Source organism: Carcharhinus amblyrhynchos, chromosome 19 (assembly GCF_965287045.1).
Source record: "Carcharhinus amblyrhynchos chromosome 19, sCarAmb.v2.hapA, whole genome shotgun sequence".
Lineage (NCBI taxonomy): Eukaryota > Metazoa > Chordata > Chondrichthyes > Carcharhiniformes > Carcharhinidae > Carcharhinus > Carcharhinus amblyrhynchos.
In genome coordinates this window covers 36,742,431-36,814,519 of record NC_137342.1, presented here as the reverse complement: position 1 = coordinate 36,814,519, position 72,089 = coordinate 36,742,431, and the positions used below count along the sequence as shown (strand labels likewise).

Here is a 72,089-nt window from a genome sequence, read left to right as displayed (position 1 = left end):
CGTTGCTTGGTTCGGTGGGATGAGAGGCCCCAACCGGTAAAGACAAATGCCTCATCTTTCTTTAAAAGGCTGTACGCATAACTCCAATAAAAATAGCAAAACCTTGAACAACTTGTGTCTTTATAATCTCCTTCCACTGTATATTAATCAAAAGTATAAATTTTCAATAAACTTTTAGCTCCTTTCTCTCACCATCTTAACTTGGATATGTATTTGGCCAGTGATGTGCAGGTTAGGTTAAATGACCATGCTAATTTTCCCTTTACTATCAGTGATTAGCAGGGTAAATACATGGGGTCCAAAGGAGAAAATGCTGGAAAATTTCAACAGGTCTGGCAGCATCTATAAGGATACAAAAGAGCTGATGGTTTGAGTCCAGATGACCCTTTGTCAAAGCTAAAAGGCATGGAAAATGAGGTATTTATGCTGAAGGGTGAGGGAATGAAAGATGTCACAGCCACAGAAACCAAGAGAAAAGGCTGTTAATGACATTCCATAGAGAATAGAAGTCTGAATGGCCAAATGGCAGAGAAGCTAAAATGAAAAGGTAAGTGTGTCAGATGAAGATGAGGGGAATGGGTGGGAGAGAAGTAAAAATTGAGAAGGGGGTGGGGATTGAAGAAAGATGATAAAAATAAAAGGTAGAGAAGAGTAAAACATTAAACACAACTTTAAAGGGTTGAGGTGGGCTAGAGCTCATCTGAAGTTGTCAAATTTCTTCAGAATAGAAGGCTGTAGAGTGTCTGGCTGGAAGATGAGATGCTGTTCCCCAGTTTGCATGGAGCATCACAGCAGGTCAAGGACAGACAGGGGAGCAGGATCATGTGTTAAAATGACAAGCAATTGGGAGAAGTCTCAACACCAGGTTGCAGTCCAATTATTTGATAGCAAACCCGTTAGCTTTTGGGGTTTGCCCCCTTCATCAGGTGGGTGGAGAGTTCCGGTCACCAAGCATATAAATGTTCACACAGTTTACAGAATACTGATTGGAATGTAAATCTTTGTCTAATCAATTCTTAAAGGTGCAAACAATGAGTGGAGAGAGCATTAAGCATAAGTTAGAGATGTGTATTGTCTCCAGCTAGGACAGAGATCTTACAAGCCCAGGCAGGTCATGGGGGGGTTACAGACAGTGTGACATGAGGCCATCCTCATGCATGGGGAACTTGGCTATCAGATGTTGCTCAGTGACTCTGCGCTGTAGTGCATCGTGAAGGCTGCCTTGTAGAATGTTTACTCAAAGGACAAATGCCTGTGACTGCTGAAGTGTTTGCCAACAGGAAGGGAACAGTCTTGCCTGGTGATTGTCAAGTGGTGTTCATCCATTGTTGTAGTGTCTGCATGCAGATTGATTTTTTTTCTCTCGTTTATTTTCAATTCTTGGCCTTTCCCGGATATCAAGATTAAAACTATGGACTTCACAGTGATAGTCCATTGCCAAATCTTTAGATTTTGAAGTTATTTAATCAGTTTACATTCCTCCTCCCAGTTGCTGTGCCTCAGATTTGGCCAATTAGCTCCATCTATTGATTTTGCAGTTCCTGTTGGAGATTCACTCCCCCTCTCCTGGACTGTATGGTGATCTCCAATTTCACCACCACCATTTTTAATTCTACTCTCCAATCCGTTCTGGACACTTCACCCCAACTGAGATATCTCCCAAACGTGTGTTGTCCAATACCCTACGATTCAATCAGCTCCTGGATTTCCTCCCTCTGAACAACAGGTAAAGATGCTGTTACCACATATACCTGTACACCATACAAAAACAGCTTAAAGTCAGGTAAGATGGATATAATGTGGATATGCTGGGGTTGGACTGGGGTAAACACACTTAAAAAGTCTGACAACACCAGGTTTTAGTCCAACCGATTTATTTGACAGTAAACTCATAAGCTTCTGAGGGGATTCCCGCTTCATGTGAATGGAGAGTTCTGGCATCAGACAGAGCATATAAAGCACAGACAGTTTAGAGATGGCTGATTAGAATGCTAATCTTTACACCTTAGGTGTTGTCAGACTTTTTACTAAGATGGATATAGTCAGACACACAGCCACACCACATTATGGGAACGGTGGTTTTAATCACACAGTATAAAAACTGCTGATGCTAACAAAACTATGGGCAAGGACAATGAAGGAAACCACCTATTGTGTAGGGATAACACCAGATGGGCAGTGGGCAAGAAGGCATGTACACCACATCCTGGAGGAATGTATGGGGGCCCAGATTAGAAGACAAATGGTAAGCAGGATGTGTTATTTTTGCAACTGAGCATATCTCTTAACGAGAGGGGGAGGAAGGTCACAGATAATCGGGACATGGGTAATTAAGTTAGCAGAAGATTGATGACAGCCTGTCTGAACTAAACACGTAAAATAGTTTCAGATAAGACAGATGGGAGAACTAATCAAGTAAGAATAGTGAATAAACACTATAAGATGTACGCTTGGGATAACAAGAAACGTGGTCAGAGGGGGCGTAGAGGGGATGGGAATGGGGGGCACCATGAGCCAATAGGGGAACAACAACTCACTAAGAGGACAGGGACCACCAATTAGGGGAGAAGAACAGAGTGTGTAATTGATTAATATGCTTGTAAAATAGCATAAAATGCTTGCCGAAACTCAACATAGGGTGTGCCTATCTTTGGGACACCCAGTCTTGGAAAAACGTGAAATAAAATACCCAGCTCCTTCGGAACTTGACTCGACTAAATTAGTTTAACGATGAACGGCGTTTCTTCCTCCCTCTCCCTCCCCTCCTTCCTCCCTCTCCCTCCTCCCTCTCCCTCTCCTCCCTCTCCCTCCCCTCCCTCCTCCCTCTCCCTCCCCTCCCTCCTCCCTCTCCCTCCTCTCTTCCCCCGCCCCCCTCCTCCCCCCACTCCTCCCTCCTCTCTCCCCCCACTCCTCCCTCCTCTCTCCCCCCACTCCTCCCTCCTCTCTCTCTCTCTCTCTCCCCCCACTCCTCCCTCCTCTCTCTCTCTCCCTCCCCCCACTCCGCCCTCCTCTCTCTCTCTCCCTCCCCCCACTCCTCCCTCCTCTCTCTCTCTCTCCCTCCCCCCACTCCTCCCTCCTCTCTCTCTCTCCTCCCCCCACTCCTCCCTCCTCTCTCTCTCCTCCCCCCCCACTCCTCCCTCCTCTCTCTCTCCCCCCCCCCCCCCTCCGCCTCTCTCTCTCCTCCCTCCTCTCTCTCTCCCCCCCCACTCCTCCCTCCCCTCTCTCCCCCCCCCCCCCACTCCTCCCTCCTCTCTCTCCCCCCCCCCACTCCTCCCTCCTCTCTCTCTCCCCCCCCCCACTCCTCCCTCCTCTCTCTCTCCCCCCCCCCACTCCTCCCTCCTCTCTCTCTCCCCCCCCCCCACTCCTCCCTCCTCTCTCTCTCCCCCCCCCCACTCCTCCCTCCTCTCTCTCTCCCCCCACCCCACTCCTCCCTCCTCTCTCTCCCCCCCCCCGCCTCCTCCCTCCTCTCTCTCTCCCCCCCGCCTCCTCCCTCCTCTCTCTCTCCCCCCCGCCTCCCCCTCCTCCTCCCCCCATCTCTCCCCCCCTCTCTCTCCCCCGCCTCCTCCCTCCTCCTCTCTCCCCCCCCGCCTCCTCCCTCCTCCCTCTCTCCCCCCCGCCTCCCTCCCTCCTCCTCTCTCCCCCCCGCCTCCTCCCTCCTCCCTCTCTCCCCCCCGCCTCCTCCCTCCTCCCTCCTCCCCCCCCCCGCCTCCTCCCTCCTCCCTCTCTCCCCCCCGCCTCCTCCCTCCTTCTCCCCCCCGCCTCCTCCCTCCTTCTCCCCCCCGCCGCCGCCCTCCTTCTCCCCCCCGCCTCCTCCCTCCTTCTCCCCCCCGCCTCCTCCCTCCTTCTCCCCCCGCCTCCTCCCTCCTTCTCCCCCCTCTCTCCCCCCCTCTCCCCCCTCTCCCTCTCCCCCTCGCCCCTCTCTCTCCCCCCCCTCCCTCTCCCCCTCGCCCCTCTCTCTCCCCCCTCTCCCCCCTCTCTCCCCCCCCCCTCCCCTCCCCTCCTCTCCCCCTCGCCCCTCTCTCTCCCCCTCGCCCCTCTCTCTCCCCTCTCCCCTCCTCCCTCTCCCCTCTCTCCTCTCCCCTCTCTCCTCCCCCCTCTCTCCTCCCCCCTCTCTCCTCCCCCCCTCTCTCCCCCCCCCTCTCTCCCTCCCCCCCTCTCCTCCCCCCCCTCTCTCCTCCCCCCTCTCTCCCTCTCCCCCCTCTCCTCCCCCCTCTCTCCTCCCCCCTCTCTCCCTCTCCTCCCTCTCTCCCTCTCCTCCCTCTCCTCCCCCCTCTCTCCCCCTCCCTCTCTCCCCCTCCCCTCCTCCCTCTCTCCCCCTCCCCTCCTCCCTCTCCCCCTCCCCTCCTCCCTCTCTCCCCCTCCCCTCCTCCCTCTCTCCCCCTCCCCTCCTCCCTCTCTCCCCCTCCCCTCCTCCCTCTCTCCCCCTCCCCTCCCTCCCTCTCTCCCCCTCCCCTCCTCCCTCTCTCCCCCTCCCCTCCTCCCTCTCTCCCCCTCCCCTCCTCCCTCTCTCCCCCGCCCTCCTCCCTCTCTCCCCCTCCCCTCCTCCCTCTCTCCCCCTCCCCTCCTCCCTCTCTCCCCCTCCCCTCCTCCCTCTCTCCCCCTCCCCTCCTCCCTCTCTCCCCCTCCCCTCCTCCCTCTCTCCCCTCCCCTCCTCCCTCTCTCCCCCTCCCCCCTCCCCTTCCCTCCCTTCCTTCCTCCCCTCCCTTCCTTCCTCCCCTCCCTTCCTCCCTCCCCCCCTCCCCTCCCTTCCTCCCTCCCCTCCCCTCCCTTCCTCCCTCCCCTCCCTTCCTCCCTCCCTTCCCTCCCCTCCCTCCCCTCCCCTCCCTCCCTTCCTCCCTTCCTCCCTTCCTCCCTCCCCTCCCTTCCTCCCTCCCCTCCCTTCCTCCCTCCCCTCCCTTCCTCCCTCCCCTCCCTCCCCTCCCTCCCCTTCCTCCCTCCCCTCCCTCCCTTCCTCCCTCCCCTCCCCTCCCTTCCTCCCTCCCCTCCCTTCCTCCCTCCCCTCCCCTCCCCTCCCTCCCCTCCCCTCCCCTCCCTTCCTCCCTCCCCTCCCTTCCTCCCTCCCCTCCCTCCCTCTCCCTCCCTTCCTCCCTCTCCCTCCCTTCCTCCCTCTCCCTCCCTCCTCTCCCCTCCCTCCCTTCCTCCCTTCCTCCCTCCCTCCCTTCCTCCCTCCCCTCCCCCCTCCCTCCCCCTCCCCCCTCCCCCTCTCCTCCTCCCCTCCCTCTCCTCCTCCCCCTCCCCTCCCTCTCCCCCTCCCCCTCTCCCCTCCCTCTCCTCCTCCCCCTCCCCTCCCTCTCCCCCTCCCCCTCTCCTCCTCCCCTCCCTCTCCCCCTCCCCCTCTCCTCCTCCCCTCCCTCTCCCCCTCCCCCTCCCCCTCCCCCTCCCTCTCCTCCTCCCCTCCCTCTCCTCCTCCCCTCCCTCTCCTCCTCCCCTCCCTCCCCCCCTCCCCTCCCTCTCCCTTCCCCCTCCCTCTCCCTTCCCCCCTCCCCTCCCTTCCCCCCTCCCCCCCCTCTCCTTCCCCCCTCCTCCCCCTCTCCTTCCCCCCTCCTCCCCCCACTCTCCTTCCCTCCCCTCCCCCTCCTCCCCTCCCCCCCTCCCCTCCCTCCCTCCCTCCCTCCCTCCCCTCTCCCTTCCCCCTCCCCTCTCCCTTCCCCCTCCCCTCTCCCTTCCCCCTCCCCTCTCCCTTCCCCCTCCCCTCCCCCTCCCCTCTCCCTTCCCCCACTCTCCTTCCCTCCTCCCTCCCCCCTCCCCCTCCTCCCCTCCCCTCCCCTCCCCCTCCTCCCCTCCCTCCCTCCACCCCTCCCCTCCTCCTCCCCTCCCTCCCTCCACCCCTCCCCTCCTCCTCCCCTCCCCCCTCCACCCCTCCCCTCCTCCTCCCCTCCCCCCCTCCACCCCTCCCCTCCTCCTCCCCCCCTCCACCCCTCCCCTCCTCCTCCCCTCCCCCCCTCCACCCCTCCCCTCCTCCTCCCCTCCTCCTCCCTCCCTCCCTCCACCCCTCCCCTCCTCCTCCCCCTCCCTCCCTCCACCCCTCCCCTCCTCCTCCCCTCCCTCCCCTCCTCCTCCCCTCCCTCCCTCCACCCCTCCCCTCCCTCCCTCCTCCTCCCCTCCCTCCCTCCTCCTCCCCTCCCTCCCTCCTCCTCCCCTCCCTCCCTCCTCCTCCCCTCCCTCCCTCCTCCTCCCCTCCCTCCCTCCACCCCTCCCCTCCCTCCCTCCTCCTCCCCTCCCTCCCTCCTCCTCCCCTCCCTCCCTCCTCCTCCCCTCCTCCTCCCCTCCCTCCCTCCTCCTCCCCTCCCTCCCTCCTCCTCCCCTCCCTCCCTCCTCCTCCCCTCCCTCCCTCCTCCTCCCCTCCCTCCCTCCTCCTCCCCTCCCTCCCTCCTCCCCCCCTCCCTCCCTCCTCCCCCCCTCCCTCCCTCCCTCCCTCCCTCCTCCCCCCTCCCTCCCCCCTCCCTCCACTCCTCCCCCCCTCCCTCCACTCCTCCCCCCCTCCCTCCACTCCTCCCCCCCTCCCTCCACTCCTCCCCCCCTCCCTCCACTCCTCCCCCCCTCCCTCCACTCCTCCCCCCCTCCCTCCACTCCTCCCCCCCTCCCTCCACTCCTCCCCCCCTCCCTCCACTCCTCCCCCCCTCCCTCCACTCCTCCCCCCCTCCCTCCACTCCTCCCCCCCTCCCTCCACCCCTCCCCTCCTCCACCCCTCCTCCACCCCTCCCCTCCACCCCTCCCCTCCCCTCCTCCTCCTCCACCCCTCCTCCACCCCTCCCCTCCTCCACCCCTCCCCTCCTCCACCCCTCCCCTCCTCCACCCCTCCCCTCCTCCACCCCTCCCCTCCTCCACCCCTCCCCTCCTCCACCCCTCCCCTCCTCCACCCCTCCCCTCCTCCACCCCTCCCCTCCTCCACCCCTCCCCTCCTCCACCCCTCCCCTCCTCCCCTCCTCCACCCCTCAAGTTCAGATTCAATTCCTTTCAGCACTGATTCCAATCCTCTAGCAACTGCCAGAGGCTGAACCAGCCTGTTCACTATCCTTCTTATATATTTGACCCCAAGATGACTTCACGACCACATATCCACTAAAATCTTTTGTTTCCATCTCCAGAACATCGCCCAACTCTTCCTATTACTCAAGTCATTTCCTGTTGAAATCCTTACCTTTCCCTTTGTAACTTCTAGACTTGACTGTTCAATGTATTCTCGGCCAGCCTTCCACATTCTACCCTCAGTAAACCTGAATGTTCACAATTATGCTGTCCCAATTCACAACAAATCCCATTCTGTACTAGCTGACTTAGATTGGCTCCTGGTTAAGCAACACCTTGATTTTAAAATTCTCACCCTTGTTTTCAAATCTCGGTTTCTCCCCCTCCCGATCTCTAATCTCCTCCAGCCCCATAACTCTCTAAATTCCTCTAATTCTCCTGAACTTCCTAATTTTTATCACTTTGTCATTGGTGCTTGTACCTTCTGGTGCTTGGGATCTAAAGTTTTGGAATCTCCTGCCTTAATCTCCCCTTTTCTCCTTTAAGACACTGTTCAGAATCTATCTCTGACTAAGCTTTTAATCACCTGACCTAATATTGTCTTAGATGGGTCAGTGTCAAATGTTTGATACTACTCCTGTGACATGCCTTGGGATGTTTACACTATTTAGATACACAATTGTACAAATACAAGTACGTTATCCAACCTGGCTGTCAAAAAACTGAAATTGACCAAAAACCGAACATTATTGATATTCCATTCATTCGGTGATGACTTACTTGTTCTGCAGATTCCAACACAACAAGCAATGCACATGCATGCTGAGGCAGATATCTGCATCAAAGGAGACACACCCAGAGCCTGTGCCTCAATGACACATTTGCATCTCCTAATAAGAGGCCCAATGCTAATTTTATGCTTTGCCCTCCCTTTATGCAATTGGTTTGCCCTAAACACAACCATCATGGATGACACACAATTTAAACAAAGCCATTAAAGGAGCCACTACCAACCCCTATCATTAAAGGTAAAACAAAAACTGGCCACAATACAAAGCCAGAACATTGGAATAAATGGGTGCTTTTCTGGTTGGCAGTTGGTGATTGGTGGCATGCCGCAGGGATCAGAGCTGGGGCCTCAAATGTTTACCATATACATAGACGATCTGGAGGAGGGGGCTGAACATAAGAACATAAGAAATAGGAGCAGGAGTAGGCCATCTAGCCCTTCGAGCCTGCTCCGCCATTCAATAAGATCATGGCTGATCTGTCGTGGCTCAGTTCCACTTTCCCGCCCTCTCCCTATAACCCTTAATCCCCTCGCTTATCAAAAACCCATCAACCCGCGTCTTAAACATATTTAGCGAGGCAGCCTCCACCACTTCAACGGGCAGAGAGTTCCAGAGATTCACCACCCTTTGAGTGAAGAAGTTCCTCCTCAACTCCGTTCTAAACCGCCCCCCCTTTATCTTGAGGCTGTGCCCCCTAGTCCTACTGTCCTTTCTGAGCGGGAAGAGTCTCTCCACCTCTATCCTATCCATCCCATTCATCATCTTATATGTCTCAATGAGATCTCCCCTCATTCTTCTAAACTCTGACGAATACAAGCCTAGTTTATTCAGCCTCTCCTCATAGCTCAACCCCCTCAACTCCGGCATCAGCCTAGTAAACCTCCTCTGCACTCCCTCCAAGGCCAAAATGTCCTTGCATAAGTGCGGCGACCAAAACTGCACACAGTACTCCAGCTGCAGCCTCACCAGTGCCCTACACAGCTGCAGCAAGACCTCCCTACTTTTATATTCAATCCCCCTCGCTATGAAGGCCAGCATCCCATTCGCCTTCCTGACCACCTACTGCACCTGCAGGCTGGGTTTTTGCGACTCATGCGCAAGGACCCCGAGGTCCCTCTGCACCGTCGCCTGCTGCAGTTTTTCAGCCCGTAAGTAATAGTCCTTCCTACCATTATTCCTACCAAAGTGGACAACCTCACACTTGCCAACATTAAATTCCATTTGCCAGTTCCTGGCCCATTCGCCCAGCCTATCTAGATCCTTCTGCAGACTCTCCACACCCTCCGCGCAATTTGCCGTTCCACCAATCTTGGTGTCATCAGCAAATTTCGACACCGTACACTCGGTTCCCTCCTCCAGATCATCTATATAAATGGTGAATAGCTAAGGCCCCAGCACCGACCCCTGGGGCACTCCACTAGTCACCAACCGCCAATCCGAATAGCACCCATTGACCCCCACTCTCTGCCTCCTATTTGACAACCAATCCTCTATCCATGCTAACACCCTACCCCCAACTCCATGCCCCCTGACCTTCTGCAATAACCTCTTGTGAGGTACCTTGTCAAACGCCTTCTGAAAATCAAGAAAGACCACATCCACCGGCTCTCCTCTATCCACCACCCTAGACACATCCTCATAGAACTCCAATACATTTGTCAGACACGACTTCCCCTTAACGAAACCGTGCTGCGTCTGCTCTATCAAGCAATTCCCCTCAAGATGCCTCGCTATTTCCTCCTTGATGACGGATTCTAACATTTTACCTACAACAGACGTTAAACTAACAGGCCTATAATTCCCTGCCTTTTGCCTGCCACCCTTCTTAAACAACGGCGTAACATTAGCCGTTTTCCAATCTTCCGGCACTTCCCCGGAATCCAGCGACATTTGGAAAATAACCACTAAGGCATCCACTATCACCTCCGCCATTTCTTTCAGAACCCTTGGATGCATTCCATCCGGTCCTGGGGAATTGTCCACAATCAGTCCCTCCAGTCTGTCGAGCACCGCCTCTAGTAACAATAATGTCATTGAGACCCTCCAGTCCTACCATCTTTCCATCGCTAACACCCGGCAAATTATTCACGTCCTCCTCCGTGAAGACAGAAACAAAACAGTTATTCAAGGCCTCAGCCATTTCCCCATCCCCTACCACTAAGTCCCCCCTCTCATCCTCTAAAGGTCCAATGTTCACCCTAGCCAGCCTCTTCCTTTTTACATATTTATAAAAACTCTTGCTATCCTTTTTTATATTAAGCGCTAGCCCAGCTTCATAGTTTCTCCTACCCTTCTTTATCAACTTCTTTGTCAATCTTTGTTGACTTTTAAACCTCTCCCAATCCTCTTCTCGCCCACTACTCTTAGCTACTCTAAACGCCTCCGCTTTTAATTTAACACTTTCCTTCACCTCCTTCGTTATCTACGGCTTATTACCTCTCCTCCTACGGTCCTTTTTAACCATCGGAATAAATTTCTGCTGAGCACCAAGAAAGATCTCCTTAAAGATCCTCCATTGCTCCTCAGCAGACCTACCTTCCAACACGCTCCCCCAGTCCACATTCGCCAATTCTTCTCTCATCCTTCCGTACTCCCCTCTGTTCAAAGGACGCGTGTCCGGGAACCCACTTTCTCCTCCTCCATCTAGACCAGAAACTCCACCATACAATGATCACTCTCCCCAAGAGGATCCTTCACCACAAGGTGCCTAATTCTACCCGCCTCGTTACATAACACCAGATCCAAGATAGCTCGCTCCCTCGTCGGCTCCAACACACGTTGTTCGAGGAAACTATCCCGACAGCATTCCAAGAACTCCTCCTCGAGCCCACCGCGTCCAACATGGGTCGACCAATCAATATGCAGATTGAAATCCCCCATAACTACGGCCGTCCCATTCCTGCACGCCGCACTTATTTGCGCGTTAACAGCCCGCCCCACCTCCAGATCATTATTCGGGGGCCTATAGACGACACCCACCAGCGTCTTCCTCCCTTTGCCGTTCCTAATCTCCACCCACAACGATTCCATTTTCTGCTCTTTGGTTCCTATATCATCCCTTGCTACTACCCTGATGCTATCCTTAATCAGCAGAGCTACGCATCCCCCCCCCCCTCCTTTTTCCTCCCGCCTATCCTTCCTAAACACTTGATACCCCTGGACATTCAGCTCCCAGTCCCTGTCACCTTGCAGCCATGTCTCTGTAATGGCCACCAGATCATATCCATTTGTGCTGATCTGCGCCACCAGCTCATCCACTTTATTCCGAATGCTTCGTGCATTTAGATAAAGTGCCTTCATCCCAGCCTTCACCTGGACCCTATTTGCCGGAACGCCACCAACCATACTCACGCCCCCTACTCCCTTTATTATTGGGACATCCTCGGCCTCTACCCTTACCTGTACCCTCTCCTTAACTTTAGACCCCGTAATGTCACCTACCCTCGCACCCCCCCCACCCCCTAATTAGTTTAAAGCCCTACCTACAGTCCTATCTACACAATTCGCCAGGACTCTGGTCCCAGCACGGTTCAGACCAACCCCATCCCGCCCGAGCAGGTCCCACCTACCCCAATACTGATGCCAATGCCCCATAAATTCAAACCCATTCCTCCCACACCAATCCCTGAGCCACCCATTCACTTCCTTAATCTTATCAACCTTACGCCCGTCTGCACTCGGTTCAGGCAGTAGTCCAGAGATAACCACCTTGTCGGTTCTACTTTTTAATTCCATTCCCAGCTCTTCATACTCCCTCCCCAGATCCTCAGTTTGCATTTTGCCTACGTCATTGGCACCCACATGTACTACAACAACCGGATTCTCACCCTCCCACTCCAGGTTCCTCTGCAGCCCAGATGTGACATCCTGGACCCGAGCACCAGGCAGACAACACACCCTTCTGTGCACTTTGTCATTGTGACAAAGGACAGTGTCAATACCCTTAACCCCACTGTCCCCAATTACGACTACATTCCTTATCACCTTCTCTTTGCCTATATCCTGCGTCTGCATCACTGTACTGTGTGCAGTTTGCTCACCAACCTCACCTCCCTCGTTCTCGTCCACACTGGAAGCAAGAACCTCAAACCTGTAATGCAGATTGAGAGGCTGAGGCATCCGGTCCCCACCCTCCCTCCTCCGGTCCCCACTCTCCTTCCTCCTCTCAGCAGCCCCCTCTTGTTCCTGACCCTTAGAGTTAGCCAGTCTAGGGGGGGTGGATGTCTCTTGCACCCCATTGACAATGGCACCCTCTCTCCCCCTGATGAGCCTCAGTGTCTGAAGCTCAGAGGCCAGCTCATCTATCTTGAGCTGGAGCTCCTCCAGCAACCTGCACTTACTGCAGACATGGTCATTGGGAAGGACCCTGGGGTCCATCAGCTCCCACATCATACAGAAACAGCACATCACATGCCCCTCCATTATTCACTGTAGTAGTATTGAAAATTTCCACATGAACTTACCTGGCCTTTTTTCTCCCCAGCCCTTTGATCCTAAGCCCTAATAGCTCACTCTGCTTCCCTCTCACTCCGCTGCCCGCTGTCTACACCAGGCCTCCTTTTAAACCTGGCGCTGTTTTAAAGCCTGCTCACCCACAAATCCCTGCTATCCACTCCCTTAGAATTCTTAAAGCAGTAAATACAAAAAGCCCGCAAAAATGCTTTTAAATGATTTAAACAGTTCTACAAGGTAAGTTCTTACTACGAAAGTGCTTTAAACTTATTTAAACAGGTTTTTAACAGGTAATTTCTTATCTGACTCTCTGCTCCCTCACTCGTCTGCTCCATGAGTGTAGGGTAACAAAGTTTGCTGATGACACGAAGATGAGCGGGAAAGTAAATTGCATGGAGGATGCAGAAAGTCTGCAGAGAGATTTGGATAGGCTGAGTGAGTGGGCGAGGACCTGGCAGATGGAGTATAACGTTGGCAAATGTGAGGTTATCCACTTTAGAAGAAATAATAGTAGGATGGAATATTATTTAAATGGTGAAAAGTTGCAGCATGTTACTGTGCAGAGGGACCTAGGGGTCCTTGTGCACAAGTCGCAAAAACTCAGTCTGCAGGTGCAGCAGGTGACCAAGAAGGCGAATGGAATATTAGCCTTTATCACAAGGGGAATAGAATATAAAAGCAGGGAGATTGTGCTGCAACTGTACAAGCGCTGGTGAGGCCGCAACTGGAGTACTCTGCGCAATTTTGGTCCCCTTATTTGCAAAAGGATATATTGGTCTTGGAGGGAGTACAGAGAAGGTCATCAGGTTGATACTGGAGATGAGGGGGTTAGCTTATGAGGGGAGATTGAGTAAATTGGGCCTGAACTCGTTGGAGTTTAAAAGGCTGAAGGGAGAATTTTATAGAGACATAGAGGTAGAGAGATTCTTTCCACTTAGAAAGGAAACCAGAACTACAGGGCACAGCCTCAAAGTAAGGGGGGGGGAGAGAGTGGGGCAGGGGGCAGTTGAGAACAGAGTTGAGGAGGAACTTCTTCTCTCAGAGAGTAGTGAATCTCTGGAATTCTCTGCCCATTGAAGTGGTGGAGGTTACCTCATTGAATATATTTAAGTCATAGATAGATAGATTTCTGATTGATAAGGGAATTAAGGGTTATGGGGAGCAGACGGGTAAGTGGAACTGATCCACTTCAGATCAGCCATGATCTTATTGAATGTCGGGGCAAGCATGAGGGGCTAGATGGCCTACTCCTGCTCCTATTTCTTATGTTCTTACGTTCTTATCAAGTGCATTAAAATTTGGGATGCTGCTGGCCAACAGTCACCCCATTTCTGATCACTCAGGACTTTGTCATCATTGCCCTTTGAATTGATCAGTTCAGCGATATTACCATTCCATTTTCTTTAACATGTCATGTAGCCAGATTTTATGGAGTAATGGCAGGAGGGGGAGGGGAGCAGAAATTCACCTGACTTCAGTTTTAGAATTTATTTGGCTTTTAATTACTTTTACGTAAAACTATACAGCACATAAAGAGACTATTCAGTCCAAGGCATCCAAGCCAGTGTTTATGCTGCACACCCACCTCCTCCCATCCACTTACTTCATCTCATCCTGTCAGCATTTCCTTCTATTTGAAGGATTTTTCAAACTGACTTTTTTACAACTGTTACTATCACCAGACCAAATCTCCTGGAATCCTTGGATGGCTGCAGGATGTGATTCTTGCACTAGAGACCATTGCCCTTCTGCACCTGGCTGTGCTAGCTCACAAAAACCAAGAAGTGTTTTCTCTCCACTGACCAGATAGACAAACAGCAGAGTTTCAGTGACATTGCTGATTTGTAGGGCAGCCTGTAACCTGATCTCAAAAATGACAACCTGAAACACATTAACCTTGCATTCAAGCAAAATTGTTAATTAACTATCACAGAAATTAACTCCATCTCAACTGAGAAGTAAATGGATAGTTTACAGCGTAACCATTTAAACCCAATACTTATAACACCTTTCTGGGACTTTGAGAGACTCAGAGACTACTCCTGGTAAACTCAAATGTACCATTTTTCAAGCTAGAGGGGCAAAGAACAACTTCTTCCTTTAATGTGTAAATGTGTGTGGATAAATGTGTAGTGGTACATTTTGACAGGTCAAATGGGATGAAGGAATATTAAGGGTAAAACTCTTAGCAGTGTGGAAGAGTCTGGGTTCATAGGACTCTCAAATCGGCTTTGCAGGTAGAGGATGCGGTTAAGAAGGCATATGGTGTACTGGCCTTCACCAATCGAGGAATTGAGTTTAAGAGTCAGGAGATAATGCTGCAGCTGTATAAGACCCTGGTCAGACCCCACTTGGAGTACTGTGCTCAGTTCTGGTTGCCTCATTACAGGAAGGATGTGGAAGCGATTGAAAGGATGCAGAGGAGATTTACAAGGATGTTACCTGGATTGGGTGGCATGCCTTATGAGGATGGGTTGAGAGAGCTCGATCTTTTCTCCTTAGACACATGAAGGATGAGAGGGGACCTGATAGAGGTGTATAAGAGGATGAGAGGTATTGATCAGGTGGACTCTCATAGGGCTGAAATGGCTGCCACATGAGGTCACAGGTTTAAAGTGCTGGGGAGTAGGTACAGAGATGTCAAGGTTAAGTTTTTCACTAAAGAGGGTGGTGGGTGAGTGGAATCGGCTACCGTCGGTGGTGGTGGAGGCAAAATCATTAGGTTCCTTTAAGAGACTTCTGGATGAGTACATGGGACTTAATAGGATTGACGGTTATAGGTAAGCCTAGTAGGTAGAGATAAGATCGGTGCAACTTGTGGGCCAAAGGGCCTGTTTGTGCTGTAATTTTTCTATGATTCTGTGTGTTGATCATTTGGAACAGGAAAATTCTCTCAGTGAAACAGGAACTTACTTTCTTTTGAGACAATTGGCTTTTGAATTTTTCCACACTTCAACTTTTGAGCTTGATAGAGCAGACAGTGGCTTTCCTGAATAATCTTACCCTTGGCCTTGGTCCTGAGCTTTCTTGCACCCATTGCAACTTCTGCAATTTAAGCTCCTGAAGCAGGACTAACTAGTAGCCGACCTGAAATAATATCATGGAATCCCTACAGTACAGAAGGAGACCATTCGGCCCGTTGAGCCTACACCAACAACAATCCTACCTAGACCCTATCCCCGTAATGCCACATACTCACCCTGCTAGTCTCCCTGACACTAAGGGGCAATTTAGCATTTTTGGAGTGTGGGAGGGAACCAGAGCACCCAGAGGAAACCCACACAGACACAAGGAGAACAAACAAAATCCATACAGTCACGCAAGGCCAGAATTGAACCAGGGCCCCTGGTGCTACGAGGGAGCAGTGCTAACCACTGTGCCACCATCCAAAATAAAATTGTTAAGAAGCTGTAACTATCAGCCAGTGAGGCAGTATCTGTGGAGAGAGAAACAGAGTTAAAGTTTTAGGTCAATATTACTTTAACCTTGACTTGAAAGGCTAACTCAGTTTCTTGCTACAGATATTGCCTGACTTGCTAACAATTTCCAGCATATTTTAGTTTTATTACTGAAATGACAGAATATTTCTTGGACAAAGATATGAAGGGATTAGGAACCAAGGAGGGTAAAAGGATTCGCAATGATCTCAAGGGCCTCTCCTCATGCTTATGCTTCTATAGGGGCCTCTCCGTCAGTACTAATACCTGCAGACAAGATGTAAATACTGACATTCACTCCAAGGACGGTGACTGCAACCTTTGATACGAATACATAAATGGTGTCTTTATTCATTATAGTGTTCAATACATGAAGGGGTTTTGTTAAAGAAGAAACTGCACACCAGAGGGTTGGTAATCACCCAGAAGGGAGATAACAGCAGTGAGCTGGTTCCCAGGACAAGGGATGGTAGGAACAGATTCAATAGTACTCGAACTTCATTAACGTGCCTGTGGTGAGCTCAGTGTACCAAATGGGAACGCCTGCTCTAGTTCAGGGCGCGCCGATGCCTGGGAGATGAAGATGAGGGAGGTGAATCCAGAGAGGACCCTCACTTCACACGTCGTCGGAAAGGAGTTTGCTTTTCTCCCCCACGAAGTGAGCACTCTTGGTTCCAGGGAAAAAGAAAATGTATATAACACATCCTGAGCCTTTATCATTAAGGACCAGTCAGTCATGTTGCACAACACCCAGTACAAATGGGACCGTAGGAGTCCGCCACCCTGTTGGATAACAAAGCAATCCACCCCCCACACACCCCCTCCCCCCACAGGCAGGTGTTTCAGCCGCCCATCTCTGGACCCTACTGATACACAGCTCATGCTACCTGCAGAAAAGAGCAGAGGATGATCTGAAATCTGAAACATTTTGCTTTTATTTGCGTGTTTAATTCACCGCTATTTCTCTTCCAGAAATGTCTTTCTCAAAGAAGTTCCACTCTTTTTTCCAACGGGATTTCTATTTTGTCACTTTTACCATGTTCATCTTCATTGTTATCCATTTCCCTTTATGTGCTGGTTAGAAACCTCCGACCTCGCCGGATTCTTCAGTCCCGCTGCAGTGTTTGGCTGAGCACCAAATTCTCCATTCTCCCTGGCAGGGTGAATGAGATCAGAGAATCTCTAGCACCAACCTACCAGATCTGCCCCTTCCAACGGTTGCTGCTTCTTTCTGCAGAATATCTGATTGCTGTAAAGAGGGACAGAAACACGAGGAATTCTGGTTCTTGCACAAATTCCACAAAACTCGATCTGGTCACACTAATTATTGGAAGGCATTTCATGATTCCGATAGCAGGAATGTTACCGCAAAGGCAGGAGAGGCAGAGTTGTAGCTCAATGCTGCCACCCCATGGTGCCAGCTGTTATAGTCATGGTACAAACAGGAAATCTCCAGATTTCGATTCAGTAACACAGATCTTGGGAACCCCACACCTTCGGTGGCAGGAGTTCAACTGAGATTTTTCAAATATTTTTGTTCTTGGGATACGGACAAGGCATTTATTGCCAAACACGAGTTGCCCTCGAGGAAGGCAATAAACATGTTTCATAAAGAACTGCTATTCTTTACAGTCTCAGATTTTCAAATTATTGCAGTACTCAATGTCCTGGGGATTACTGGTGAACTGGAAATAACCACGCAAATGCTGTGGCTACAAGAGTAGGGCAGAAATTGGAAATTTTGCAGCAAAGGCTCACCTCCTGATTCTGCAAAGCCTGTCCACCATCTATAGGGCACAAATCAGCAGTGTAATAGGATACTCTCCACTGGCCTGAGCAAGTGCAAGTCCAACAACACTCAAGGAGTTCAACATTATTAAGACAAAGCAGCATGCTTGGTTAACATCCTATTCACTACTGCAATTTGCCTATCACCGCAACAGGTCCACAACAGCCATCTCCCTGGCTCTACAATCAACCCTAGAACACCTTGATGATTAAGACACCTACATGAGACAACAATTCATAGACCACAGCTCAACCTTCAACACCATTATTCCTATGAGAATCATCTCCAAACTTCATGACTTGGAGTTCGGCTCCTCCCATTGCAACTGAATCCTAGACTTCCTAGCCCAAAGACTGCAGTCAGTAAGGATAGGCCACAACACCACCTCCATGATCATCCTCAACACAGGTGCTCAGCAAGGCTATGTCCTCAGCCTCTTACTATATTCCTTAAACACCTGTGACTGTGGGGCCAAATTCCCCCGTAGTGGGTCAGATCTCAAACAATGATGAGACATAGTACAGGAAAGAGACAGAGGCGTGGTGCAACAACAATAATCTCTCTCTCAATGTCAACAAGACAAAGGAGATTGGCACTGACTTCAGGGAGCGCAGTGGAGAACATTCCCCCGTCTACATCAATGGAGATGAAGCAGAGACAATCAAGAGCTTCAGGCTTTTAGGTGTGCAGATCTCCAATAACCTAAACTGGTCCCTCCATACTGACAATATAGTTATGAAAGCCCACCAACTTTCTCAGGAGACTAAGAAAATTTGGCATATCTGCTACAACTCTCACCAACTTCAACAAATCAAAGAACAAAGAAAATTACAGCTACAGGAACAGGCCCTTTGACCTTCCAAGCCTGTATCGACCATGCGGCCTGACTTAACTAAAACCCCCTACTCTTCCAAGGACCATATCCCTTTACTCCCATCCTATTCTTGTACTTGTCAAGACACCCCTTAGAAGTCACTACCATATCTGCTTCCGCTACCTCTCCCGGCAACGAGTTCCAGGCACCCACTACTCTGTGTAAAAAAATCTGCCTCATACATCTCCTTTAAACCTTGCCCATCACACCTTAAACCTACGCCCCCTAGTAATTGACTCTTTCACCCTGGGAAAAAGCTTCTGACTATCCACTCTGTCCATGCCTCTCATAATCTTGCAGACTTCTATCAGGACTCCCCTCAACCTCCGTTGCTCCAGTGAGAACAAACCAAGTTTCTCCAATCTCTCCTCATAGCTAATGCCCTCCATATCAGGCAACATCCTGGTAAATCTTTTCTGTATCCTCTCCTAAGCCTCCACATCCTCTGGTAGTGTGGCAACCAGAATTGAACACTATATTCCAAGTTTGGTCTAACTAAGGTTCTATAAAGCTGCAACATGACTCGCCAATTTAAACTCAATACCCTAGCCGATGAAGGCAAACATGCCACATGCCTTCTTGACTACCTTCTCCACCTGCATTTTGCACTCTCTCCTTTCCTTCTCTATGAATGATATGCTTTGTCTGTTTTTGTGTGCAAGAAACAATATTTTTCACTGTATACTAAAACATGACAATAATAAATCAAATCAAATCATGTTAAACATTCACTCCCTCCACTTGACACAGTGGCAGCCATTTGCACCACCTTCAAGATGCACTGCAGCAACTCACCAATGTTCCTTCAACAACACTTTGCAAACCTGCAACCCCAATCACCTCGGACAAGGATAGAAGATACATGGGAATGCCACCACTTGGAAGTTTCCCTCCAAGTCACTCGCCACCCTGACCTGGAAACATATTGCTGTTCCTTCACTGTTAGTGGGTTAAAATCCTGGCACCTGGCTCCCAAACAGCACAGCGATTGTACTAGCAGCTCAGGTACAGTAGCAGTTCAGAGGGCAGCTAATCACTACTTTCTCTGGGACAATCAGAGATGGGCATTAAATGCTGGCTAATCAGTGATGCCCATGTTTTGTGAAAAGACACATTTTTAAAGACTCACACTGTTTAATTCAAAAACTGGAAATCTTGAATTTTTTAATAAAATCGTGAAAGAAATGTCAGGAATGGATTACAATTTATGTAAACTGCTCCACCAATTCCCTCTGCTTCTGGAATATCATTCCTTAGTGACTTAGGGAGTAGAATTATCATCCATACATCTGACTGGTGTCCAACATCTCACGGGTCTGCAGTTATTTGAACTGGTCGCAAGACCAGCTATAAGTCTACCCCAATTTTCCGTTTAAAATTCAGCTTCACCACAATTAGTCTCAGATGAAAGTGTCAGTTTCTGTGGAATGAAACTAGAGCCAGGTCCTTTGCACCACAGACAGTTCCGCTGTACAGGGACAGGGAAGCAGGTAATACAAAGACTGGAAGAGGAATAGTGATAGGTGAATCAATAGTTAGGGGAATAGAAAGGAGTCTCTCCAGCTGGAGGTGTGGATCCAGGAAGGTGTGTTGCATCCAAGGTACCAGAGTCAAATATGAATGGCTGCAGAACATTAAGGGGTGGAGAGCAGAGGGTGAGGGGTGAACGGCCTGTATTGATGATCCACATTGACACAAATAACAGCGGCAGGAAAGAAGGATCTGATCCTGCAATCAGAATACAGGGAGCTAGATAGGAAATTGGCAAACTGGCCCTCCAAAGTAGTATTCTCCAGATTACTCCCAGTACCGTGCGCAACTGAGTATAGAAACAGGAGGGTAAAACAGATGAACGTGTGGCAGGAAATAGTGCAGGAGTGAGGGCTTTAGATTATTGGGACATAATGGAACCGGCTCTGCAGAAGATGGGATCTCTAAAGTTGGACGTCATAGAAGTTTACAGCATGGAAAAAGGGCCTTCGGCCCAACTTGTCCACGTCACCCTTCTTTTTAAACCCCAAAGCTAATCCCAATTGCCAGCATTTGGTCCATATCCCTCTATACCCATCAGCAATGTGGGTGGGTTCCACCCACAATAGAACTGGAACAGTGTGTATGCATATGTCATTGAAGGTGGCAAATCAGGTTGAGAGCAGTTAATAAAGAACAAAGAACAATACAGCACAGGAAACAGGCCCTTTGGCCCAACAAGCCCACGCCGCCATTTTAACATTCAGTGAGTGCCTCATTCCAATCCTCCTCCTACCTATGACTTTTGCCTACGCCTCTCGGATTCCACAATAAAGGTGTGCAAATTTAGAGATTATCCTATAGGATAAAGATAATAAAGTATCCCAGGTTTTACTAATAGGTATATTGAATACAACAGCAAGGATGTTACGGAATCTGGGGTTAACTGCGCCCTACAACTGCTATTATCCTTCCTCCCAGAGGCGGAATCTCCATTCCAAGCAGGGAATGCGGCCAGGAGATTGGTGTTGAACTTGTATAAGACACTAGTTTGGCCTCAGCTGGAGCTTTGTGCCTAGTTATGGGTGCGACACTTTAGGAAGGGTGTGAAGACATTGGAGAAAGTTCAAAAAAGATTTGAGAATAGTTCCAGGGTTGAGGAACTTCGATTATGAACTGGAGAAGTTAGGACTATTCTCCTCGAAGGAGGCAGAGAGGAGATTTGATATAGGTATTCAAAACCAAGAGGAGCTGGACAGAGTAGACAAGAAGCAACAATTCCCAATCATTAAACAATCGAGAACAAGAGGGCACAGATTTAAAGTCATTGGCAAAAGAAACAAAAGCGAGTTGAAAAAAAAACTTTTGTCATGCAGCGAGTGGTTAGTGTCCGGAACGCTTTGCCTGAGAGTGATGGAGGCAAGTCAGGTTAGGACTCGGGTATTCAGAGATGAGGGGCAGGAAAATAAAGAGATCAGAGAGCGTATCAAACCCTGGTCAATGGGAGAAATGCAGCCCTTCAAGTTATCTCATCATAAAAGCTGCTGCTAAATCTTAAAAGCGTTAACCCTAGATTCCATTCCGAAACTTTTATATATATTCAGTATATTCACAAACAAAATTCACGATTGTGACATGGAATAGCTACCGTTTAATTCAAAATACTCCTTCATCTAATATATACCAAAAGTATTTCAAATAAAAAACGTGAAGTTTTTTGCATTGTCTCCAGTTCCTATAAGCGTGTGCGCACACACACAGACAGGGCCAAACCACCTGTACACTTTTGTCGTATAACCCACCACCAGTCACAGTCTTGGCTACTGCATTTAAGTGACATATTGGGCATCTGCTAGTGCCAGTGGGACTGGGTCAACTGCAAACAACAGCACCTTCAGGAAAAATGGCGGCATTTCCAATGAAAAGAAATAGATCAGAATGTCAGCTTCCGAGGAGAAAACCCCTGCTCACTTCCCATCTTCTCTCTTGGAGTTCTGCTCACCGAGTTCCAGTATATTATTGCCAGCCTGAGATGCCATCCCAGAGTCTGCACCAAGATTCTCATCTGCGAAGCTCTCCAGCTCTCGGCTTAGGTCTGCACTCTCCCGGTCACTGGCCTCACCATCTGAGCCCGAGCTGGCATTAGACAGATCCTTGTCCTGCGCTGCCAATGGATTGAGGGCCTCCTTGGTGGTCACTCCACTGCCATTATCCTTTAAGCTGCTGCGATTCGGAAGGAAGCTGCAAATCAGACCAGCTCTCCGTGTGAAATCATTTTCCTTGATCTTCAAATACTCCACCCCTCCTGGATAGAAAACACCAATTCACATTCGTTATTACGGATCCGAATCCAAACCAACCTGCACCTCATTACTTGCTATTCATAGAAGCTAATGAAGCAGTTCACATGACTCATTCCAGAACAAAAACACACAGTCCTGTCATTGCCAGCTGAAGCTCAGTGGGCGGTGTTCTTGCCTCCAAATCAGAAGGTTGTGTCTTCAAGCCCCATTCCAGAAACAGCAGCACATAATCCAAGCTGACGCTCCAGGCAGCACTGAGGGAGCACTACAGTTGGAGGTACAAGCTTTCAGGTGAGGCATTAAACTAAGGCCCCCACAGTGGTCTGTCCTCAATACTGTACTGCCCAATTTTACTGTGACTTCCTCAGATGGTTTATGACTGCAATTCCACATCAACTTTCCTGGATTGTGTGTGCTAAAAGGTAGCCCAGTACATGAGCTATTAACCTCTGCCACAACTGCCGTCTCAGCTGAATTTAAGTTATACCATGCTACTATTTTGAAGAGCAGGATAGTTCTCCCCGGTGCCCTGGCCAATATTAGTTCCAAACATTTATTAACTAATATCACCGGAACAGATATTCGGGCATGGTCTAGATAGATCAAGGAGCTTCCTTCTGTGCTGTATGGACTCTATGGTCACTGTTTGCTCTGCTCTCCTCATAGCTCAAACCCCTCAACTCCGGCATCAGCCTAGTAAACCTCCTCTGCACTCCCTCCAAGGCCAAAATATCCTTGGAGGGAGTGCAGAGGAGGTTTACTAGGCTGATGCCGGAGTTGAGGGGGTTGCGCTATGAGGAGAGGCTGAATAAACTAGGCTTGTACTCGTTAGAGTTTAGAAGAATGAGGGGAGATCTCATTGAGACGTATAAGATACTGAATGGGATGGATAGGATAGAGGTGGACAGACTCTTCCTGCTCAGAAAGGACAGTAGGACTAGGGGGCACAGCCTCAAGATAAAGGGGGCGCGGTTTAGAACGGAGTTGAGGAAGAACTTCTTCACTCAAAGGGTGGTGAATCTCTGGAATTCTCTGCCCGTTGAAGTGGTGGAGGCTACCTTGCTAAATATTTTTAAGACGCGGGTTGATGGGTTTTTGATAAGAGAGGGGATTAAGGGTTATGGGGAGAGGGCGGGAATGTGGAACTGAGCCACGACAGATCAGCCATGATCTTACTGAATGGCGGGGCAGGTTCGAAGGGCCAGATGGCCTACTCCTGCTCCTATTTCTTATGTTCTTAATCTAACTGCCACCTTTCATACATGACTAAAGTGACAACATAGCACAGTGTTTAATTGGTTGTAAAGTCTTTTGGGACAGCCTTGAATCACAAAAGGTGCTAGAGAAACACAAATAGTTCTTTCATCCATTGGAGTCCAGTGGTTTCTAAACAAATTCCAAACTTTTAGCTTTCACTACCCTACTTGAAGTCTATTCCATGCAATGGATCAGATGCTGTGTGGAGAACCTCTTGACAGTCAAACTAAATCTTGTTCACCTCCTGTCAGGTCAATATACGTTCAGTAGAGACTTACTATTCAATACGATGCAGAGACCAGGACCAACAGTCCAAAATGGATGTTCAAGTCATATCCTGCCAATTTGAGAAATTTAATTTGTTTCACAGAATGTGGAATTAAAATGTTCCTTCCACACAAGTGACCATGAAGCTGTTAGACTGTCATAAAAACCCACTCATGTCGCTTAAGGAAGGAAGTCTGCTGTCTTTACCCAAGCCCTACGCCAATGTGGTTTACTCTTAACTACCCTCTAAGCTTAGCTTAGTTGTATCAAACTGCTCCTCAAGATGACTAGGGATGGTTCATTAGTCCTGGTTTAAAGAAAGATGCTCACATCGAAAGAATCAGCAAATAAAAAATACCTGAAATACCCTCTCAGGCTAAACACAAAACAGGATCTGGGTTAAATATAGTCTTTAAACCGTTCCAGCAAATGAACAAAACTGGCTGGGAGCATCCTCAGGACTGCACAGCCTGCAGAATAGGAATGTCTCCTTTTCGCTTGCTTATCAGAACCACACAGTGCTCAAGGCTCACAATGCTCTGACCCAGCACTGAACTGCACAAATTTACCAAGGCTTCCTCAGACTTAATAACTCCAGTCACTAACTTTACTGCATTCATGTCAAATGGTTACCCAACCGTGAATGAGAACGATTAACTGCTGCCTTGTCTGCAGTGCACCCAGCACCTCCATGTTTACATTAGTTTGAGTGACAACAGGAAATGTTAGGGATGTAGAAACAAACAAACATAAATTAAGAGAGGCAGGAAATATTTGGGAGACAGAGGAAAACAGTCTGTGGTCGTTGTATACACTTAGAAAAGGATTGTCACCGTACCTTCAGAATTAGGAGAGGATTTGCCTCGGCTCCCCATCCATTAAGGTCCATGGGAGAGATCAGTAAGAAGTCTGACAACACCAGGTTAAAGTCCACCAGGTTTACTTGGAATCATGACCTTTCAGTGAATCACCTGATGAAGGAGCAGTGCTCTGAAAGCTCGTGATTCTAAATAAAGCTGTTGGACTTTAACCTGGTGTTGTGAGGCTTCTTCCTGTGCTCACTCCAGTCCAATGCCAGCATCTCCACATCATGGGAAAGATGGAAGGGGAAATGAGACAGAAGTGCTGACCCTGCTTCAACAACTCCTGCATGGAGCTGTTGAAGGAGGATAGGACTGAGCTTATTGTCAAACAAAATGCTGACAGATTTTAAAACAGAACATGGGATATGGGTGAGGGTTTATCAGTTGCTGCATTCATGCAACTATGAGCAGTTAGTTTTGGGAGGAGAAGAAAGAAACAGGAACAGAATCAATCAAACCTGTGCTCTCTTCTCCTTCCTTCTTCTCACTCAGGAATGTTCGCTTCATCAGCAACTTCTTTGTTGTGTGGCATTTGTATTTGAGTGATGGCTTATCTTCCAATTCAGGATCTGAAACAAAATCCAGGTCTTGAGATATTCTGGTCTTGACTACATATCCTAGTGTCAGTCAGAGCCCACAGAGAATGGGCCAGGAGAAATGCCGCAGTTAACACAATATAATCACCTGATAACAGCAAACATCACTTGTACTGCTGAGGACAAAAATCCTAAAGTTTCTTAATTGTCTTCAGACTTCGTTTGGTAATTGAGAGTTATCTTAAATTTTATTTATTACTGTCACAAGTAAGCTTACATTAACACTGCAATGAAGTTCCTGTGAAAATCCCCTAGCAGCCACACAACGGCACCAGTTCAGGTACACAGAGAATTTAGCATGGCCAAAACACTTAACCAGCATGTCTTTCGGACTGTGGGAGGAAACCCATACAGATTCAACACAGTGACTCGGGAATCAAACCCGGGTGACACCGTGAAGCCAGGAATCGAACCTGAGTCCCTGACGCTCTGAGGCAGTAGTGATAACCACTGCGCCACCCTACTATTCTTCTCACCATTACTCCCTTTTGGGTCTTTCTATATTTATTCAGTTTGATTTATTGTATAATTATGTCCCATGCTTCCTCAATAACAATTGCAATGACAACGTTTAGCTTCCTGAAGCTCATTCTTCTAATATATTTATGGTAATTTGAGTGAGGGCATGATTATTTTGCTCCACTTACCCTGCCTGGTAAATTACTCCAAACATCATTCATGCAACAGTAAGCAGTTACATTCACGGAAGGTGCAGAAGAATGAGGGAAACAGGAAGAAAGAGAATCAAAGTACTTCTTTCACACTCAGGGTCTGCCTAGACTCAATCTGTAGCACCCTTGCCTCTGAATCAGGAGGTCATGAGGTCAAGCGTCACCCCATAGTCCAGTGCACATAATCTAGGCAAACACCACAGCTCTGCTTTGTCAAAGGTACTGTATTTCAAACAAGACATTAATCCAATCCTTTCTGTCCTCCCAGGTGGCTACAAAATATCCCATGGCATTATCTGAAGAAAAATAGGGGAGCCCACCCAGTGAGCCCTGATGAATATTCATCCCTCAACCCACAACCAAATTAATCTTTTTTTTGCAGAATCTTTGTGCTCAAATTTCCTACATGACAACAGAAAAATTTCAAGCATAAGGAATATTTGGAATAGATTTACCAGGCGGAATAAACATGGAAAACATTGGGCCCACTCAAACTACCATAAATAAACTTCAGACATGAGCTTCAATGAGCTAAATGGCTTTCATCATCCAAATTGCTTTGTGGATCCTATGTCTTCTATAAAACTTCCTCTATGCTGTCCCATCAAATGCTCAAAGGCCTTTCTCAGGGGTAATTAGGAATGGTTAATAAACGGTTACCAGCAAAACCCACTTCCCACAAATGAATAAATTTCAAAAAAGCTTACAACATGGACTAGACATAGAGTGGATGAGATACAGAGTAAAGCTCCAACTACTCTATCCCACCAAACACTCCCAGGACAGGAACAGCACAGAGCTAGACACAAAGTAAAGCTCCAGCTACACTATCCTGTCAAACACTTCCAATGCAGGGACAGCAAGGGGTTACCACTACAAAGTAAAGCTCCATCTACACTGTCCCCATCAAACACTCTCAGAGCAGGTACAGTTGAGTACAGGGGAAAACACTGCTTGCTCACCAATGAGGAGAAAGAGGGAAGAACAAAACTTTGAAAAATGAGGGGGAGTAACTGTGTCAGTGCAGAGCAGTGTGTCACACTCCTGCTTGTTTGGAACAGCAAGGTAGGAAAATAGTTGTGTATTTTAAGAATATTAGTAGTAGAAGCTTGAGTAGATCAACGGTTCTTCAGCCTGTTCTGCCATTCAATAATCTTCTACCCTCTAATGCATTTTCCTATCTATCTATATTTATTTAACACCTTTCACACCTCAGGATAACTAAAAGCACTTCACTGCCAATGGAGTACTTTCTAAAGTAGTCACTGTTATAAGAAAGAGTAGTGGAAGCAAAAAGCCTCACCTTATTTAAAAATACTTGGATACGCACTTGAAATGTCATAAAGACTACAGACCAAAACTGGAAATATAGTGTTCAATTCTGGTCGTCATGCTACCAGAACAATGTGGAGGCTTTGGAGAGGGTATAGAAGAGATTTATCAGGATGTTGCCTGGTATGGAGGGCATTAGCTATGTGGAGAGGTTGGAGAAACTTGGTTTGTTCTCACTGGAGCAACGGAGGTTGAGGGGAGACCTGATAGAAATCTACAAGATTTTGAGAGGCATGGACAGAGTGGATAGTCAGAAGCTTTTTCCCAGGGTGGAAGAGTCACCTACTAGGGGGCATAGGTTTAAAGTGCGAGGAGCAAGGTTTAAAGGAGATGTATGAGGCAGATTTTTTACACAGAGAGTAGTGGTGTCTGGAACTCGTTGTCAGGGGAGGCAGTGGAAGCACATACGGTAGTGACTTTCAAGGGGAATAAGATGGGAGTAGAGGGATATTGTCCCCAGAAGGATAGGTGGTTTTAGTTAAGTCGGGCAGCATGGTCAGTGCAGGCTTGGAGGGCCAAAGGGCCTGTTCCTGTGCTGTAATTTTATTTGTTTTTTGTTGTCTTTGAAAGTTGAGTTAGGGTGGATGGCGCATTTTCAGCCAGTAAAGACTCGATTGGCTGAATGCACCTCCTGTACTTTCAATTTGTATGAAATATAGCAACCAACTTGCACGCAGAAAGTTCCTGGAATTAACCAGATCTGTTTTAGTGGTGACAACTGAGGAATAAATATTGGCCAGCACATCTGCTCTTCTTCAAAATACTGCCATGAGATTACTCATGCCGTCTGAGAGAGCAGGTGGAGGCTTTGGTTTAACAATGATACCTTTGACAGTAAAGCACTCCCTAAATACTGTAATGCAGCATTAAGTTTGATTTGTATCAGGAATGGGATTTGAGCATTAGTCACTCACAGTATATTCATTACAGACAACACTTACCTGGTTCAAAAGTCTCTTCAAATATCACACACGTTCCAAGCACATCTAATAATGGAATAAACAGTTCAAGTTAGCAGACACTCAATTTGCTTGATACGTTTTCACTCTCATCCACATTCAGTCTCACTCGGTTCTCTTCTGGTGCATAACTTCACAGGCAGTGCTGTGACAAATGGGAACTTGTCTCAATAGCCATGGATCTATACAAAATGTAAATTAAGTTCAAACACAGAATCAGTGCAATGTTTACAGGGGGCTTAAAAAGTTTAAGAACATAAGAAATAGGAGTAGGCCATCCAGCCCTTCGAGCCTGCCCCGCCATTCAATAAGATCATGGCTGATCTGTCATGGCTCAGTTCCACGTTCCCGCCCTCTCCCCATAACCCTTAATCCCCTCGCTTATCAAAAACCCATCAATTCGCGTCTTAAAAATATTTAGCGAGGCAGCTTCCACCACTCAACGGGCAGAGAATTCCAGAGATTCACCACCCTTTGAGTGAAGAAGTTCCTCCTCAACTCCGTTCTAAACCGCCCCCCCTTTATCTTGAGGCTGTGCCCCCTAGTCCTACTGTCCTTTCTGAGCGGGAAGAGTCTCTCCACCTCTATCCTATCCATCCCATTCATTATCTTATACATCTCAATGAGATCTCCCCTCATTCTTCTAAACTCTAACGATGACAAGCCAAGTTTATTCAGCCTCTTCTCATAGCTCAACCCCCTCAACTCCGGTATCAGCCTAGTAAACCTCCTCTGCACTCCCTCCAAGGCCAAAATATCCTTGTGTAAGTACGGCGACCAAAACTGCACACAGTACTCCAGCTGCTGCCTCACCAGTGCCCTATACAGCTGCAGCAAGACTTCCCTACTTTTATATTCAATCCCCCTCGCTATGAAGGCCAGCATCCCATTCGCCTTCCTGACCACCTGCTGCACCTGCAGGCTGGGTTTTTGCAACTCATGCGCAAGGACCCCGAGGTCCCTCTGCACTGTCGCCTGCTGCAGATTTTGGCCACGTAAGTAATAGTCCTTCCTACCATTATTCCTACCAAAGTGGACCACCTCGCACTTGCCAACATTAAATTCCATTTGCCAGTTCCTGGCCCATTCGCCCAGCCTATCTAGATTCTTCTGCAGACTCTCCACACCCTCCGCGCAATTTGCCGTTCCACCAATCTTGGTGTCACCAGCAAATTTCGACACCATACACTTGGTTCCCTCCTCCAGATCATCTATATAAATGGTAAATAAACAGAACGGACCTGAAACACAACTGGCAGACACAAAATTTTTGCCCCAAGTTATACGAGTTGTGCAATAAATTAAGTGAATTCAATTCCTTTAGTTCCCTCCAGTTCCCATTATTTGTACATGGCAGTCCTCACTACTGATCACCTCCTCACCTGAGCCTCTCCATGGGTTGCATGGCAGTAAGGAAAGCCCTTGTTCCTCTTGGGCGCATGACTCACAGAAACATTAACATCCCATCTGTTGCCCCAGCAACGCCAATGATCACATCCAGCATCTTCCTGGTATTGAGACCCTAGTACTGGCCCACCCAGACTGTTCATTCATATCTGTCCCCAGCAATAACCATTGCATAAAACACTTGATGGAAGTGAAACACTGGCCTTCATACTCTCCAGCAAACACGCATCTGTCCACCTGCATAATTGGCTGCTCAGTGTCTATTCCCTGGGGAGAGAAAGGGGAGAGAACCTCAAATGTTTCAGACGAATCAGAAATGGTTCAAGCAAACCCAAAATGTACAGACTGCATTAAACTTGGAGCCTGCTCCCTAATCCTAGAAACATAGGAGTGCTAGTATCTATTGAGTTTTCCTTCTGTCATACTGGTTGCTGCATTATATAACATCCGTGGAATTGTTGACTAATCACAGCAATCAATCTTTCACAATTAATCTACCCCGACACCAGTGAAAAATTCTGGGAACCTTATGGCCAATGTAACCCATTCCTCCCTAGCAAGATACAATAGCTACATCATATTTCAAGTGACTCACGTATTCCAGAAGCATGATTTTCCAATTTGAAATAGAATGAATCAATACGGACTGCTTCCACCATTATTCAGATCATGTTCTGACTTCATGGAATCTGAGAGTGAGTTTAGCAGGGCAATCCTGATTCCATACAGTGTCATATGAAGCAGCTCCCACAAATGGAGGAAAAGGTTCAATGTCTGCGTGCTTGCTCCAAACGAGGCAAGAGATCACACATATTCCCCTGCTTGCTCAAGGCCTATACAGATACCAGCTAGGAATAAAATTTCCCTGCCAGTCAAAAGAACTGCCAATATGCTTTTCACATTCAAAGAACAGGAATCCACTGAGGAGGTGAAAGGATAAATGACAATGTGCAACACACTGAGTGACTCAGCCCTTCAACAATGGATCAGTAAAACAGCAAGATAAGTTTGTACAGCAATGGACAGACACTGATCAGATGAGATGAGCAGATCATTCATGTACTCAGGACAGAATAAAGAAAAGATTTGTATTGATAAAGAACCAATCATGACCGTAGGATTTCCCAAAATATTTTGCTGCCCATTAAGTACTTTTGAAGTGCAGTCATTGCAATAACTAAAAAATGTAGCAAGCAATTTACACACAGCAAGCTCCCGCAAACACTAAGATAACTAACCAGGTCAATTTTGTTTTTCAGATGTTGGTAGAGGAATAAATATTGGCCAGGACACCGAGGAAAACTCCCTGATTTTTCTTCAAATAACCTCATGAGATTTCTTTATGTTACTGAGAGGGTTAATGTCTCAACTGAAAGATGGCATGGCATCTCTGAGAATGGCGTCTTTCAGTTGAGATATTAACTCTCCTGAATACTACACTGGAATGAAGGCCTAGATTTTGTGCTGAAGTCTCTGGATTGGAACTTGAACCCACAACTTTCTGACTCTGAGGCAAGATTTCTACCCACAAAGCCACAGAGTTTGATCAAGAATTTACTCTACTGGGAAACTCCTCCTAAACAGCAGACAACAAATGCTATCAGCCAGGGGGTGAGCCCATTCTCGCACAGTATACTGTAGAACTCAGGACATGATACCCATCACAGAGAACAGTTAGCATAGGAACAGGGGCCCTTCGGTTATATACATGACACTTAGCTACTAGTCACAGCACCTTGTGTGCACTTACCACAATCTTGCATTCATTCCTACACTTTAATAGGAAGTCTGGGTCAATGATCCCGGACAGTTCCACCACAACCAGCTGCTCCTGTGGATTTTAAAAACAGGCGACAATCAGCTCAGTAGAGAGAGCCATCAAGGTACCTCTTCCATTTGCATATAATACAAGTGAGTGCAGGAACGGAAGCTACATCAATACCAGGATAGTTTAGCCATTCTAGAAACTTATTGGCGGTAGGTCTTCCCCAATTGCCTGGGATGGGAGGGAGGGTTTGCTGGAAAGGAAGCAAAGAACCAACATCCTCAGGTTGAGCTTTGGGACAGGTTTCTTTGTGTAGTCATTCTTATAGTATAGGAAATGTAGCAATTAATTTGAGGTAGGAACAGATATATTTTTGGTCCCTCAGGGAATTAAGGGATATGGAGAGCAGCAGGTAAAAGGAATTGAGGTCCATGGTCAGTCATGATCATATTGAAGTGAAGGTTCACCAGACTGATTCCTGGGATGACAGGATTATCATAGAGAGGTTGGGTCGACTGGACTTGTATTCACTAGAATTCAGAAGAACGAGAGGGGCTGTCATTGAAATGTATGAAATTATGTCAGGGCTGGACAGACTGGATGCAGTGATGATGTTTGGGGCGGGGGCGGGGGGGGGGGGGGGGTGAACTATCTAGCTATTTGTGCCCTTCATTATTTTATAGACCTCTATAAGATCACCCCTCAGCCTTCCACATCCAGAGGAAAAGTCCCAGTCTATTCAGCCTCTTCTTATAACTCAATCCATCAAGTCCCATAGCATCCTAGTAAATCTTTTCTGCAGTCTTTCTAGTTTAATTATATCCTTTCTATAATAGGGTGACCAGAATTGCACACAGTAGTTCAAGTGTGGCCTTACCAATGTCTCGTACAACTTCAACAAGACATTCCAACTCCTGTATTCAATGTTCTGACCGATGAAACCAAGCATGCCGAATGCCTTCTTCACCACTCTGTCCACCCTGTGACTCCACTTTCGAGGAGCTATAAACATGTATCCCAAAATCTCTTTGTTCTGTAACTCTCCCCTACCATTAACTGAGTAAGTCCTGCCCTGGTTCAATCTACCAAAATACATCACCTCGCATTTGTCTAAATTAAACTCCATCTGCCATTAATCAGCCCACTGGCCCAATTGATCAAGATCCCGTTGCAATTGGAGATAACTTTCTTCACTGTCCATTATGCCACCAATCTTAGTATCATCTGCAAACTTACTAACCATGCCTCTGATATTCTCATCCAAATCATTAATATAAATGACAAATAACAGTGGACCCAGCACTGATCCCTGAAGCATACCGCTGGTCACAGGTCTCCAGTTTGAAAAATAATTTTCTACAACTACCCTCTGGTTTCTGTCAAGAAGCCAATTTTGTATCCATTTAGATACCTCACCCTGGATCCTATGAGATTTAACCTTATGCAACAACTTACCATGCAGTAGCTTGTCAAAGGCCTTGCTGAAGTCCATGTAGACAACACCAACTGCACTGCCCTCATCTACCTTCTTGGTTACCCCTTCAAAAAGCTCAATCAAATTTGTGAGACATGATTTTCTACTCATAAAGCCACACTGACTGTCCCTAATCAGTACTTGTATCTCTAAATGCCTGTAGATTCTGTCTCTCAAAATACCTTCCAACAATTTACTCACCACAGACGCGAGGCTCACTGGCCTGTAGTTCCCAGGCTTTTCCCTGCAGCCCTTTTTAAACAAAGGCACAACATTTGCCACTCTCCAATCTTCAGGCACCTCACCCGTGACTATCGATGATTCAATTATCTCAGCTGGGGGACTTGCAATTTCCTGCCTAGCCTCCCACAATGTCCTGGGATACATTTCATCAGTCCCAGGGATTTATCTACCTTGATGCACTTTAAGACTTCCAACACCACCTTCTCTGTAACATGTACACTCCTCAAGACATCACTATTTATTTCCCCAAGTTCCCTAACATCCATGCTTTTCTCAGCAGTAAATACTGATAAGAAATATTCATTTAGAATCTTACCTGTCTCTTGTTGATCCGCACATAGATGACCTCGTTGATTCTTAAGAGGCCCCACTCTCTCCCTTGTTACCCTTTTGCCCTTTATGTATTTGTAGAAGCTCTTTAGATTCTCCTTTGCCTAATCTGCCAAAACAATCTCGTGTCCCCTTTTTGTCCTTCTGATTTCTCTCTTAACTCTACTTTTCCACCCCCTATACACTTCAAGGGATTCACTTGAGCCCAGCTGTCCATGCATGTCATGTGCCTCTTTCTTCTTCTTGACCTCAATATCCTGAGTCATCCAGGGTTCCCTACTTCTGCCAGCCTTGCTCTTCACTCCAAGAGTAATGTGTTTACCCTGAACCCTGGTTAACACACTTTAGAGAAGGAGGAAATAGGGACTTGTAACTCTAAAGGTGTATTTTAACAAATTTATTAGTGTCACAAGTGCACTTACACTAGCACTGCAATGAGGTTACTGTGAAACTCTCCTAGTCACCACACTCTGGCGTCTGTACGGGTACACCGAGGGAGAATTTAACATGGCCAATGCACTAACCAGCACGTCTTTAGGACTGTGGGAAACTGGAGCACTCAGAGGAAGACATGGGGAGAATGTGCAGACTCCGCACCAACAGTAACCCAAACCAGGAATCGAACCCAGTTCCCTGGCACTGTGAGGTAGCAGTGCTAACCATTGTGCCATGCCATGTCAAGGGATGTGCAGAAAGCATGGGAATATAGTGTGAGATAGAAGATCAGCCGAGATCATATTGAATGCCGGAACAGGCTGGAACGGCCGAATGGCCTATTTCTGCTCCAATTTCAACTTATTCACGGGAAGGCCCCACAAACAGGAATGAGATAGACGTATAGATTTTATTTTCTACTAGTAGAGAGGAGTACAGGCAGAATTCCGGCTCTTCATCAGACAGCGTCAGGGCATTTTAATAGCCAGCTGAACCATGAAAAGGGGAGGAAGAAGATCGGGTTATAGCCACCCTGTGACCGTGCTGTGCAGGGCTCAGGGCCTGGACTTGGACTTGGACTTGGAACTAGGGTCTATGGGCTCCTCCACTGAGCTCAGCCAAAGAAATAGTATCGGCCGACTCGGGGAAGGTACTTTTTCCCTTTAATCACAGCCCACCACGCCCCTTCCCCGCGTCCTGCGGTCTAGGTTCAGAGCCGCCAACAAAACAACAGCCGCCACGGGAATGAACCAGGCCCCGGGCTGGGCTACACCGAGCTGAGTTATAGCGTACCGCACCGGGCTGGGCTGTATCGGCTCCAGCGGCGTCTCACCTCCTCCTCCCAGTCCTCATCCTCCTGCTCCTGCACCTTCTCCGCCGCCATCTTTCCACCGCTCTGCCAGCGTCTGCAATCCTGTCCTCCAGGACCGTCAAACGATCGCCGAACCACACCTCCAGGCCCTCGAATCAAACTATGATCGACTCATCCAGCACCCCCAATCGATCGTTGACCAACTCCAGATTTTTCTATCAAACCCCGATCGTGCTCCTCAGAATTCAAGTCATCCCCATCCACTTCTTTAACTAGAGCTATCAAACTTGAGATATCCACCAGGCAGCATTAGAAAAAATAGCCTTAGTAACTGAACTGTTTGCTGTGAATTAGTTTGCACATGTAAAAGCCTTAAGACACCCAAACTTCCCCCACGTCCAGCTCTTCACTCTTTACAAATGACACATTAATAAGAAAAGGTCAGACACATATCTTTAAGCTGCTTTATTTTACAGTCAATAAACATACAGAAACAGTTCTTATCAGACCCACTTAATTCAATCAGTACAAGATATGTCCATATCATAATACAAAAGATTGAATAGGTGGGGGCTACTCTTCCCACATCAATGTTGCCTCGATCCATAAGGAGGCACACGTTCTCCTTTTGTGGCCGGTGAAAGCTTCTATTCATAATCGTTTGAAAACTTGACAATCCATTGGTATCAGTCTCTGTTCACACTTCACAGCCAGAAAGGCAATGGCAGCAGAAACAGCTACTGAAATAACTTGATCCAGGATCAAAGATTTCCCAGCAAAATGAGTGTTGAACCACTCATATGGTGTACATTCTTTAAGGATTAACTTCCTGCAGTTTGGGTTATTTTCATCAAAGAAACACAGACTGAAAGGAAATAGAAAATTTTTGAAACTAGTGAAAATCTTTTGTCGAGCTGCAGTGATTAAAGTTAGATTAATAGGTAGCATTCCCTATTTGCCCTGCACCCCCAAACTGAGTCATAGCACTCTGGAACAAATTATCACAGAATGGCTGGAGGGTCAATACACTGCAATCCTTTAAATATTTGTCCAGTTCCCATTTGAAGGGAACTCAGTTTGTGTGGTTTATGGGTGCTTGTAGGGTAGCTGGAATCAGAGGGTCTCATGAATTATCACAATCTCATGGAGTTTACTTACATATTTACATAAATTTATATATTGGTCTTTAACCCAATTTGATAGTATACATTCCTGCACCTACCAAACTCGATGGTCAACATAGTGATATGTGCCAACTGAATTTTCCTGCTTGACTTTTGGATGTTATTGTGTTTAGCTATACATTGGACTGAAAAGGACAAGAGAGTGTGCCTTTAGGTCCTCTGATAGGAATGGTCAATGATCTTGAACACAAGGGAAATGTCCAGCATAATCTTTAGAATATTGAACTTAGCTGTATTCAAACTCACCATAAGGTGCGCAATTGCACAAAAATAGATCTGGAATTTTTAAGAAGCCTAGTATGTCAACATTTGAACTCCTGCCAATTCTGTAGTTTCCAACATGGGACAGCTGTCCAGCAGATAATTAGTGATCCACAAGCAATGACAACAGGCCTACGGTATACCCACAAATTATCCGTACTTGGATACTCTGAAGCTTAGGTCAGAACATTTCCAGCATTCAAGGAAGGAATCGGTATGAATCCACCTCTACATTCCATTCCATTTTGCACTGCTTGAAACCTCCTCACTCACAAAGACATGAAGGATTGATAGTGTGGGAAATATAAACAAGGTTCTCCCACCCTTTTGTTTTAAACAGTCACTCTGGTATTTCTGAACATACAGATCGGAATAGGATTAACATCCCATTTGCTCTGATTATCAGGGGTAACAGTTTTGTTGGTACAGTTACTGCTAGACTAAAGGGTTAAATCACCCAGGATTCTCGCTCCTGATTATTAGCTCCTAGAAAATTTATATATGTGGAATTTGTTTAGGGCTTTACTTGGCTCTGTTGCCGCTTTTTCAAATTTCAAGATCCTGACAACACAGTCAATATGTCCAAGAGACAGGAAAAGGTAGGAGGAATACAGCACAAATAAATGTAATACTTGTCCAACAAGACACTATGCTATCCTTAGATCTCAGTAATCCTATAATAATGTCAAATTGCCTTCCTATGTCCTTTGTATATTACATCAGATGTCAATATACTTGGAGGAGATAACAAGTACCAGGTTCAAATCCCACCATAGCAGGTGGTGAAATTTGAATTCAATAAAAATCTGAAATCAAAAGTCTAATGATGTCCATGAAACATTGTCAATTGTCACTGGAAAGAACTCCCCATTTGGTTCACTAATGTCCTTTAGGGAAGGAAATCTGCACCCTTACCTGGTCTGGCCTACATGTGACTCCAGACCCCCAACAATGTGATGACCCTTACCTGCCCTCTGAAATGACAAGCAAACCACTCAGTTCAAAGGCAATTAGGGACGGGTATTAAATGCTGGGCTAGCCAGTGATGCCCACATCCCATGAAAGAATAAAAGATGCCCCAAAGTACTTCACAGTAAATGGGATAATTCTGAATTGCAGCCACTGTTGTAGCATAGGAAGCATGGCAGCCATTTTATGTACAGTAAGCTCCCACAAACAGCTAGAAAGTAATAAACAGATTATTTAGTGATTGAGGCATAAATGTCGAAATAGTCCTTTTCTTTAAAGTTACGTCAAGGGAGTGCTGATGACCAGTGGACAAGGCAAGTAGGGACCCTCCTTAGCATCTCATTCAAGAGATAGGATCTCCAACAGTGTAGCACTCCCTTAGTGTGCTGGGAATAACTCGAGTAAGAATGTTATCACGCATATAGGTGCCTCCATATGGATAAATTCAATTAGTATGTAATATCCCCATCCATGCAAGATGCGGGAACTGTAGTGAGGGTAAGTTGTTTGCAAGTGTAACAGTGTGCAGCAAGTCAGTGAATAAACTTGGTGTGATTAATTACCAACGTAATATATCACATTGAAATATGCTTCAGAGCTGTAATTTTATGAGATGGTGTGATAGTTTGGGGGAGGGGGTGGAGAGGAAGATTGGAACTTGCATTTTACACGGTACACTACATCACCTTCAAACGTTCCAGTAAACATTTCACAGCTAATGAAATACTTCTGAAGCAACTATTGTAATGTAAGGAAGAGGAAGAAGAGGGAAAAGATCAGGAGATCAATGCTGGGTGACCTTTTGGTTTCTGGTGCACACCCACCCAGAGAGAGAGAGAAAAAAAATTAGAAACAAATTTGATTACCTTACATTTTCCAAAGCTTATTAAGCCCAATGGCCACTCAGAGCAGGAGATAACAAGTAATTGGTAATATACAATTTGATGGGGATCGATGTGGTAATTTGTAATTATTATCCGGTACTGTTTTAATAATACTCTGGGTACAACACAGCTACATCAGTCTGGGATTGTTGTCACTAATTCAATAATGATCTTGAATCATAATAAATTAAACAATTAATGCAGAAACACATATCGATAAATGCATTTTTTTAATCTGTCTAGTTACTATTTCCTGCATTAAATGGCTAATCAGTTATTTACAGATCATTGTGGGACTATCAATCTGACATTCAGCAATGTTTCCTGGCTCCTTGGTATTGTTCAGTACATAATGAGTCAAGAAAAGGAAATGGATCTTTAAGAACATGCTACAGGGATTACACGATGACAAATACCCACAGTATTGAGGCGCAGATAGCAAGTAGGGCTGGTGTAAGGTTTATCTTTGCATTCCAGTGAAAATGGGAATAAAAGTGCTAAAATCTATTAGCCAGGATTTTCCCAGATATTGGCAAAGGGCAATGCCAGGTGGAAAAAGTGATTTTGAAGTGGCGGATTTCTCCACCAAATAGTCTGGGACTTAGGGAAAAAAACTTGAGTGGAGGATCACACAATGCATCACTGTCAGTGCTGCCTCCCACCTCCCGCCACCCTGCTCTGCGTTTCTTCAATAGTTCAGACTGTTGAAGAAAAACTGTTTATGGTGCAGAATCCCAAGCATCATTGGCCTTGTTTCATTATGATTTAAATCACATGAATTCAGAGAGTCATTTATGACACAAAAAGGAGGCCAGTCAAACCATCAAGTCCACACCAATTCTCTGCAGAACAATCCAATTAGCCCATTCCCCAATTTGATCCCTGCAAGTTTACTTCCTTCAAGAGTCCATCCTGATAATCTTAGCTTACACCATTCTCACAGGCAGCATGTTCCAGATCTTTGCCATTCACTCCTCACATTCCCTCCTGCACCTCTTATCCAAAACTTTTAAATCTGTGTCCCTTAGCCCTTGTATCATCCATCAGCTGATGTGAACAGCTTTTCATTGTCTATCTTATCTAAACCCGACATAACCTTGCACACTTTTATCAAATTTTTCTCCAAGGAGAGCAAATCCTAGCTTCTCCTTCCCCTGCTGTGTAGTTAATATCCCCCATCCTGGGTGAATCTCCTCTCCATCCACTCAAGCAACTTCCTAAAATACGGTGGTCTGAAGTACTCTAACCAGATCTTTATCAAAATAGTTTTCCTGCTTTTGTACTCAATAAATCAAATTATGGCACCCAAGACCCCATTGTTTTGCCAACTATATAGTACCCTTTGCAATCTCAAATACCTCATTGCGTCAGGTACAGGGTTCAATAACAAATTGGACCAATTAGACTCCACACCTGGTTGAATTAGATACTGGAGGATCAAACCTGGCTAGATACTTCATGTGTATTTAATCAGATATAGGTGTTAGTTAACAAATCTGTGTTACAGATGAGGGTCCTCATACCTCAGCAGCACAGATCAGAAATCTGACCACATACTGCCCTCAATATTTCTAGCCAAAAACCATATGCAACTTGCATTGAATTTCCCCATTCTGACCACTTGTCCTGAACTATTCCACATCCCTCGATTTTCTTAGTATCCAAAAATCATCCACAGTCCTCTTAAGGTAGAGAATTCCAGAAATTCACAGCCCTTTGACTGAAGAAATTCTTCCTCATCTCAGTCCTAAATAGTCGAGCAGCTATTTTGAGACTGTGACAATAATTCTAGCCTCTCCAGCCAGGGGAAACAGCCATACCGACAGAAAGTAAAAAAACACCCTCAGTCACATACTATATCGACCTAATTAATGCATATGACCTCACTGACTTAGGAAGGTACCTTATCTTTATTATTCTCCTTTCTCATTTCAGCCTTTATCTGTGGCCCTAAGGTTTTTTTTGTGGAGCTCACTGTTTAAAAGTTCTCTAGCACTCTCACCTTCCCCCTCAAATCAGTAATCTATTGCAGAACAATAAAGGACTCAAGTGTCTGGCATGGTGAATATATGCTGGCAATGCTTGGCATTGTAACAATGCTGGGTCAAATGGACACATGTTTTGATCAATTCCCCTTCTGTCTGGAAATCTCATGGGTACACTCCAGACGTGGTCTCTGGTACCTTTAGTTTTGAGTCCACTAGTGCCAGCAAGACATTCAACAGAAGGAAGGGATACTTCATAGTGGAGCCCTGGCTTGCTCTTGCCTCAGATACACACACACGCACACACACACACACAGAGCTCATGACTTACTGTCAGACTGCTTTTCTTCATTCCCTCAACTAAATGGAGGTCAATTTGTTTGTCCCCAAAACATCACCAGCTAACTGAGCATAGAACAGAAATGGAGCCAAAGGCCTTCCCGGCCTTCCCTTCCTGCATGTCCCAAAAGGACAACAGACAAGATTTTTGAGAATTAAACCACCAAGGATTGAATTTAAACTTGGGGGTTAACATTCAGCCAACAGTCTCTCAATAACCTGCTGTAACCTTCAAGGAGGGTTCACAGGAACTACTGTTTCCTGGTCTTTCCCTGGATCTTCCACTAAACATTCTCGCAGACGATCATAGAAGATTTGTTGTCATATCTCAGCTCAGTTCTAAAAGTTACTTTCTAGCATTAATAAAACTCAGGCAGAAGAGACATCTACCTCGATAATAAAGTATTGTTTAGACTAATCCAGAAACCCACGGCCTCTCAGCATACAGTAAACATTGACCCAGCCTTGTCACTAACTCTGTGCCATATATACACATTTATATTTGTAGAAGTTCTAAAAGGATAAAATTAATTGTGTGGTGGAGCATAAATAGTGGTAGCAAATTGGCAGCGTGCTTTACACTTTGGCAAAATTTTTCTTTTCATTTAAATTACAGAGCATGAGAGAAGATTCCAATTCACTGCTTCATGATTTATCCCACTGCCCAAGACCAATTTCAACCTCTACCTGCCTGAGTCAGGCAATCTTTGGCCTTTTGAAGATAAGCATTGCACTTCTTTTCACCTTTTGCAATCCATTTCCCTCAATAAGCATTTCCAAAATATTAAATAAGATGGAGTGTAAAATTGTTCTGGTTGTACACCATCACAGCTGAGAGTTTCACAATTCTATTGTGTCGCTGCTAACACTCAGCTGATCAATTTGCCTGCAGATCTTCATGAACTCAACTTGCGTGGCTGAATCTGAGGGGTCATTATTGAACGTGGTCTCTGGAGAAGACAAAGCCTGATACTGCCTCGATAACTGGGGGCTACCATGAAGGCTTGTTTGAGAGGAGTTCCTGAAAGATTTATGCTCAGAGCCCGTGGTTGAGTAGGCCCAACACTCAGGGCTGGGGCAAAGCACCAATGAGGATCCATCTTGTGATGCTCTGCAGACTGAGCTTGCAGAGCTGTCCTCCCATCTTTCTGAAGACAAAGCTTGCGTCATGTTGAGCTTCTTGAAGGTGCTGGTGATATCCCTGCCAACCTCTGTTCTCTCTATCCCAGCGCAAGACGATGTCCGATACAATCCTCTGTCAGCTGCGTTCTCCTTTAAGACTTCACTGCTGCTTGGCATCGACCTGTTCCCACAGAGGGACATATTACTGGAACTGTGTAGTCTTGACCAACGAAAGAGACTTTCAGGAATGAGGGCCTCGCTGAAAAGGGCCTCGTCTATGCTGCGTCTAAGATTAATAGGTGAAGGGGGTCTTAGGTCAACAGTGGAATCACTATCTATCTGAACACTGATGAAGGAGGAGGTCCGAGAGGATCCCCCAGGTTTTAAATGGAAGTCCAGATTTTTTATTTCGCTGGTCTCACTGTTGTGATAAATCAGGTTGATCTCCTCACCACTGCTCAGTTGGTTGTCAGACATGATGTAGAGAGGAAGGCATTCTGATTTATTTTGGATAATCACATCACAGCTCACTGGTTTCTCCTGATGGGAGGTTGACCATTGATAGACATTTGAAAGTATCGGGGCTTTCATTGATGCATGAGTCGGAGAAAGGCAGAACATTTTGGTCCAACGGTTAGACGTTTTAGGAATGGAAAATAATGGAGAGATACCAATAAGAGACATGGTGAGACACATACCTACCTCACACAAGCTGGTGCCAAAATGGAAAATCCACCAAGGCCAAGGCTGGAAAATGTGGTCTCCAGCCAAGCCTAGCCGGTACAGAATAGCATACAACTGCAAAGCGGCACAGCTCAAACCAAACATTGCCGTCCAAATGGCCAACTTGGCCACTCTTCCCCAGTGCTCCATGTCTCTGAAGGGCCCAGTGTTCAAAGTCTCCAAGGAAGGTGTTGAAGTCTTCACATTGTAGACCTGCCTCCCAACCATGCGGGTATGACAGTAAATTGTGAAATACAGAATAGAAAAAATGGTCACCAAAACCACAAAGATACCATGTGACACGAAGAGGAGGAAGGGAGCTTGGTTGAGCAAAGTGATGACCAGAATTGTGCTCACAGTGAGCGTGAAGTGGAGAAAAACAATTGTAGTTAGGAAGCATGAACGCTGGAAACTTGATGCCATTGCTTGCGTCCCAGACCTCAGTGACAGAACCAGGATTATAACTCCAAAAGCAGAAGTAAGGCAAGGGAAGACCAAATCATAGAGAAGTAAGGCAACAATTGTTGGTAATTTATGCTGGAAACAGTACGCATCATAAAGGAAGACAAAAGTTCTTATTGAGCTTGTCAGAAGAAGCAATCCATTGAGGACCATGAAATAACCAAAACCTGGCGGAGACCTGAAGGGAAGACAGAGGATTCCAAGTGCAGATATGACTGTTACAAGGCCAAAGAGTGATGCCAATCCATAAATGTGGAGGTCCCAAGCCAGTCCCCACTCAGCCAATGCTGTGTTCCAATCGGTGTGGAGGATCACAAACAATGGAGGGACAAGTAGGAAGTGACGGTTGAAAGATGTGTCTTGTGTTCCTTCAGTGTCAGGATAAACGGAGCTCCAGTCATTATCTGAACTGTAGTTACCATCCTGGTTACCCTTGGACACAGTGGATGCCAGAGTGGAGTCTGTACTTGAAAAACTTTCATCTCTGAGGATGGAATCTAGGCAACAGAGAGAAATGTTATAATGCATGAATACAACAGCTGAAACATACATCTTAATATTCTACCCATTAACAATTTATTTAAAATAATGCAATCATTACTTCCTTTGTACAGAATTCTCGTGACAAAGTCATTGCAATTAATTCCTATTGTATAAAATCCCTTTGTCTAAGAGGTGGACAGTGACTGCTCTCTCACTAAGTAGTATTCTGACAAATCAAAGGCTTTATTTCTTAAGATTTGAATAAACAAAATACTGCGGAGGCTGGAATCGGAAACAGGAACAGAGAATGCTTGAAAAAACTCAGCAAGTCTTCCAGCATCTATTAGGAGAGAAACCAAATACGCAACAGCAAATTTGGGGGTCATGTTTGCTGAATAAACAAAAGGTGTTCCGCAAAGTGGTTTAGCCTCCCTAACGTAGAAGGGGCCACTCCAGAAGCAGCAAATACAATAGACCAAATTGAAGAAGGTGCAAGTGAAATGCTGCTTAACCTGAAAAAAATGTGTTTGTGGCCTTTAAGGGTGAGGGGGGAGAAGGTAAAGGGGCAGATCATAGATCATAGAATCCCTACAGTGCAGAGAGAGGCCATTAGGCCCATTGAGTCTGCACTGACCACAATGCCACCCATTCCCTACCTCCATATTTACCCGCTAATCTCTCTAACCTACACATTTCAGAACACTAATTTTAGCATGGCCAACCAACCTAACTTGCACATCTTTGGACTGTGGAGGACACCGGAGCACCCAGAGGAAACCCACGCAGAAACAGGGAGAATGTGCAAGCTCCACACAACCAGTGACCCAAGCCAGGCGACGAACACAGGTCCCTGGAGCTATGAGCAGCAATGCTAACCACTGTGCTATCCTGCAGCCCTCTACAATCAGACAAGGTGCATGGAAAGGTGCCATGGGAAGGGGATGGGGAACTGGGCATGGTGCAGGAGTGGACCAGGGTGCCACAGAGAGAGCAGTCCCTATGGAATGCTGATGGGGGAAGAGGTGCTTTATGTTGGCATTGTGCTGGAGCTGACAGAAATAGCAGAGGATGAGCTTTTGAATCACGAGGCTGGAGGGGTGAAAAGTGAAGATAAGGGAGACCATTGGGACCCTATTTTGGTTCAGGGAGGAAGGGGAAGGGGTGAGGGCAGAGGCGTGGGAAATGGTTGGAATCCAGTTGAGTGCCCTGTTAATCGCAGGTGGGAAACCTCGGTTAGTGAAAAAAAGCAAACATGTCAGAAGCACTATTTTTAATCGGAACAGCAGAGAAACTGGGAGAATGGGATGGAGTTCTTACAGGAAATGAGGTGCAAGGATCTGTAGTTGAGTTAACAGTGGGAATCGCTGGATTTATAATGAATATTGGTGGTCAGTCTATTACCAGAAATGGAGACAAAGTCGTCAAGGAAGGGAAGTGAGGTATTGGAGATGGACCATCCGAGATGGAAACTGGAGAGTACAAGATATATTTTTCCAGGTCCAAACCAGAACACGAAACAACATCCACACAGTCATCGACGTAATGGAAAGAGAGTTTTGGGAGGGTCCAAGAAGAACTGGAACAAGCAACGCTCCACATAACCCACAAAAAGACAGGCACAACTGGGGCCCATGCAGGTACCCATAGCAACAGCTTTTATTTGCAGGAAATGAGACAAATTAAAAGGAGAAATTATTTAGTGACAGAACTTTCAGCAGATGCCTATTTGGTCTGGAATCAAGCTGTGCTAGATTCATTTACCTTTGGAATCTCTCGGCAGGACAAAGGGACAAGTTTGATGTCATTATTCTGGTCTGAATTCATAGGAACAGGGGCCCTGGGAGCTGGAGTAGACCTTTTGGCCCTTCAAGCTTGGTCCGCCGCCGTTCAGTAAGATCATGGCTGATCTGGTTGTGGTTTCAGCTCTACTTCGCTGTCTGCCTCCATAGTCCTTACTTCCTTGCCTAACAAAAAAATGTAATTCAGCCTTGAACAAATTCAGTGACCCACCTATTGCCTTCTGGGGGAAGAAAATTCCCGACTAACAACATTCAGAAAAATCACCTCATCTTTATCTTAAAAGGGAGATTCTTCTTGAATTGAGATCCGTTTCTTGCCTCCCCCACAAGAGGCAGCTTCATCCCAGTATTCATTATATCAAGTCACCCTGGGATCTTACATATTTCAATAAGATCACCATTCATTCTTCTAACCTGCAGGGGTTTGGGCCACCCTACCATAGAATCCCCAAAATGCATAAAGAGGCTATGCAGCCCATCGAATTGGCACTGATTTTGAAAGAACATTCCGCCCAGCCCCTCCCCATTGTCCCATACATTTACCACAGCTAATCCAACTAACCTGTAGGAGGAAACCAGAGGAGAGTACACAAAGGAAACTCATGCCGACACGGAGAGCATGCAAACTCCACACAGATAGTGACACTGGAATTGAACTTGGGTCCCTGGCACTGAGAGGCAGCAATACTAACCACTGTATCACCATGCCACCCTATTCAACCTTTCTTTGTAAGATAAGCCCTCCATCCCGGGGATAAGTTGAGTGAACCTTCATTCAACTATACAGACCAAAATTGTACACAGTGCTCCCAGATGTCACCAAGTCTCACCTATAAAACCTCCCTATTTTTATATTTCATTCATCTTGCAATGGACAGTAACATTCCATTTGCCTTTCTCATCACTTGATGGACCTGCATACCAACCTTTTGTGATTCAGGACTCCCAGATCTCTCTGTACCATTGAGTTCTGCAGTCATTTTTTTCTATTCTTATTGCCAACCAAAGTGGACAAGTTCACATTTTCTCACATTATACCAGCACCTTTTGCAAAATTAGTACCCACTCACTTAACCTAACTACATCTGTTTGTTGACTCTCTACCTTCTTCTACAACTTAAATGCAAATTGACAGTTGTCAACTCTGGTTCTCCCTCCAGCTGTCTGCCTTCATACTCCTTCTATTGACCACCTAACATGTCCATAGGTGACATGCATCAACAATTGGGAAGCAAAGATTCACCTTACTGGATGATTCTTGACTGGCTGCCAAAGAGCCTTTCTTCCTCCAGGTCCAAATTTTTATAACTAATAAACAAAAGTGTACAAATGACCTTTATTTAAAGCAGCTTTTTATTGCCCTGGTGTTTCTCGTTTTGTTCACAGCAGAGTCCTGAAGATTAGAGTTTAAGTCCTGGAGACTCCAGGGTAATCCTGGAGGATTGGCAACTCTGCCTCAAATCCAGGCCTCAGAAATTAAAATAATAATGCCTAACTCTATCCATGTCTGTTCCAATTGGTCAACTGTTCTGTAGAAAGGGAAGTCCAGGCAGAAACAATTTGCAGATTTATCTTGTGCTTGATCATTTCCTGAATACTTCACAACTAATGTCTCATTTTTGAAATACAACTATTATTTTGGAGACAAATGTGTTTGCCAACTTGCACACATCAAATTCCTACCAACAATGCGACCAGTTCATCTGCTTACGATTGAGGGAAGAATGTTGGTAATATTGCAGGACCTTTTAAATCCACCTGAATATACAAATAGAGTCTCTACTTGAAGTCATCACACTTGACAATACTTCATTCTCTCAGTATTACACTAAATAGGTCACCTAGATTGTACACACATGTCCTGGAGCTGGCTTCAAACCCTCAGCCTCCAACACGAGGCTTAGTGACTGAGCCAAGCAACTGATGGCTGCATTGAAACAGAAATCTTATCCCACTTCCCTCATTCTTGCCTCTCTCTTGCAGACGATTAGAAAGACTATTCCACATTTCATCACCTAATCGCTATTTCCCAATTGATGCCATCTCCCCTGCCAGTCTTTTGAACCTTGGTGGTCTTCTGTACTCTGACCCTTGGCCATTCACAAGGCTTTCCTAATTTAAAAAAAAGCGCTTATGAAAGTCAACAGACTCCTGCCCAGTGTGAAGTCCCTCATATCTCAGCTTGCCATGACCAAAGCCGCACTGAGCACAGCACTTCAATAACTCTATCCATGCTCGTTAATCATTTCAGTTTTGATATGCTACAGTGCAATACAGATTGTATTTCACTCACCTTCAAACACAACACACCAGGTGTTTGTGCACTCATTCTGACATTCATCAATCTAGCCCTGAACCTCAGTGCTGTTTAACTGAGATTATTGATAGTTACAGGAAGAACGTTTCATTATTACTCCCTGGAGAGAGGAATTATCAATTAATTCATTTTATCTAAAGACAGAATCTTCATAACATTCAGTCAGTTGGTCCTGATATCCCTCATATGCGAGGTTAGACACATTAAAAAAAAATCAAAATGCTGAGTGACTGTGTGTAAGAGTGTCCAAGTTTAGGAGTCTCTGGGGAGAGGGAGAGTGAGTGAAAGTGACACACACAGAAAAAAAATAAGATTAGGTTGCACACAAAGATCGGGAGCGACAACTAGAGGGCGCACATACACTAAGTGGAAAGGGAGTTACACACACATGCAAACACATGTGCAGCAATCTCACATACAATCTCAGATAAATATGGAGAGATAGGAACAGAAAGACTAGAGGAGAATCTTCTATCCCCACAGGAGAGGACGAAGGAGGTGGGCGCGCCTGAGAATTTGGCATGGCAACTGATATTTGATGGCTTCCTGGTTCCATTGGAAATAATTTCAGGACAGGACAGCCCATGGTCAACCTTTCTGTCCCACCCTGATTACAGCTGTTACTTGGCCAATTAACAAGCTCTTAGAGTTTCTTCCCATCTCTACTGTAATCTTCCTAGTTCCAGCCAGACAACCCAACATGCGGTTTGCAGGACTGGTAAAACTGTATGCGTGCGTGTGCATTGTGCATGTGTGTGTGTGGAAATCCCTCAATCTGCACTAATCTGTATATGATCATGGGACAGAGGCGTGGCCACTGTCAGCCTGCCTTGCTGCTGACACCCTTAGTCCCCTCTCTCCCCTGCCCCTCCCAATTGCCATGACCCCCACCCCACCTTTCTCCTTGCTTCACAATCCTGGGACTCTGGGGATATTGCAGGAGCAACCAAGGTCTCCTCCGTGACACTTCTGAGTGTAAGAACTGCCAGCCTCTAACTGACCGGTAGCTCGACATGTGGGAAGTCATCATTTGAGGTCCTGGTTTAGCAGAAGGCCTGCCACTGTCCACTTTAGTGCCTGACGGCAGGCAATACAGCAGGCCTTCCTCCCTAGAGGCAGCATAGGTGTCTCACAGCTTTTTGACGCAGCAAGCAAGACACCTGCCCAAGGGGTCAGCTAATGTTCTGGTGACCCGGGTTCAAATCCCACCACAGCAGATGCTGGAATTTGAATTCAATAAAAAAAAAATCTGGAAATACTGATGATAATGAAACCATTGTCACTTGGTCGGAAAAAAGCCCATCTGGTTCACTTTTGTCCTTTAGGGAAGAAAATTTGCCTTCTTTACCTGGTCTGGCCTACATGTGACTCCAAAGCCACAGCAATGTCGTTGACTCTCATCTGTCCTCAGGCAATAAGAGATGGGCAATAAATTCTGATCAGTCAGTAATGCTCATGTTCCACGAATGAATAAAAAAATGGCAGATTTGGCCCTGGCCCTTAGCCCTATTCTAGGGAGCTTCACTATATAACTCTCTACTTACTGCATCCTACTCTTTTGAAGATCCAGATGGAAAACATCAGGAAAAGGCCAAACCCACCTAACCGCTTCCTGTTATCCAATACCACCGTCAGCTTCCCATTGCCCAGGAACTTCCCAGTGATGGAAGGTGGATGTGGGGAAGGGAAGGGAGGCCCCATTCTCATCTCCTGAATCAAATGGTCTCTCACTAAAATTGTATTTTTTTAAAAATTATTGCTTAAATTCACTAGGAGACAGAAGGAAATTGAAATAAAAACAGGAACTGCAATAAAATTTATGCAGGAAATGGCAAAACGGTTAATTATCCTTGCAGTTAAGAAAGGAACATTCTAAATTTAAATTGTATAGATAACTCTCAGCACAGAAGTTGGTCACAAACCAAACTCCACATACGATTCGTCTACCACTTCCCCAGAAAAACAAATACTTTTTACACAATTTATAAATAGAAGAACTGAATACAAAGGCAAGGAAGTGATAGGAAACCTTTATAAAACACTGTTTGGGCCTCAGATGGAGTTGTATGTTCAATGCTGGCCATCATACTTCTAAAACGCCTTGCAGGAGTGCAAAGGAGATTTATTAAAATTGTACCAGGAATGTGAGAATGCAGCTATGTGAAGGGACTGAAGAAGCTAGGATTGTTCACCTTATAGTAACAAAACAATGTTCAAAGTTATGAGACTTTGAAAATAATAAGAAAATAATGTTTCCATTTGCAGGGGAATTGATAGTCAGGGGACAAAGATTTACGATAATTGGCAAAAGAACCAGCAGAGACGTAAGAATGTTTTTTTTAACACAGCGTGTCGGTGTGATCTGGAATGCACTGCCTGACAAGATGGTGAAAGCAGATACAATAACAACTGTCAAAAACCGACAGGATATATTGGAAAATAAATTGCAAGAAAGATCACGGGAGTGGGACAAAATGGATGAATGGTCCAAGGAACTGCTAAAGGCGTAATGGGTTGAACGATTTCCTTCTACAATTATTAGTACAATTATTTCACCAATGATAGTTATTGGTTTCAAAGACATCTACAGCTCTTCTCCCAATTAGGTGGTGATAATGCAGTGTCATCCTCTTCCCAAGCCCCCACTATTGGTGGGAGGGCTACTATAAGAATCTCACCAACACCAGTCTTCCGTCACCAATCACCCTCTTACTTAAGGTGATATCTGAGCGCCGTTCAATGGTTACAGAGTGCAAATCAGTCCCGAGTCTCTCGACTGGTGGCCTGAGTGGAGCCAGCTGGTTTTAAACCCCCAGCTGTTCCTTCCCTATTAAGTGAGCCTTCACCCACCTAATAAGGGAGCTTAATCTTCAACGAGACTCAAAGAGATCTATTGGTGATTGCCCGTGGCTATTGCAACAACCAGTTAATAATATTCATTGCTGTCTTCTGTAGGTAAATGAAGGTCAGCTGGGGAACACCATTGAAACAGGAGAAGTCTTTTATAGAAACCAGTACCTGACCCACTTTGACTTTGGATGATAGTTTAAAATTGACAATATGACTGCAAAATGAATGGTAGTAATAATCCAGAGGGGTGAATAAATAGACAACTCGATCAATGCTGCTCATTTTAGACCCTTTCTGAAACTCAAAGTGACGATGACAGAGACACCAATATGGAGAGTGTTACACAGTCAAGGCTGGATTATCTTGCTCCCCTAATCCCGACAATGACTGTAAGACATAGGTCATGATGTGGATGTGCCAGCGTTGGACTGGGGTAAACACAGTAAAAAGTCTGACAACACCAGGTTTTAGTCCAACCAATTTATTTGATAGTAAACTCACAAGCTTTCGAGGGGACTCCCTCTTCGTCACAACACCAGGACTAAAACCTGGTGTTGTCAGACTTTTTACTGTGTAAGACATAGGAGCAGATGTAGTCCATTCAGCCCATCACATTTGCCCTGCTATTCAATGAAATCATGACTGATCTGATGTGATAAACCTCACTCCACTTTCCCACCTTACCTCCATAACGCTCAATTCCTTTACTAATTAAAAATCTGTCTTAGTCTTGAACATATTTAATGATCCAGCCCTCTGCAGTAAAGATTTCCACAGATTCTCTATCCTCAGAGATGAGGAGGAATTTCTTCCCTCTATCTTAAATGGGTGATCCCTTACTCTGAGATTATGCCTTCTCATCCAATACTCTCCCACAAGGGTGAACAACCTTTTAGCATCCACCCTGTCAAGCCCCCTGAGAACACTACATGTCTGCAGTGGACAATACAAATATCATAATTCACTTTTTACATTGTCTGGAAGACACCATTGCTCCCTGTGATCTTAACATTGCAATGCAGAATCTATCCCTGCAGCCACCCGCCACATATTACTCCTCCGAGACCCTTCATACAACACAGTGATACATTTGACCACATGTGGCCGGTAGCTATTGGGAAACCAGATTTAGCTAACTGCATTTCTGATCAGTTAACAAAAGGTTAATAATGGAACTGCCATTGGATCCAGACTCTGAAGACTCACGTTCATGCAGTGTGTGCTTGTGAACCTTTAATCATTTTGTTCATTTATTAGTAAAATGGCCTCATGAAAAGCAGGGCACGTACTATTGATTGTTGTAAGTGCTTTACTTACTGTTTGTTTAGCAAATATACACGTGAAGGATTACGTGCAAGACATTTTCTACTAAAACAAGTGCAAGGGGCTAAACAATGTCAATGGTGTCAGCAGCTTCTGCTGGACAGCAGTGTGTTAACAGAGCACCACAGAGTTTCATCCAAAATCCCCTGGACATTGTTAAACCCTGTGAACTGTGAAGCTCAATGTGAATGATTGCGAGGGATTTGTGGCTTTTCAGAATTGTACAGACTCAGCCAAATCCCTCCTTTCACTCAGTGGAAGATGGGCCCCATGTTTACAATGCATAATTTCCAAGTGACTGAGTTGAGAAACATATGGTTTCTGAGCAGAAAGTGTTGCAGTGAGTGGTCCACGGGCTTGACTTGCAGATTCCTATGGTCAATATGAGCTTAGTGTAACTGCTTGGTGATTGCTCCTATTAATGCCAAAAAGCTGAGACACATGGAGGTTCCACATGAACCAGCTGTTCGATAAATGGCAGGAGATTTACGTTTGAGGACTTAGCTCAGGAGTTCAATGTTGTCCATGCATCAACACTAATTTAAACTTTTGCCAGGGCGTTTTTTTCCTCCACTGGAGTGAAAGATCATAATGGAAATAGAGCTATCCCAGCATCCACAACAGTAATGAAAGCCCTCTATTAGACCTTTCAGGCCTGCATGTCTTTGCCAGTAATTGCCCCAATTCCAAGGCACTGCCTTCACTTCCTCATGCAAGAGCAAATACAAGAGGAAACACTCACAGTAGTGACATGAGAAAGTAATAAAAAAGGATGAAAGAGAAAGAAGAAAGAAAATTGAGCAGGTCTATAGTACAAGATAGAATCCCTACAGTGCAGAATGAAGCCATTTGGCCCATCGAGTCTGTACTGACTACAATCCCACCCAGACCGTATCCTCATAACCGCATGTATTTATCCCAGCTAGTCCCCTGACACTAAAGGGCAATTTAGCATGGCCAATCCATCTAATCCGCACATGTTAGGAATGCAGGAGGAAACTGGAGCACCTGGAGGAAACCCATGCAGTCATGGGGAGAATCCACACAGACAGTGACCCAAGCCCGGAATTGAACCCAGGTCCCTGGCGCTGTGAGGCAGCACTGCTAACCACTTTGCCTCCCACAGAGTTTTTCTCCTGACATTGGGACAGGTTTGTCCTCAAGAGTGTAATTAATCCTCCAAGGACAGTTACCGATAACAGTTTAGAAGGGGTGGGAGAACTGGGGCCCCACCAAACATCCATGTGCTCAAATGACATGCAAAGGAGAGTTTCTTTACTGGAATTGGCAGCAATGGGAATGGAGCATGGAACTTAAATTATTTTTATCTGGAACACACTAGTATTCCAGAATTAGAAAGAACTCATAACCTAGTTACATCATCAGGACATCCGAAAGCACTTTATCATCAGTGAATTGCTGTTGATCTGTATTTCTACTCAGCTGCATGCCATAAATAGAAAGTAAGTTGAGTTACCAGATAATGTTTTTAGTGGTTTAGTGACAATAATTCCATTAATTTTAGTGGACCTATGGAGAGAAATTTATTGAGTGTTTTCAGGAGAAATTTCTCATTCAGTATGTGGATGGCCAGATTAGAGAGGGGGCAAAACGTGACCTCCTCTTGGGAAATAAGGCAGGTGACAGAAGTGTTGTAAGGGATCACTTTGGGACCAGTGGCCATAATTCCATTAGTTTTAAAGGTAGCTCTGGAGAATGATAGGTCTGGACCAAAAGTTAAAATGCTAAGTTGGGGTAAGGTCAATTTTGATGGTATCAGGCAGAAACTTTCAAAAGGTTAATTGGCAGAGTCTGTGGGAAGACAAAGGGATGTCTGGCAAGTGGGAGGCTTGCAAAAATGTATTTACAAGGGTTTAGGGTAAGCACATCCTCTTAGAGTGAAAGGCAATGCTGGCAGTAGGGAACTCGATGACTCGGGACATTGAAGCCCTTGCCAAGGAGGAGGCAGCACAAGACAGGCATAGGCAGCTGGGATCAAGTGAATCCCTTGAAGAGTATAGGGGTGTCAGAGTAGAGTTAGTAGATAAATCAGAAGGGCGAAAAAGGGACCCAAGATTGTTTTGGCAGATATAGCAAGGGAGAATCCAAAGAGCTTCTCCAAATACATAAAGAGCAAAGGAGTAACAAGGGAGAGGGTACAGCCTTTTAAGGATTAAGAAGGTCCTCTATGTGCAGATCCTCAGAGATGGGTGAGATCCTAAATGAATATTTCTCATCAGTATTTACTGTTGAAAAGCATGAATGTTAGGGAACTTGGGGAAATAAATAATGATGTCTTTAGGGGTGTACATATTACAGGGAAGGAGGTGCTGGAAGTCTTAAAAGACCATCAAGGTAGATAAATCCCCAGGACATTGTGGGAGGCTAGGAAGGAAATTGCAGGTCCCTTAGCAGAAATATTTGAATCAATAGTCACAGGTGAGGTGCTTGAAGATTAGAGGGTGGCAATTGTTGTGTCTTTGTTTAAAAAGGGCTGCAGGGAAAAGTCTGGGAACTACAGGCAAGTGAGCCTCACATCTGTGGTGGGTAAATTGTTGGAAGGTATTTTGAGAGACAGGATCTACAGGCATTTAGAGATGCAAGGACTGATTAGGGACTGTCAGCATGGCTTTGAGAGTGGAATACTGTGTACAGTTTTGATCACTATTATAGGAAGGATATTATTAAACTAGAAAGAGTGCAAAAAAGATTTACTAGGAAGCTATTGGGATTTGATGGCTTGGTTTATAAGGATAGGTGGATAGGCTGGAACTGTGGCCCAACTTGTCCACGCCACTCAGTTTTTACCACTAAGCTAGTCCCAGTTGCGTGCATTTGGCCCATATCCCTCTATACCCACCTTCCCATGTAACTGTCTGAATGCTTTTTAAAAGGCAAAATTGTACCCAGCTCTACTATCATCTCTGGCAGTTTATTCCAAACACTCGCCACCCTCAGTGAAAAAAGGGTCACTTGACCCTTTTGTATCTCTCCCCTCTCACCTTAAACCTATGCTCTCTAGTTTTAGATTCCCCTACATTTGGGAAAACATGTTGACTATCTACCTCATCTATATGTCCCTTGTTATTTTGAAGACCTCTAAGATCACCCCTAAGCATCCTACACCCCAAGGAAAAAACTCCCAGTCTAACCGGCCTCTCCTTATAATTCAAAACCATCAAGTCCCAGTAGCATCCTAGTAAATCTTTTCTGTACACTTTCTGGTTTAATAATATCCTTTCCATAATAGGGTGACCAAAATTGTACACACTAGTCCAAGTGGGGCTTTACTAATATGTGCACAACTTCAACAAGATGTCCCAACTCCTGTATTCAATGTTCTGACCAATGAAACCAAGCATGCCAAATGTCTTCTTCGCCACCCTGTCTGCCTGTGACTCCACTTTCAAGGAGCTATGAACCTGTACTCCTAGATCTCAGTTCTATAACTCTCCCCAACGCCCTACCATGAACTGAGTAAGTCCTGCCCCAATTCAATCTACCAAAATGCATCACCTTACATTTATCTAAATTAAACTCCACCTGTCACTCATCGGCCCACTGACTCAACTAATCAAGATCCCGTTGCAACCCCAGACAACCTTCATCACTGTCCACAATGCCACCAATCTTGGTGTCATCTTCAAGTTTATTGACTATGCCTCCCAAATTCTCATCCAAATCATTAATATGAATAACAGTGTACCCAGCACTGATCCCTGAGACACACCACTGGTCAAAGGCCTCCAGTTTGAAAAACTAGCTCTCTCCAATCACTATGGCTTGTGTCATCAAGCCAATTTTGTATCTAATTGGCTACCTCACCCTGGATCCCGTGAGATTTAACCTTATGCAACAACCTACCATATCGTACTTTGTCAAAAGCCTTAAAGTCCACGTAGACAACATCAACTGCACTGCCCTCATCTACCTTCTTGGTTATCCCTTCAAAAAACTCAATCAAATTTGAGACATGATTTTCCACTCACAAAGCCATGCTGACTGTCCCTGATCAGTCCCTGCCCCTTTAAATGCCTGTAGATCCTGCCTCTTAGAATGCCTTCTAACAACTTACCCACTACAGATGTTAGGCTCACCAATCTGTAGTTCCCAGGCTTTTCCTTGCAGCCCTTCTTAAACAAAAGGTACAACATTTGCTACCCTGCAATCTTCTCACCTGTGATTGTTGATGATCCAAATATCTCCACAAGGGGACCCTCAATTTCTCCCTAGCATCCCAGAACATCCTGGGATATATTTCACCAGGTCCTGAGGATTTATCTACCTTAATGTGCTTTAAGACTTCCAGCACCTCCTTCTCTGTAACATGTACATTCTCAAGACATCACTATTTATTTCTCCAAGTTCCCTAACATCCATGCCTTTCTCAACAGTAAATAATGAAGAGAAATATTAATTTAGGATCTTACCCTTGTGGATCTGCACATAGATAACCTTGTTGATCCTTAAAGAGGTCCTACTCTCTCCCTAGTTACTCTTTTGTCCTTTATGTATTTGTAGAAGATCTCTGGATTCTCCTTTACCTTATCTGCCAAAGCAATCTCATATCCCTTTCTTGCCCCTCCTGATTTCTCTCTTAACTTTATTCCAACAATCTCCACACTCTTCAAGGGATCCAGTTGATCTCAGCTGCCTATGCATGTCATATACCTCCTTCTTCTTTTTGACCAGTGCCTCAATATCATGAGTCATCCAGGGTTCCCTACTTCTACAGCCTTGCCCTTCACTCTGAAAGGAATGTGCTTAACCTGAACCCTGGTTAACACACTTTTGAAAACCTCACACTTACCAAATGTCCCTTTGCCTGCCAACAGACTCCCCCAATCAACTTTTGAAAGTTCCTGTCTAATACCATCAAAATTGGCATTACCCCAATTTAGAATTTTAACTTTTGGTCCAGTCGCATCATTCTCCATAGCTATCTTAAAACTAATGGAATCATGGTAATTGGTCCCAAAGTGATCCCTTACTAATACTCCTCTCACCTGCCTTCCCTTATTTCCCAAGAGGAGTTCAAGTTTTGCCCTCTCTCTAGTAGGGCCATCCACATACCGAATGAGAAATTCCTCCTGAATACACTCAAATATTTCTCTATCCAAACTCCTAATACTATAGCTGTCCAAGTTAAATTCCTCTATTATTACCACCCTATTTTTCTTGGAGAAATGTGTAATCTCCTTATTTATTTGCCCTTCAATTTCCTGCTGACCATTGGTGGTGTAAAGTTAGATGGCAAGCAAGAAATAATAACCAAATCTGTATCTTTTTACCTTGAAATCTTAGACTAACTTGACTGTCAATTCTACACGTGTCCTCAAACCGAGCTATGTACTCTGCTGACCAGGGAATAGCAAAAGGTGGGAGTTAATAGGTTCATGGCTGAGTCCCAATCTTCAAGGCTTTCCTTATTGATATCCTGCTCCACTGTGACAGCATTCTTATGTGGTTTCACTGGCACAACATCATTGAGAAGAAAGAAATCTACATGAATCACAAATCATCAACATCCATAGCTCAGGAATGGCTCCTCCCCCATGTACTAATAATATTGTATTCTAGAATCATGAAATGTTATAACACAAGAAGTCCATTCAGCCCACTGTAGCTGAGAAATGGTATCTCTCCAAATATCTCCTTTTGAAGAAGCAGCCATCATTTCTCTGGAACTTCTCCTTGGCGTACAACTAAGATTGAGGCAACAATGACAATTGACAGTGTCCAGGCCAGAGCAACCTGTTTGATTCATGCCCATGATGCTGGACTCCACATCCATCCCTCCATCACTGGCTGAGAGCTACAGTACAATCCCCCAGGTGCACTGGAACAACTTGTTAGGATTCCTTCGACAGCATCTTCCCTGCTTGGCAACTTCTATCATCAACTAGACAATTGTGTGCAAGCATTATCAACACCAAGTCCCCTTCCATGCCATAAATTAGGATTGGAAATTTATCTCCATTTCTTCATTGTTGCTGTTTTGTGTAATTCACTTTCTAACATCATTGTGGAAGGACCATCACCACACAGCTTATAGCAGTTTAAGGAGAAGGCTGATCAACATCTTCTTAGGCCACTTAAGTAAAGCAACCCTATCAATGTCACCACAAACCATGAACCTTGATCCTTACCAACCTCTCATGTAGCTCTTTATCAAACACTTTTCAAAAACTCAAAGACACATCTACTGCACTCCCCTTGTCTGTACAATTAGTAGTTTCCTCAAGGAATCTAATTCAATTATTCCAACATGACCAATCCTCACTAATCCCAGTTTAATAGGCCTATAGCTTCATCATCATTCACCAGTGTTATCTATTATCATCTTTCTGGTGCTGTTTATTTAACTGCGTAAGTGTTTCTTGCAATTTAACTGTACAACCATTCTGCTTATCCAATTAGGCAAGATCACTGCAACAGTACATATGGATTTTCTGTCTGTTTAGTGGGTTAAAGGCAACACACTGTTTTATTATACAGTCACTGATCATACCCAGTGTATAACTGGCCAGCTGTGGCTCCATTGGTAGCACTTCACCTGAGTAAAGAGGCCTCACTCTGGTGAACTGAGTACAAAATTCAGGTTGACGCTCAAGTGCAGTACTGAGGAAAAACAGCAATATATGAGGTGCCATCTTTCAGATGCATTGTTAAATTGAAACCCTGTTTGCCTTTGTTGAAGAGCAAAGAGAGTTCATAGAATCATAGAATCCCTACAGTGCAGAAAGAGGCCATTTGGCCCATCGAGTCTGCACCAACCACAATCCCACCCAGGCCCTACCCCCCATCTCCCTACATATTTACCTGCTAATCCCACTAACCTACGTATCTCAGACACTAAAGGGCAATTTTTAGCATGGCCATTCAACCTAACCTGCACATCTTTGGACTATGGGAGGAAACCGGAGGAAACACACACAGACACAAGGAGAATGTGCAAACTTCACACAGACAGTGATCTAAGCAGGAAATCAAACCCAGGTCCTTGGAGCTGTGAAGCAGCAGTGCTAACCATTGTGCTACCATGCCACCCAGTTCTCCCCGAGTCCTGGCCAATACTTAGCCCACAACCAAGGCTGCTAAAACAGATTATCTGATCATTATCATATTGCTGTTTGTGGGACCTTTCTGAGCGAAAATTGGCTACCATGTTTCCTATACTCACAGCTGTGACTTCATCCCAAATGTAGGCCTTAAAGCTCTTTGGGACAATCTTAGGTCATAAAAGGTGCCATACAAAAATAAATTTGTTGTTTGTACAGTCATTATACTGGTAAAATCAACAACCCATTCACCAGAAAACCCTGGAAAATCTCAGCAGGTCTGACAGCACCTGCGAAAAGAGAACAAAGTTAAGTTTTTGACTCTATGATAGGTAAAGAGAACTGGTACTAGGTTGAGATTTATGTTGTCGTTGGGCATGGGGTGTGGGGTGTGAAATGGCAGATCAGTGGGGCTGGATAGAGGGCAGCATAGACGGAGGCTAGGGATCATAGTGGTGATCATGGTGATGAGGGCGCTGACAGTGGAACATTAAGTGAACCACCATTTATATTCCCTTTGCCTGTGTGTCCATGAGATCTATGTCAATCTCTCCCCAGCCTCCACCTACCACTGACCCTCTATCCAGTCCCTACTGCTGCATCACCCCCACAACTATATTAATCTTGTCCCATTTCCAGTTCTCTTTAGCTCTGAAGAACAGTCAAAACATTAATTCTGTTTTCGCTCCACTGATGCTGCCAGACCTGCTGAAATTTTCCAGTATTTTCTGTTTTTGTTTCAGATTCCAGCATCCACAATAATTTGCTTTTAACCCATTTACCAGTTCAGATGACCGTTTGGCTTCAATGACCCTCGACGTGAATCAATCCAAAAATAATTGCTGCCACAGCTGGCTGCCTGCTTATCTATTTGCTATTCCAGGCTAACATAAGAAGCTTTTGTTAAAATTAGCTTTAGAATAACATAAAATTTGCAACCTAAATCACCACCCTCACTGCCAACATCAACAACTGGGCGTGATGTTTGAATTCAATAGAAAGCCTGGGGCTGAACTAAGGGCAAGTCTACACAAGGGTTATCTGCAGAGAATGTTAAGGAAATTGTAGATCAGCAGGATTCAATGTGTGTAAGAATATAACCGGAATTTTCCAATTTTATCTATTTTTAACCTTGCTCTCCGCCTTGACCCAGTTGGTGACATTCTCACTTCTGGGTCACAAAATTTCAGATTCAAATCCCACACCCACGACTCGAGCACAAAAATCAAGGCTAACATTCCGGTACATGATGTGAAAATGCTGGTGTTGGACTGGGATAAACACAGTAAGAAGCCTCACAACACAGGTTAAAGTCCAACAGGTTTATTTGGTAGCACAAGCCACAAGCTTTCAGAGTGCTGCTCCTTCATCAGGTGAGTGGGAGTTCTATTCACAAACAGGGCATATAAAGACAAACTCAATTTACAAAATAATGGTTGGAATCATGGGGGTTACAGATAGTGTGACATGAACCCAAGATCCCAACACATCTCTTTAACCTGTGCTTAACCCTCTCTCTGCTCACATTATCTGTACCTTTAAGACTTGATTACCTATAAAGACTCGCATTCCAACCATTATTTTGTAAATTGAGTTTATGCCTTTATATGCCCTGTTTGTGAACAGAACTTCCACTCACCTGATGAAGGAGCAGCACTCAAAGCTTGTGGGTAGTGCTACCAAATAAACCTGTTGGACTTTAACTTGGTGCTGTGAGACTTCTTACTATTCCAGTACATGCCAGGGAAACACTGCGCTGTCAGAGACAGTGTGTCTTTTGGAGATGTTTAACTAAGGCCCAATCTGCCTGCTCAAGTGAATCAAAAAGATATCTTGCCTCTATTCTGAGGCAGATGTTACCCCATGTGGCCTGACCAATATTTATCCCTCTCTATCAAAGAAACTTACCTGATTATCAAACTGCTGTTTGCAGGCTCTTGCTGTGCACAAGTGAACTGCTATATTTCCTACATTACAGCATTGGCTACATTTCAAAAATACTTCATTGCCTGTAAATTGCCTGGAGATCTTGCTGGTTACATAAGCACAATATAAATGCTTCTTTTTTTCTTTTCAAATATAATAGAGAACCATGTAATAAAGTTATAATTTATAATTGTTTTAATCTTTAGAATGATGCCAGTTCCAGGGATTTCAATTTTTCCTGGACTGACCAATTTAATAAGATTTCATCTCGTGGACTGGAATCACGAGAGTAACAGACTTTGGAAGTGGATTACAATTGAAGGGTTCATTATGCAGAACTTTGGGAGAGAGTCTCATGATACAGTACAACAGATGAGCCAAGTTAGATCATCAGGAGTAAATCTGTGAAATTCTTGGTCCTGTCACCCTTCATCATTTCACAATTGCAATGCCAGTAATTTCCTCTCAACCTTGCTGATCTTTTATTTTGTGAGGATACGCTCATGTTAGACCTGACCTATTATAGCGGGTCTTCCTCATTGTAACTGGGACTTGGCTAACAAGCTCACAGGGTGCTGTGGCCCGTAAATTAATCCTGCTTGTGACCTTCATTCACATCACAATGAAAGGGGAACAACAACAGGGCTGAGGCTGGTGAAGAGAGAGAGAGAGACAGAGAGCGCTTGAGGAGGTGGTGACAAAGAGAGAGCAAGGGAGAAAAACAGAAAGAGCGTGCAAGAAGGGAAGGCAGTGAAAGTGCTAGGGAGCAGAGGGAAAGAGCACGGAAGAGGGAGAGGCACTGAGAGAGAGAGATAGCACATGAGAGGAAGAAGCAAAGCCCGAAGGGGAGGTGGAGTCAGAACGAGAGTACAAAAAAGTGGGAGGCAGAGCAAGTGCATGAGAGAAGGAAGCAGAACAAGGAGGGGGAGACAGAGTGAAAGGAGGATTTGGAGAAAAGGAGGGGATGCAGGGTGGGGAGCAAGAGCACAAGACACAGCAAGGACAAGAAGAACAGTGACTGACCGAAGCAAAGCGATAAGGAGTATAAGCAGTCTGTAGATCTAGCTGTACATGCACTGGGTTCTAATATGCTTCTTTCATCACTCTCCAAGGAGCAAACGATATAAATCAGGAACAGATATGCACAGAATACTGATAAATGCCGCAGTGAGTGCCTGATGCTCCTTTTTAACATTTTTCTCACATTTTCTACAGTTTCTATTATTTTTCTCTTCAAACCTATCAATCCTTTTAGTCAAATGACATTCTGAGTGAAGAGCATTGCCTCTCAAATTACTGCACTAGAGTTTTAGTTTATTTTTCAGATTTTCTCCTCTGCTCGTGAAAGCCCGTTCCACTGAAACCATCTACTGACCACTGCCTCAGCTTACTCATCATTTCCTGTTTCCAAACCTAGACTGAGAGCATCAAAAGGCGGCTGAGCTGTGAAGAGCATCATAACATCTTCTACAGCTTAATCTAAGTGACAGTGAAGGAAGTTATAGAAACAAAAGGCAGTAACTTGCATTTATAGTATCTCTACTATATTAAATGGCCAAAAGTGTGATTATCAAATAGAACTTGACACTGAAGTCATTGGACAAGTAATGCAACTGTCCCATCACTGCCAGCCCGCCTGCCCCCACCCACCATTCTCTAAGCCTTGACTGAACACAACCACTGTGGCCCATTGAAGCCACATGCTGAACACTGGATAAATCCCGAACAGGAGTATGTCAGACTCCTATTGACTACAGCTCAGTCTTCGACATCATCATCCCTACAAAACTCGTCTCCAAACTCCGTGGCCTGGAGCCCAGCTCCTCTCTCTGTGACTGGATCCTGAACTTCCCAATCCATAGATCACAATCAGTAAGGATAGGCAACAACACTTCCTTCACAATTATCCTCAACACCAGTGTCCCTCAAGGCCAAGTTCTCTGCCCTTTACGATACTCCTTATACACCTATGATTGTGTTGCCAAATTCCCCTCCAACTCAATTTTCAAGTTTGCTGATGACACCACCATAGTGTGTCAAACCTCAAATAATGATGAGACAGAGTACAGGAAAGAGATGGAGAATCTGGTGAAATGGTGTGCAGTAATAATCTCTCCCTCAATGTCAGTTAAACGAAGGAGATAGTTATCAACTTCAGGGACCATAGTGGAGGATATGCCCCCCCCATCTACATCAACAGGGATGGAGATTGTCAAGAGCTTCACATTTCTAGGTGTCCAGATCATCAACAACCTGTCCTGGTCCCTCCATGCTGACTCTAGAGATAAGAAAGCTCACCAACACCTTTACTTTCTCAAAAGGCATGTCTGCAATGACTCTTACCAATTTTTTACAGATGCACCATAGAAAGTATTATCATAGCTTGGTATGGCTCCTACTCTGACCAAGGCCACAAGAAACTTCAAAGGGTTGTGAACATAACCCAGTCCATCACGCAAACCAGCTTCCCATCCATGGACCCCATCTACACTTTCCGCTACTGTAGAAAAGCAGCCAGCATTATCAACTACCAAACACACTCCAGACATACTCTCTTCCACCTTCTTCTGTCAAGAAAAAGATACAAAAGACTGACACTGCGTTCCAATGGACTCAAGAACAGCTTCTTCCCTGCTGCCATTAGACTTTTGAGTGGACCTACCTTACATTAAGTTGATCTTTCTCTACACCCTAGCTATGAACGTAACACTATATTCCGCACTTCTTCTTTCCTTCTCTCCGTGTACATTATGAATGATATAGCATGCAAGAAACAATAGTTTTCACTGTACACCAATACATGTGACAATAATAAATCAAATCATAGTAAGCCCAACAGCATGGTTAAAGCAGATTCAATATTAGTTTTGAAAGGGAACTGAACAAGGACTCGAAAGAGAAAACAATTTGCAAGGACGTGGAGAAATAACTACAGAGTGGGTCTAACCATTCACTCTTTGAAAAGGACAGAGCTCACCTCAATGAAAAGGCCTTCCTCTGGTGCTATTCTCCAATTCTACAGGCACATTGTAGCAAGTATTCTCCAACGTCTATGCATTTATTTTTGTTATTATTTGATAGAACGTTCTAGAGATACCAGAAATAAAAGCATTATGTAACCAACTTGAGTCGTTACGCAGACATAATAACTAGGAGCAGGACCCAGCCATTCAGCCCCTCGAGCTTACTCTGCCAATTAGCAAGATCATGGCTGATCCCCAACCTTCTCCCACACGATTCCTCTATCCCTCAATTCTCTCAGATTCCAAATCTCAACCTTGAATATCCTCAACAACCGAGCACCCACTGCCTTGTCATATCTGTCATGTAAACTGGATTTTCTGAAATTTGGCAATCATTCTTACAGGAAAAGGCACAATCTTGTTTCTTTATACAAGTAGGGATTTTTGTTTAAAAATCTCACCTGTTGCCCGTTCTGGCTGCTCAGCGATCTTTTGGTGAGTTTGGTATGTTGGAGTAGAAGAAAAAATTGTTAAAGAGTCCCACGTTCCTGTGTTGGGAGATCCCATTTTATCAGATCTACTTGTTGGCACACTCGTTCCCGGTATAGTATTGTGAGTTGCAGTGTTATTGGACAGTGCACCTTTATTGAACTGGATGATATCCTTTGATGTTACAGAGTAAGCTGATGACCGATTGCTTGATTGATCCTCTATTATTGCGACAGCCTGATGGGTAATACTTCTCAAAGATGGCGACGGTTCGGACACTGAGAAAAGAACAGAACGGTCAGTATCCAAAAGGTCAAATGTCAGTTCACTTGGTGGCTTAGTTAACACCTCAGCACTTTGACTGATGGTTGGTCTCACAGTGGCTGGTCTTTGTGGAAGACCAGGAAATGTAAAGGTTGGCACCATTGATCCTGCAGGAGAAGGTTCTTGCGAAGTGTTTTCCAGTGGAGCAAGGTACATTGTGGTGAAGGATGATGTAGCCATGGATCCCATTGTCTGTAATCCATCACTGGATAGGTTTTGAATAGGAAGGTCACTTGAATCACTGTATAGAGATTTATTCATCAATTCTGGGAGATTTGAGGGAATGGATCCTTGAGGACTTTCTGTAGAAGGTAAGATGGCTATCTGATTTTTGTTTGGAAACATGGTAGCTTGCAGTTGTCTAGCACTTTGGGGCAAACCAACTTCATCATGGTCAAACAATGGGGTATTTGTAGTCTTGCTGTTGGACCCAAATCTGATGTGTGGCACCAGCAATGAACGTGTACCAGCTCCACTTTCAACAGGTAGCAATGTAGGTACCCAGGATGTCAAAGATGGTCCTGTGCCGGTTTGTCTTTCTGAAGATGGTGTTGTGGACATCTGAGACACCAGCAAAGGACCCACACTACTATCTGTTTCTGCAGGCATTTCAGAGGATGCCAGAGGTAGGTTTAGTCGGAATTCCTGTTGTCTTGTGGTTGATAATTTGACAAGACCAATCACATCTGGTGAAGGACTGCTGAGCAGAGCTGCTTCATGTTCCTTAACTCCAAGAGCTGCAACTTTTGGTTCCATTATTAATGTGGAAATAACATTCAGAAAAATAATACCTTTGTACAACATATTGATATTCTCCAGGCTGTGAAATGACCCTTAATTATTTAGGAATGGTCTTCAAAAAGCCTGAAAAACAAAGAGATATATTCACCTATGAATATAATAAGGTTCCAGAGTTTTCTGCTCAAGCAATGTTTTTGTATCAATGGAAAAGTTCAGCTCAGTGCATAAAGGCATGGCTCAATATGGAACTGCACAATACAAACCTGTGAGTTCTGTCTTCTTTCTCAGTCTCAGTTGGGGCGCTGGTAGGATTTCTACTCTGGATCCCAGTATCCCCAAGGATGAGAAAAATCAGCTAAGGTATAACATCAACTCAACGGCGTGCCAATGTGACTATCGGGTGGATAGGCTGTGGCTGCACTGTCTCCCGGAGACAAAAGCTCACCAGTCATCACTGCCCAGGTTCAAATGTGAAAACTTGGGTGAGAAACTGAAAAGAAACCAACATCCAGCAAAGAATCTGTACAGTGCAGAAGAAAGCCAATCGACCCATCAAGTCTGCACTGACTCTCCTGACAAAGCATCCCACCCAGGCCCTATCCCCATAACCCTATGTATTTAACCCACTAATTCCCCCAACCTACACATCTTAGGACATGAAGGAGCAATTTAGCACAGCCAACCCACCTAACCTGTGCATCTTGGATGGTAGGAGGAAACCGGAGCACCGGGAGGAAACCCACACAGACACGGTGAGAATGTGCAAACTCCACAAGTCAGCCAAGGCCAGAATTGATCCAGGGTCCCTGGCGCTATGAGGCAGCTGTGCCACCATGCCACCCAAATGGTAATACCTTCAGAAGAGAAAAAACTATGCAAGGGAAATTAACTGAAAAGGCAAATCATTGTGAAAGGGTTTGACAATATTTTAATATTGTCATCAAAGACCAGCTCAATAGCTTATTGGTTTTATTTTTTAAACCTGGGAGCATATCTTGCACAACCTGTGTCCATAATGGGCCACAGAAAATTATGAGATCTACGGTTGCCAGTTCTGCAGGAATGAATGATTAATCACTGGGGAAATACTGTGAGCAAAATCAGAAGGGCATTAAAAAAAAGTAATTTTTCTTGAACACTCCATTTATTGGTTGTGAAAATATTCAAAATGGCAAAATAATTGACATACAAGAACAGTCCAATAAGATACAGTAGAGTCTTCACTTTCCAATGTCATGGGAAAGCAGTGAATTGTCAGGATAGAGGCATGGGAGATTCAGTGGCAAGAGATGGAATGTTTGGAGGGAAGAGGTCATATGATGAAACCTCCAAGGATAAATCCAAGCCTAAATGGCAACCCTAATGAAATTCCTTCATATTGTGTTATAAAAGTTTTAAAAATCAGCCAAGGCAGATACACTAAACTTGCAGGTACGTACAGAAACAGGTACATATACATATCCACATGTCTACCTGCACACAACATAAGCACATACATATAAACACACACACAGATAGTTATTAGCTTTGTATAAGCATCAGACACAAAAAGTCCTGGTGTTTTTACTCCAAGAAACAGCAATAAGAATGATTAACCTGCATTTCATTATAGACTTGCAACAATTGCACATCTTCCTGTGGACAGCAAGCTTCAAGCATTGTGGTTTTAGTTTTTAATCTCACTTTTCTTCAATATTTCTCTGGTGTTTGCTTACTATCTGGAGGCGGCAGGGTTGGAGGGGTGTCAGGTGACTACATGTTTTGTGAGAGAGGGTCACTGGTACAGAGTGGGGGATAGGCAACATTATTAAACGATTTGTGGCTGCACACTCTTCAAATTTTGGTCTTTGCACATCCCTGATTTTGATCACTTCACTACTGGTGGGCCAAAGCTCTGGAAATCCCTCCCTCAACTCGCTTCTTCAAACCTACCTCTTTAACCTATTTTAGTCATCCATCTTAATATCTCCTTATGTAACTCAGTGTCAAATTTTGTTTGATGGCATCCTGTGAACAGTTTGGAATGCTTTATTATGTTAAAGGCACTATCTAAATGCAAATGGATGTTGTTAGGGAAGGAGTGATAGAATTGAACCCTGAAATCCCCACCTCCAACCCTATCCTGGAGAATTTAAATTCTAACTATTTTGTATTAGGATTCTGGGATATATTTGTAAACTTCAATTTGCCACCACACATGTAATGTCCATTTTGCTAAGGGAACAAACAATATTTTTGTTATCTATCAAGACAGATGAGTTGGTATTTAGGTCTAACAATTTGGCCATTCTATACAGAGTACCACTGGATCAACAGTACAATTCACACCCTGTTTGTGCACATTAGCAGACATTCTGAATGTGTACAGATTCTACTGACAGCTGTTTCCACACACGTAGCATCTGAAACAAAAGACTTATCCACTAGTCTGCAAAACATCATGGAACCAGGCTCTCAAGATCCAGGCACAAATTGTAGAAGCTTTGAATTTAAATTGATATACCACAAACAAAAGATTTGTACAGCAGCTTATCATTCCCACAACACTGCATACAATGAATTACTTTGAGGTTTTTTTTAATTCTTACATGGGATGTGGATGTCCCTGGCAAGGCCATTATTTATCACTATTCTTAATTGCCCTCGAACTAAGTGACTTCCTAGGCCATTTCAGAGGGTAGTTAAGATGCAGTCACATTGCTGTGAGTCCAAAACTGTATGTTAGTGAACCAGATGTGTTTTTACACCAATCTACAGCAGTTCAGCCAACTTTATATGCCAGCTGCCATGATGCAATTTGAACCCATGACTCAGAGCATTAGCCTGAACTTCTGGATTGCTAGTCCAGAGGTATTATCACTATGCCACCAACTAGCCAAAGCACCTTGAATATTGGATAAAACAAATTACTGTGGATGCTGGAATCTGAAACAAAAACAGAAAATGCTGGAAAATCTCAGCAGATCCGACAGCATCTGTGGCAAGAGAAACAAAGCTAACATTTCAAGTCTGGATAACTCTTCATCAGAGTAAAAGAGAATGGAAATAGGATGAGATTTATACTGTGCTGGGGATAGCGTGGAGCAGTAAAGGCTGGATAAAGAACCAATGATAGGTAGAGGCTAGGGAGAGATTGACAAAGGTGTCATGGATGAAAAAAAGTGTTGGATTCTCTTCCCACTCATGAATCTTCACCTCTGGAATCTATCACTGGTCCCTCCTCTTCCTCGTTTCCATACTGCCCTTTAGCAATGTCATCCACAGACATGGGGTTCAACACCCAGATCTTCCTCTCTGCCACCTCTCTTTGTCCTTCCATTGCCTCCATGCAGTTAAATATTGGGAAGAGCAAAGCCATTGTTTTTTAGCCTTTGCCACAAATTCCAGGCTCTCACCATTGACTCACCCTAGACACTCTCTGATGTTGATCCATCACTGTATTTCTAGTCTGAGATGAGTTTCTGACCCCATATGCTTTCCATCATAAAGACTGTCACCTTTCATCTCTGTAAAACTGTCAGTCTGCACCTCTGCCTCAGCCAAACTGAACTATTCCAATGCTTTTCTGGTCTTCCTCCCAACCTTTAATGTCCATAAGCATTGACTCATCTAAAACCCTGCTGTCCATACATATCCTATCCCACACAAAGTCCTGCTCATCTGTCTGCACTCATCTTCCTGTTGATCTACATTGGCTCCCAGTCCCTTTAAATTAAAAACCCATGGTTAAATTGTTTTATGGTTTCCCCTCTCATTATGTCTGCGACCTCCTCAAACATTATATACTCTCCTCTTTTGTTTTCCTAATTTAGCACCTTGTGCATCCACCCACTTCTCACACCACCATTGGAGGTGTGCTTTTAGTCACCTAGACCCCCATTTTCTAAAATATTCTTCCCAAACCCCCTCTGTCTCCCTATTGTCCTTTAGGATTCTCTTTAAAACCCATCCCCTGAGAATATTTTGGCCCACCTCTTCTAATGTCTCCATGTTTGGCTGTGCAACATGATTATGCCTCAATGGAGTGCCTTCAGACATTTTTCTACATAAATTAAATCCAAGTTGTTATCGTGGACCAATTCTAATGCACAACAAACAGCAACTAAATAGGGTTGGATGGGCTTGAAGGATGCGAAGAGAAAATCGGGTAGTGACTCACTGACCTGGATTTCATGGGCTTCCCCAAGATAATAAAAGCATTCAGAGGCCAAAAGAGAAAATGCTGGAAAATCTCAGCAGGTCTGGCAGCATCTTTAAAGGAGAGAAAGGAGCTGACATTGAGTCCAGATGACCCTTTGTAAAAGCTAAAAGGCACTGAAAGTGGGAGAAATTTATACTGTAGGGTGAGGGAATGAAAGATGAGTCACAGAAACCAAGGAGAAAGGCTAAGAGGTGTTAATGGCAGTCCATAGAGAAAATAGGTGTGAATGGCCAAACGACAGAGAAGCTGAAATCAGAAGGTAAACTGTGGCAAATGAAGATGTGGGGGGGGGGGGGTTTGGATTCAGAGGGGCTAGGTGCCCATTCCCCCGTAATTCACATTTCCTCCCCCTCCTGTGGCACATCAAATCACAGAGCACCCCAAGAAACCCGGCTGTGTGTCAGAATCCTTTGCAGTCTATAGGATCTGGAAGGACCATGGAAGGAAAATAATAGTGTGCAGATTTTTTTTCAACTCCAACCTCTCATTCCAACTATTGCACCCTCGATCATTTTGCATAGTCCAATTCTAACACAATTCCATGTGGGTCTGTACCATGAATTCACCTGGTATCAGGCAGCACAGTGGTTAGCACTGCTGCCTCACAGTGCCAGGGATCCAGGTTCAATTCTGACCTTGGGTAACTGCTTGTGTGCAAACTTCATGTTCTCCCGTGTCTGCATGGGTTTCCTCCAGGTGTTCTGATTTCCTCCCACAGTCCAAAGATGTGCAAGTTAGGTGGATTGGCTATGCTAAATTGACCCTTGGTGTCCCAAGGTGTATAGGTTAGGGGGAGGAGTCGGGTAAATAACTGGGTTATGGGGTTAGGGTCTGGGTGGGACTGTTCTCATTGCAGGCTCCATGGGCTGAATGGACTCCTTCTGCACTGTCAGGATTCTATGATTCTAGGAGACATTGTGGACGTGGAGACAGATGGGGAAATCAACTCTGACCTGTGGCACTGGCTGAGGGAAGAATGTTAACCAGGAAGAACAATTGCTTTCTCCAAATGAAGCTTTATGCTTACAAGATCTGAGTGAACAGACAACAGAGAAGCTGCAGGATCTTCAATAATAAAAAACTTTTATAGTGGTTCGATTTTCAACAACATTTGTTTAAGTTTGTTTAGAGTTGTCTCACAGCATGGACTGAATTAGTCATTTTTTACATGTTAAACAGCATACCAATAAAATCTCTAACATAACTAGTATGGTTTAATGTGTTAACTAGTATCACGGATACTAGGGGTGGCACAGTGCTTAGCATTGCTACCTCACAGGGTCCATTTCTGGCCTCAGGTGACTGTATGGAGTTTGCATGTTTTCCCCATGTCACCAAGGGTTTCCTCTGGGTGCACCAATTTCCTCCCACACTCCAAAGGTGCGTGGATTAGGCTGATTGGCTTTGCTAAATTATCCCTCAAAATCAGGAGGATTAGCAGGATAAACACGTGGGATTATGGGAATAGGGTCTGGGTGGGATTGTGGTCAGTGCAGACCAGGTGGGCCGAATGGTCTCCTTTTGCACTATAGGGATTCTATGATAGATAAAATCTCCAACATAACGAGTATGGTTTAATGTGTTAACTAGCGTTACCAGTAAAATCTCCAACATAACTAGTTTATTTATTAGTGTCACAAGTAAGGCTTACATTAACACTACAATGAAGTTACTGTGAAATTCCCCTCGTCACCACACTCCTGCGCCTGTTTGGGTCAATGCACCTAACCCGCACATCTTTCAGACTGTGGAAGGAAACCCACACAGACACGGGGAGAACGTGCAAACTCCACACAGACAGTGACCTCAGCCGGGAATCGAACCCATGTCCATGGCACTGTAAGGCAGCAGTGCTAACCACTAAGCCATCCCCACACAACTAGTATGGTTTAATGTCTTGACTACCATCACCAATAAAATCTCCAACATAACGAGTATTGCTTAATCGTTTTTAAAACAATTAATATCGTTTAATAATCGGTCACTCGGTCGGCTGGTGTTTTAATTCGTCATTTAATCTGTTAGTATCACGAACATGACCTTAATGAGTCTTGTTTAATGTGTCAATCAGCATTATCAAGCGAGATTTAAACCTGAGTGTTATTTAACCAGCATCACCAACCGAGCATAACATTAACTATTTAAGATAAATATTCACCATTTCGGCAAAAGCTCCGTCTCCGTTGATTGTATATACAGAGATTAGCTAACCATTAACCGACCAAAGTTAAAAATAAAAAATGCACAGCAAGTATCGCTGTGCGGTGTGATTACAGCCCCCGCTGCACTAGAATTTCTATCCAACTCACACGCACAGCTGCTTACCCGCTCTGATAGCGGCAACTTCCAAACATGGGAGCTCAAGACCTCAGCTGGGGCATTGGAGAGGAATATTCAACCTGGTCCTCCGCCTCTGTCCCAGCCTCTTCCAACGCCCAGCCTGTGATTCAGTTGTCCGGGTGCATTATCTCCCAACTGGAGAACCCAAGTCCCATTCCTGACACACACACACACACTGAGCTGAGCTCCCTGCACTCATTTTGATATTCTCTGTTCAACCTGTCTGGACCACTCTCACTCATGTACACAACACAATTCCGGATTCTGTTACCTTACTCCTGCGGTCACTTCGCCACACCACCACCCCCGGCCCCAGGGCACATGTGGTGAAAATCCAGTTCCTTCACCGGCCCGGGTCCCTTTCCAAAACTCGCGGGTTGCAGGGCAATCCTCCCCCCCAAAAAAAACAGCACAAAGGGGACGAGAGAGAGAGAGTGAACTGACCATTTAGCAGCATCAGCTAGCCAGCTGTCAAAGCTGGTACAGAACCCTGGGAAAGGAAAAGGGAGGAATGAGAGGCTCCAGCAGTGTTTTTGTTATTGTGTGTACACTAACCAGGAGGGTGCACGGTTGCTGCTGCTCAAATGGGAGGAAGTGTTACTGCGGCGAGTGTGAGGCCAGCAGCTCTTGCTGTCGAGGGGGGCGGGGGAGAGGCAGGAGAAAGATTTTTTTCTCTCTAAGACAGCTGTCAGAGGATTGAGAACTCGCACACTATTAACTGGTCGCAAATTCGGAGCACACGAAAATACATCAAATGTTGACTTCTGGGCATCCTCAAATCAGTCTTTCATGAACCGTAAGTAACTGGAGAGAAAGGACGGTCTGGATTTCGTGCCCGGCTTTGACAC

General features: G+C 45.3%; 2 protein-coding genes and 1 long non-coding RNA gene across 7 annotated transcripts in view; 1 reads left to right on the top strand and 2 right to left on the bottom strand.

Annotated features, from left to right (window-relative positions):
* The window catches only part of LOC145355462 (uncharacterized), a 4,044-nt gene extending 3,933 nt beyond the window's left edge, over positions 1–111 (top strand). The window contains exon 3 of the long non-coding RNA XR_013888990.1: positions 1–111. This exon is cut by the window's left edge and continues 267 nt beyond it. This is a non-coding gene — a long non-coding RNA (uncharacterized LOC145355462).
* An 18,647-nt stretch (positions 112–18,758) lies between these two features.
* On the bottom strand, positions 18,759–34,624 carry gtf3c6 (general transcription factor IIIC, polypeptide 6, alpha). The gene is made up of 6 exons (XM_080207595.1): positions 34,517–34,624; positions 31,188–31,268; positions 29,641–29,704; positions 28,013–28,057; positions 24,931–25,041; positions 18,759–22,087 (listed from the first exon to the last, which is right to left on the bottom strand). Exons 1-6 carry the CDS (start codon positions 34,565–34,567, stop codon positions 21,750–21,752), a joined length of 690 nt encoding a protein of 229 aa, XP_080063721.1. The 5' UTR covers positions 34,568–34,624; the 3' UTR covers positions 18,759–21,749.
* Positions 34,625–38,879: 4,255 nt separating this feature from the next.
* prrt4b (proline rich transmembrane protein 4b) lies at positions 38,880–71,829 on the bottom strand. 5 transcript variants are annotated; one of them, XM_080207594.1, is made up of 3 exons: positions 71,797–71,829; positions 63,608–64,823; positions 38,880–42,921 (listed from the first exon to the last, which is right to left on the bottom strand). In XM_080207594.1, the coding sequence occupies exons 2-3, from the start codon at positions 64,761–64,763 to the stop codon at positions 40,958–40,960; spliced, it is 3,120 nt and encodes a 1,039-aa protein (XP_080063720.1). In that variant the 5' UTR covers positions 64,764–64,823; positions 71,797–71,829; the 3' UTR covers positions 38,880–40,957. The 5 variants fall into 5 exon arrangements, with proteins under 5 accessions (XP_080063720.1, XP_080063715.1, XP_080063717.1 ...); XM_080207589.1 differs by lacking the exon at positions 71,797–71,829 and adding an exon at positions 71,513–71,781; XM_080207591.1 differs by lacking the exon at positions 71,797–71,829 and adding an exon at positions 71,686–71,781.
* Positions 71,830–72,089: the final 260 nt, after the last annotated feature.

What these genes read in the sequence shown, in the direction of transcription:
- gtf3c6 (XM_080207595.1), bottom strand. Translation starts at nt 34,567, where the DNA reads ATGGCGGCGGAGAAGGTGCAGGAGCAGGAGGATGAGGACTGGGAGGAG. An exon ending in ATGAGGACTGGGAGGAGGAG is followed by an intron (nt 31,269 to 34,516) that starts GTGAGACGCCGC and finishes TAAAATCCACAG; the next exon opens with GAGCAGCTGGTTGTGGTGGA. An exon ending in TGAAGAGACTTTTGAACCAG is followed by an intron (nt 25,042 to 28,012) that starts GTAAGTGTTGTC and finishes ATTTTGTTTCAG; the next exon opens with ATCCTGAATTGGAAGATAAG.
- prrt4b (XM_080207594.1), bottom strand. Translation starts at nt 64,763, where the DNA reads ATGTTGTACAAAGGTATTATTTTTCTGAATGTTATTTCCACATTAATA. An exon ending in GCAGCCAGAACGGGCAACAG is followed by an intron (nt 42,922 to 63,607) that starts GTGAGATTTTTA and finishes TCTGTTGCCTAG; the next exon opens with ATTCCATCCTCAGAGATGAA.